This window comes from Candoia aspera, chromosome 13 (genome assembly GCF_035149785.1).
Source record: "Candoia aspera isolate rCanAsp1 chromosome 13, rCanAsp1.hap2, whole genome shotgun sequence".
Lineage (NCBI taxonomy): Eukaryota > Metazoa > Chordata > Lepidosauria > Squamata > Boidae > Candoia > Candoia aspera.
Window position 1 is genome coordinate 5,988,491 of NC_086165.1, and position 72,089 is coordinate 6,060,579.

Sequence of the window (72,089 nt, forward strand, 5' to 3'; positions counted from 1 at the left end):
TTTAATTAGCTGCCCAGAGTCAGGGAAATGAGACGGTGGTCGTATGAATTATTTAAATAAATTAATAAGTGCACATTTCATGAAATTTCAGTCAAAAGCCTTCCTTTTTTATAATAATTTTAATTAAAGTTTAAAAACAGAAAGATAAAAAACTAATACAAACTGAGAAAATTATAAAAAAGAAAAAAGAAAAGGGGCAGAGAAATATAGTAAAGAAAAAAGAAAAAACGGAATATAAATAAATGTCTTCTCCTTGCATCACAAGTACAAAAAATTTCAGTAGATTATCGCCTTCTCTGATACCACCACAAAAGATCTCTTCGTCCCATATCGCATCTCTTGTCTATAAACACATTTTTAAAGCCTTGTCATTCAGTCCTAATCAGCAAAAGTCTGTTTATAGTTACCAGAAATAATAACAACACCTTTTTTAAAAAATGGAGGAATAGATTGCATTTTTTTTATTTTGTCTTCTAACAGCCCTTCAGCTGTTGGAAGGCATCATAGATGCACAGTGTTAACCCAGAAATTGGACAGAATGAGAATTAAAATTGGCTGTGTTGACTTATTTTTACAATATATGCTTGATTGGTGTTAGAGTAAGAGCTGTATAGACTGGTTTTTCTATAGGCAGAGGGTTTACTATCAAACGTAAGTTTCCATCTACCCCAGTTTACCAACTTTGATATGCAGCAGTCCTCTAGGTCAATGCTTCTCAACATTAGCATGTCTGGACTTCAACTCTTGAAGTTCGACTCTGGAGTTGCAGACACCTTCAGGTTGCCAAGGCTGAGAAACACTGGTTTAGGTTATCACACATAAAAAGCCTTTTCCATTTCTCATTGTCTGACTGGCTTCTCTTGAAATCTGGAGGTGGAACCTGGAATGTCTCACATCATCTGATTTACTTCCTGAATTTGCAGGGCTTCAGTGTACCAAGAACTCAGAACCAAATATTATATTCGAACATGGAAGTCAAGACAATAACATGCAGCACAGGAGCTTTTTATTTTTAGCCAAGGAAAAGGGAATACCAACCTTTTAAATAAATAAATAAAATAAAATAAAATAAAATAAAATTTGGAGGGGGGAGAAGGGCATGATGGAAAAAGCGGGTTGATCTGCCCTGCTTTCAGATGAGACCTGCAAGAAGACATCAATCTTCCATCAGTTTGCACTTTCCATTTCTTCTCCCAGCTGTTCCCAAGTTCAGAAACTCTACTGCCTTCACCTTCAATTCTGATTTCAATCCAATGATTCTTTTAATATCAGGCTGTGATTTCAGCAGGGAAATTGAAGCATGCTTCTCTTCCCGATGCTCCTTTGTTGTATCATAATATTCTTTATCATTTTGTGGGAAAGGTAGGGGTAGGGAAGTGAGGACATTTGCTTAGCCAGGTTTTTATTTTCAAGTTTAGATTGGAAAAGCAAAAGGTGATGCTGTGGAGAACGAAAGTGTTTGAACTGGTAATTGCTGAGCTTGCCGATCGGAAGGTCGGTGGTTCAAATCCGCGTGACGGGGTGAGCGCCTGTTGCTAGTCCCAGCTCCTGCCAACCTAGCAGTTCGAAAACATGCAAATGTGAGTAGATTAATAGGTACTGCTTTGGCGGGCAGGTAACGGCGTTCTGTGTAGTCATGCCAGCCACATGACCACGGAGGAAGTGTCTACGGACAAACGCCGGCTCTTCGGCTTTGAAACGGAGATGAGCACCACCCCCTAGAGTCGGACACGACTGGACTTAATGTCAAGGGAAACCTTTACCTTACTAATTTAGCTAAAGACTGAAACCCTTATTATAAAACAAATACCTTGAGGTATGCTCTTTCTCTCTTACTCATTTTCAATGGTATATTTAATTTTGAAGGAAAGGTCAAATAATCCTAATGCTTGCAACATTAATATCTGAAACTGTAGTTAATATTTATGGAATATCCACTTATCTATATTCATTACTCTAAGGCATCTAAATAACAGAATATTAAGAATCTATTATATAAATATCATTGTACTGATATAAATATAACTATCATTATACTGCAATAAATCTGAGAAAATGGAGCAGAAAAGAAAGGAAAAGAAAAGACAAGTATTTGAACCAGCAATATCCTTTGTTTTTTTCCTCTCATCCTACTCCGAAATCACTTCTGATCCAAAAACACATTTTTGTTGGCATCCAAATCAACATGTATTTTCAGTCTGGGCACTGATTGCCCCAAATTAGCTGTTCTGTGCACACAACACTTTGCAGCCCAGAACATTTTGCCCATCCCTAGGCGGCGCCAATGTCCTCAGTATCTTAGATCTGAAGAAGCTGATTGTCAGATCCCTCCGATCAAAAGGTTCACAGAACCCCTTATCGGAGCATCTTCCACTAGTCTTATCAGGGGTAACAGACTCCGTGTCGCCAGATGGGAGGGGGTGCTGGGTTGGAGTGTGAACTGAATTATTATGGATAGGGATTTATGGCGTTAACACCTCAAGGCCAGGGAAAGGAGATACATCAGAGACGCCACCTGGATTGGGAAGGGGGGTGACATACTCTAGTGGGAACTGGGGTAAAGGGTAATTAAGTGAATGTAGTTTTAAATGTAGGTTTGAGCAGGAATTCTCCATTTGCAGCTTTTTCCTTGTGCCGGTCATTTTGCTTCATTAAAACAGTAGAAAGAGCTTGGCCTCTCGACTGTCACTGTGTGAATGCTTGAATGTGCCAGTGCTTACACTGATTCAAAATCCTCTAAACTCCATAACTGTGCAAAGATGCATTTTGTTGACTCGATTCAAATGTGGTTCAGTTGAGTCTCTGAACTGAGCAGGTGATTCCGACTGAGTTGTCAAACCAGGTACAAAAGCCTTCCTCCTCCTTTAAAAAAACCAATTTGGAAAATTGAATTGACTGGATTGTCCAGTCTGAATCAATGAATCAATCATCTGCATCCCCTTAATGCTTATTTCATGTTCTAGTGTTCAGTTTGTTCAAATAAGGCAGGGTGCCTGGAGTTCAGTATTGTCTTTGGAAGTGGCCATGATGGGGTGGGGGGGTCTTCTTAAAAATATAATAAACAGTGCGAATGGAACACAGTCAGTAGCTGCTCAGTGTTGAGATTCGTTCAGGGCATAGCGATAAAAGTGTTCCTCTGTTACTTCTTTTTTACGGTATTGAGCAAATTGATTATAGTTCAGCAGGCAGTTGAGAATATGATCTCAGTGCCCATAAATGTTAAATGTTAAAATAGCTGCCCAGGTTCTTTTCTTTTGCTTGGCAACAGTTAATCATGGGCCTGTAGGTGAGAAGGGGGGGACTTTGGAGGGTCAAAGGCTTTTGAGGTATCCAAAATTGGCAGTTTTGCATTTAGAAGTTTGAAGCTGTGTGCGGGCTAATGAACTACCTCTTTCCTTTGGAATTAAATTGTCTGGGTCTCTTTCATTCTCTCTGCCCCTCTGTTGAGAGGGGTGATTTGTGGTTGGTTGGCTGATCGTGTGTCATCAAGTCAGCATTGGCTTTTAGTGGTCACAGAGATGAATTTTCTTCAGGACAATCTCTGGAGCCCTGAGATGGACTCCTAAGATGGAAGGAAAGACAAGAGGATGATCAGCAGCAAGGTGGGTGGAATCAGTTATGGAAGCAATGAGGGCAACATTGGGAAACCTTAAGGACCAGGCTGGGTTCAGATTTCCTGGAAGTGGGCTATGTTTTCATTCCTCTCCCTACTTCAGAGCACCATTCTTTGATGCAGAGAAGAGGCTTGTTTTCTGTCCTGCTCCCTTGAACAGGTTTGAATCCATTTTCAGCTACAGGACAGGAGATTGTGTATATAGGAAAACTATCTTGATGGTTGGAGCGTAGGCTACCCTACTTGGAGCTACCAAGTCAAGACTGGGTACAGACATCTGCTAGGGATGTTGTTTCTCTGGAGCTTTTTCACCAAGCAGGCCCCAGGTCTCCGATGTAGTACCAATACACCTGCAAATAAGTCCACCAGCTTCCCTCCCCTTCCTGACCAGTTGAAACCAACTGCTTGCCTCCAACATTATCTCTGTCCCCAAGGAGGCCTCTGGGCCCTGGCAGGGCTTCTAAGCAATGTCAGGAAATAAAAAGGAAGAGTCAAATGCATCTTCTTGCCCAGACAAAAAGAAGAAAAAACTAAGCTAGGAGTTGGTACCACAGAGGGCATTCTGTAGGCTAGATGGGCAAAATGGAAACAATCTTAGCAGCTGTCTTTTTTAGTAAACCAGTTAACAGTGCCACCATGTTGTAGCCATTTTGTGAGAGTACCTACAATATGCCTTTCAGTAGTCCAATCATGTCTACTGCAACCTAAGAAGATTGGAACTTTGGAGTTGCCCCTAAGGTGAAATGCCCTTGGGGACCATTTCTTGGGCTCCTATTGTGTGGTTGTAACCAGGAGTGGGGTGCTGTGGTCCTCCAGCAATCCCTGCAAGAATGGCCATAGGGGATGGGATGCTGGGAAATGGGAATTGTGGTTCCGCATCTTCTGGATGGATCACAAGTTCTCCACCTTTGGTGTGTACCCATCTGGTCAAGATAGCAATGCAGAGAGGTTCTTCCAAAAATTAAAATAAGAGGGCAATGTGTGTACCTGTTGAAAGACTTAGGGGGCTGAGTGGTATGAGCCATCACACCTGGCAACTATGGGCTGGGTCACACCATAGCAAAATAAATTGTTACATTTATATTCCCAGCCTTTCCCAGCCTGGTGCTCTCTGGATTCATTGGACTTTACACCCACCACACCCTTTGTCCTACACATCTGGAAGATGTCAAATGGGGTTGGCTGACTTACAGTTTGGAAAAAACTGGAGCTGTGTTTGGCAGGCCTGTGCGGCTCATCACTTTTATGCATTCTTTAGAACTAAAACTACAATGTTCAGATTTCAGCGAAGGGGAACCGTTTTCCTCCTTCCCGTTCAGTCTCACACCTGTTCATTTATCAGCCATCCTGAAGTTGTTACACATTGCTCAGTTATGCTTAACAGCTTTAGTAGAGATGAAAAACCTCAGTTCTTCCTCCCAATTGAATTAAAAATAATACCCCCTCCATTATTCTTTTTTCTCTCTCCTCAAAAAAGAATGCAGTGCTACTCAGACAGAATGATCTCATTAAGAAATCTCAACAGGAATGATGTTTAATTAACAGAAACGGATTCATTTGAGAATCTCACGTTTACCTGCTAAAGGAATCGGCAGCTGTCCATTCACTTTGCAGCCATGGAGATAGAAATTCCACCATCTTCTTCTGTTGACACTTTTTTAGAACACACACACACACACACAACCAGGACCATATTTCTCTGGTCTCCTGGGTCAGATACAGAGTTCAACAACGTAAGAGTGGTTTGTTGTTGTTTATTCATTTAGTCGCTTCCGACCCTTCGTGACTTCATGGACCAGCCCATGCCAGAGCTTCCTGTCGGTCGTCAACACCCCCAGCTCCCCCAGGGACGAGTCTGTCACCTCTAGAATATCATCCATCCATCCTGCCCTTGGTCGGCCCCTCTTCCTTTTGCCCTCCACTCTCCCTAGCATCAGCATCTTCTCCAGGGTGTCCTGTCTTCTCATTATGTGGCCAAAGTATTTCAGTTTTGCCTTGAATATCATTCCCTCAAGTGAGCAGTCTGGCTTTATTTCCTGGAGTACGGACTGGTTTGATCTTCTTGCAGTCCAAGGCACTCTCAGAATTTTCCTCCAACACCACAGTTCAAAAGCATCGATCTTCCTTCTCTCAGCCTTCCTTATGGTCCAGCTCCCGCAGCCATATGTTACTACAGGGAACACCATTGCTTTAACTATGCGGACCTTTGTTGTCAGTATGATGTCTCTGCTCTTAACTATTTTATCGAGATTTGTCATTGCTCTTCTCCCAAGGATTAAGCGTCTTCTGATTTCCTGACTGCAGTCAGCATCGGCAGTAATCTTCGCACCTAGAAATACAAAGTCTTTCACTGCTTCTACATTTTCTCCCTCTATTTGCCAGTTATCAATCAAGCTGGTTGCCATAATCTTGGTTTTTTTGAGGTTTAGCTGCAAGCCAGCTTTTGCACTTTCTTCTTTCACCTTCATCATAAGGCTCCTCAGTTCCTCTTCACTTTCAGCCATCAAAGTGGTATCATCTGCATATCTGAGATTGTTAATGTTTCTTCCAGAGATTTTAACTCCAGCCTTGGATTCCTCAAGCCCAGCTTGTCGCATGATGTGTTCTGCGTACAAGTTGAATAGGTAGGGTGAGAGTATACAGCCCTGCCGTACTCCTTTCCCAATCTTAAACCAGTCCGTTGTTCCGTGGTCTGTTCTTACTGTTGCTACTTGGTCGTTATACAGCTTCTTCAGGAGGCATACAAGATGACTTGGTATCCCCATACCGCTAAGAACTTGCCACAATTTGTTATGGTCCACACAGTCAAAGGCTTTAGAATAGTCAATAAAACAGAAATAGATGTTTTTCTGAAACTCCCTGGCTTTTTCCATTATCCAGTGGATATTGGCAATTTGGTCTCTAGTTCCTCTGCCTTTTCTAAACCCAGCTTGTACATCTGGCAATTCTCGCTCCATGAACTGCTGAAGTCTACCTTGCAGGATCTTGAGCATTACCTTACTGGCATGTGAAATTAGTGCCACTGTTCGATAGTTTGAACATTCTTTAGTGTTTCCCTTTTTTGGTATGGGGATATAAGTTGATTTTTTCCAATCTGATGGCCATTCTTGTGTTTTCCAAATTTGCTGGCATATAGCATGCATTACCTTGACAGCATCATCTTGCAAGATTTTGAACAGTTCAGCTGGGATGCCGTCGTCTCCTGTTGCCTTGTTATTAGCAATGCTTCTTAAGGCCCACTCAACCTCACTCTTCAGGATGTCTGGCTCTAGCTCACCAACCACACTGTCAAAGCTATCCCCGATATTGTTATCCTTCCTATACAGGTCTTCCGTATATTCTTGCCACCTTTTCTTGATCTCTTCTTCTTCTGTTAGGTCCTTGCCATCTTTGTTTTTGATCATACCCATTTTTGCCTGGAATTTACCTCCAATGTTTCTAATTTTCTGGAAGAGGTCTCTTGTCCTTCCTATTCTATTGTCTTCTTCCACTTCTGCGCATTGCTTGTTTAAAAATAATTCCTTATCTCTTCTGGCTAACCTCTGGAATTTTGCATTTAATTGGGCATATCTCCCCCTATCACTGTTGCCTTTTGCTTTCCTTCTTTCTTGGGCTACTTCTAGTGTCTCAGCAGATAGCCATTTTGCCTTCTTGGTTTTCTCTTTCTTTGGGATGTATTTTGTTGCCACCTCCTGAACAATGCTGCGAACTTCTGTCCAGAGTTCTTCCGGGACCCTATCTACTAAGTCCAGTCCCTTAAATCGATTCTTCACCTCCACTGCATATTCCTTAGGAATATTAGTGAGCTCATATCTAGCTGATCTGTGGGTCTTCCCTAATCTCTTTAGTGTTGCATTATGAGCCTGGGGTAGGGCAGGGCTATGGCAGATGGCTTTATTAATATATGGATATAAGTAGAAACCTGCCTAACGGCACGCTGGCAACATCCTGTTTTTGTGGGTTGCAGCGTGACCGCAGGCATGAGACTGTACATGCAGGTGTCACGCAGTTATACATGCTTAGGCTTCGTGATATGTTTAGCTATGCAAGTGTTATATTCTGCCCCTTGGGGCACTATGCCGTTTCCTGTCACCCCCCCCCTGACCCTCGGTTCCAACTTCTAAAGACCACGCCCTTTGTGTGGCGCTCGCCTTTTTCTCCCTTACCCCTTTTAAATGCTGTCACGGTTTTTGCCGATGGCAGCAAGACCTATGGTGCGTGTGCCTGGCGGCGAGATGGCCATTGGCATACCCGAATTACACCCCCTCAATCTTCTGCCCAACGTGCGGAGCTGTATGCCTCCCTGCTTGTTTTTCAAACCTTTTTTGACCAGCCTTTTAACCTCATATTGGACAGCCTATATGTCTCCCAAATGCTTTCTCACCTGTATGAGGCTTATTTGTCCCCCTCCATTGAACCCACACTTTTGTCCTTATTTTTGTCACTGCAACATTTTATTTCCACACGTGTTCACCCTTTTCATGCTTCCCACATTAGAAGCCACCAGCCCTTTCCTGGGGTTATCCAGGAGGGCAATGATGTTGCTGATGCTGCGGCTGCGGCCGCGTCTTCCCTTTCTTGCCTTTTTCTGACTACGGTCACCCCCTGGGAAAGTCACTCGTATTTCCATCAAAACAAAAAGGCCCTTATTAAACAATTTCAGCTCTCTCCTGGAGAAGCGACAGCCATTGTCCAACAATGTCCAGCCTGTAGCAAACAAGCACATTCAATCCCTATGGGGGTCAACCCTCGGGGGACGGAATGTTGCCAAATCTGGCAGATGGATGTAACCCAATATGCTTCCTTTTCCCCTTGGAGGTATTTGCATGTGTCTATTGACACATTTTCGGGGTTCATCATGGCCACCCCCCAGAGGGGTGAAGCCGCTAAACATGTAATCAATCACTCTATTCGGACTTTTGCGACGCTGGGATGCCCAAAGCAAATAAAAACAGACAATGGGCCCGCCTACTCGGGCGGTGCTTTTGCTGCCTTTTGTCAAAAATGGGGAATCACCCATAAACTTGGCATTCCATATAATAGTCAAGGCCAAGCCATAGTGGAAAGAGCAAATCAGACCTTGAAACATGCTCTCGATAGATATATCGACAACAAGGGAAAAGGACCCCCCAGCCTCCCAGCGGTGCAAGACATTCTCAATATCTGTCTCTATACCATCAATTTTCTCAACTTGACTGGACAGCCAGCAGCCTCTGCTGCTTCTCGGCACTTTGCATCACAACCCGCTGTTGACCACCCTCGCCCACCTGTCTATTATCGACAGCTTCCTGACCTGACGTGGAGAGGTCCGGCGCAACTCATCACTTGGGGCAGGGGTTATGCTGCTGTTCAACTTCAAGACCGTGTTTTATGGGTCCCCGGGCGTCACGTGCGCCCCTATTTGGTCGCCCCTGCCCCGCCCCCACCAGCTGACACGGACCCTGATTTGTCCACCCTTTTTGTTTTTCCCTAGGTGATGGCTTCGTCCCCGCGTTGGTTGGGCCTTTTGTGGTCATGTTTTATCCCCTTTGCTGCCCAGGCATCACTTGAGACACATCGCCCGCAAATATTCACCTGGACTATCCGTGATTTTTTAGGGGTCCCCCTTTATACTGTTTCTAAGCGCACCCATTGGCCTTGGTTTCCCATGTTATATTTTGATTTTTCAGAAATGGTGACCGGGGCCACGGCCTTTGCAGGCCCGGCCGTTCATGGCATACCCTCGTGTTTTCCCTCGCCTCGAGAGGTGTCCCAGTCTTATCTCTATTTTTGCCCAGAACAGCCCGCCACGCCGGCCCACATTAGCCAGTGTGGCGGAGCAGGCCATTATTTTTGTCGGAAATGGTCCTGCGTCTCCACGGGAGATATTTATTGGGACCCCCCCACCAAAAAAGACTATATTAAAATTGTCCGGGCCCATGGCAAACCTCTTCAATCCCGTTTGAATTGTCCCCTATATGCATGTTGCGCACTTAAACGTAACCCCCTCAACGTCACTTTTTCCCCCTATGGACGGGCCTTGCCTCAGGCCCGTTGGTTGGTTGGCATGCGCTGGGGAGGTCGCCTATGGGACGGCTATCATGATGAGGGCCAAATTTTTTCTATTCAGCTTTCTGTTTTGCCCGACATCTCACCGCCCGTTGGTCCAAACCGAGTGTACCCCGACGACCCACTCATCGCCCCGGCCAAACCAACCGTTGGTCCAAACCGAGTGCGCCCCGACAACCCGCTCATTGCCCCTGCCAACCCAAAAACAAACGCCTTTTATAACATGTTGGATGCATCCTTTTCACTTTTAAATTCTACCAACCCCAACCTTACCAGCTCTTGTTGGCTGTGCTTGATTGCTACCCCGCCTTTTTATGACGCCGTTGGCTCTTCAGAAAAGATCACCAACAACGCCACTGACGCCTCCTGCCGCTGGGGAAATCGGTCCCAGACTATAGCCGGCCTATCGGGCCAGGGTTGTTGTTTGGGCCTTGTTCCCGATAATTTTACTCACTATTGTTCCAATGCCACGAGTTGTGACATGTATCGTTGTACCCCGGTCAGCGGCAGACTTGCTTGTGGATATGCCTTGCCTTGGAATTCTCTCAGCTCCCGGGCCGACTTTTCTCGCCCTTTCGTCGGTCAGTTTTTTATTCCTGGCCCTGGCTCCATGTGGGCCTGTTCATTTGGGCTCTCTGCATGTGTATTTGGCCCAAAGCTGTTGGCAGAATCTCATTATTGCGTTCAGGTTCATTTGTTTCCAAAAATTATATATCACTCTGATTCCAGCCTCTTGTCCCATTTTGCCCCTACCCCCCCTTTGGTCAAACGAGAGATCGTGACCGCTCTTACTTTGTCTGTATTATTGGGGTTGGGGGTGGCGGGGGCGGCCACAGGGGTTGCCGGCCTGGTAACCGGCCAACAAAACTATCAGGCCCTCCGCCTCAGCATCGATGAAGATTTAGAAAGGATAGAGACATCAATTCTTCATCTCCAGACCTCCCTGACATCGCTTTCTGAAGTCGTCCTACAAAACCGCAGAGGACTTGACCTGTTATTTCTTAAAAGCGGTGGACTGTGTGTGGCGCTACAAGAGGAATGCTGCTTCTATGCCGACCACTCTGGTATAGTTTTAGACTCCATGAACGAACTAAAAAAGCGACTCGATGAACGCAAAAAGGAGCGCGCTACACAGCAGGGCTGGTTCGAGGGTTGGTTTAATGCTTCTCCGTGGTTTACCACCCTCATTTCAGCCATCATAGGACCGTTGGTTTGTTTGGTTCTTATTTGTACCATTGGCCCATGTATATTTGGAAAATTTATAGCCTTTTTACAACACCGTTTACATGCTTTAGATTTTAATGTTGCCAATATTAACTTGTTGCTTGCACGCTCTCCCGACCCAGGCCTTCCCTCTGAGAAGCAGTCTCTCTTAGCCTTGAGCTCAGAAGAAGACTCCTCAGACGAAGAATTCCCCCAAACTTCCGCCGACCCCATGATCCTTTTGTGTCGTAGGGACTTGGACCCATGAGGCTAAAGTACCGAGACGCTGAGGGTCAGTCGGCCCTTAACAAACAAAAACAGGGGAGATGTTGCATTATGAGCCTGGGGTAGGGCAGGGCTATGGCAGATGGCTTTATTAATATATGGATATAAGTAGAAACCTGCCTAACGGCACGCTGGCAACATCCTGTTTTTGTGGGTTGCAGCGTGACCGCAGGCATGAGACTGTACATGCAGGTGTCACGCAGTTATACATGCTTAGGCTTCGTGATATGTTTAGCTATGCAAGTGTTATATTCTGCCCCTTGGGGCACTATGCCGTTTCCTGGTGTGTATCCAATAAAAGGAGGCTAGCGCTGACTATCGGGGCTTCCTCACGTCTGACAAGCCGTTGTGTCGTGTTTCATTTTTCACCTGCGAGGAGCCCGTCCGGCCGCCCGGGTCGGCCGTCTCATCACCAGCTGGCACCACATCCCGACGAGGACCAGAAACGCCACACTTTAGTCTGATCTTAAATTGTGCAAGAAGAAGTTCGTGATCTGAACTACAGTCAGCTCCAGGTCTTGTTTTTACTGACTGTACAGATGTCCGCCACCTTTGGCTGCAAAGGATGTAGTCAATCTGATTTCGGTGTTGTCCATCTGGTGAAGTCCATGTATAAAGCCGTTTCTTAGGTTGTTGGAAGAGAGTGTTTGTTATGCAGAGTGAATTGTCTTGGCAAAATTCTATCAGCCTATGTCCTGCTTCGTTTTGTTCTCCCAGGCCATACTTACCTGTAATTCCAGGTGTCATTTGACTGCCCACCTTAGCATTCCAGTCTCCCATGATGAAAATAACATCTCTTTTAGGCGTGTTGTCCAGTAGGTGCTGCAGATCCTCATAGAACTGCTCTACTTCAGCTTGTTCAGCATTTGTGGTTGGGGCGTATATTTGGATCACTGTGATGTTAGATGGCTTGCCCTGAATTCGAATTGAGATCATTCTATCGTTTTTTGGATTGTATCCAAGCACTGCTTTAGCCACTTTACTATTAATTACGAAGGCTACTCCATTTCTTCTGTGGTCCTCTTGTCCACAGTAGTAGATCTGGTGGTCATTTGATGTGAAGTGGCCCATTCCAGTCCATTTCAGTTCACTGATGCCCAAAATGTCTATCTTTAATCTGGACATCTCACCAATAACCACATCCAATTTGCCCTGGCTCATAGATCTTACATTCCAGGCTCCAATGGTGTGTTGATCCTTAGAACATCGGATTCGCCGTTCACCACCAGCACCGTCGGCTGCTAGCCGTCCTTTTGGCTTTGGGCTAGCTGCGTCATCACATCTGGGGCTAGTTGAACTCATCCTCTGTTCCTCCCCAGTAGCATTTTGACCATCTTCTGACCTGGGGGTCTCATCTTCCGATGGTATACCGACATATCTCTGGTTGTACTGATCCATTTGGTTTTCACGGCAAGAATACTGGGGTGGGTTGCCATTACCTTCCCCAGGGATCGCATTTAGTCTGACCTCTCTGTCATGACCTTCCCGTCTTGGGTGGCCCTTCACGGTTTAGCTCATGGCATCATTGAGGTGCTCAAGCTCCAGCACCACGACAAGGTAACGATCCTTTGCTGAAGAAGAGTGGTTTACTCTTTTTTAATTCTAATGGGTCCTTACAATGCCACACTGCAAAAAACAAGATAAATATGATGGAAAGTTGTGAAAGGACCACTTTTCTTGTGAATCAAACCTATTTCACTCTTGCTGAAAAACTGCTCCTGTGGCCATCAGTTCAAAGTTCAACCTGGCCTTTGTGACCATTGTTTTTCCCACCAGTCACTTTGCCAGTATATAACCTTCATTAGAGAATTCAGTTTATGTGGCCCTCAAGATGTTGACTAAATCTCAGTGTCTTTCAACCTGAACCATGTGGGCTGGGGCTACTGGGAGCTGTAATTCGGCATCTTTTGGAGAACCTGTGTTCCCAATCTTTGGTGTAGACCATCTATAGTCTACACCAGGGTAAACACTAACAGTGCTTGTTTTTCACCTCCTAATTTTAACATATCCTTCCTCAACTTGGGTGCCATCCAGATGTGTGGACTTCAAGTCCCAGAATTCTCAGCCATGATCATGCTAGCTGGGAAATTCTGGGAGCACATCAGAACCATATCTGCTCAATAGGGGCTTCTCTAGGGATTTGTCTGCTGATATTTGCTCAGAGTCTATTTTGGTCCTTGGCCTGAAATCAATTGCCCATCTTTATAGTATGAAGAAATCCCAAAAAAATACTTATGGCTTTTGACAGCCAGAACTGCTGTTATACTGCTACTTAATTTTGACCAAATGCTTGCTAGAAAAATATATTTTCATTTAAATATCAAAAGAGCCAGGGCATTGCATGCAATAAATAAGTTACATTAAGAAGCTTAAGAGACAACAAATTATTTTAGAGGACTCAGATCTAGGGCTGAATGCACACTTTCTGCTTACCCCAGCATGCGGATGGACCATCTACAATTTGGGGAGGTGTAGAGAGTAAAGCAGATGACCTTGATGGAGATATGTAAGATCTGTTACCGAAGCAACAAGGGAAAAAATGTGTCTTGTCCAAAACAAGCAGAAGGAATGTGAAGGTGGCTCAGATAGACACCTCCCTAATTCACATGAATATAAGAGGGACAGGAGGTAACACACAATCAGACTTTCAAGATTCTGTTACTATAGCCAGTCTTAATAAAATTAGTTTTAACTTTCCTGTGGAGTTGATTTCTTGGTCTGGTCTACATAGTAGAGTTGACAGGAGGGCAGGAACAGATGATATCATTCATTGCTCATCTAGCTTGCTGGGAAGGCAACCTCCATCTGAATTTTCTGGCTTTACATCAGAAGAAGTGCTTTTCTCTCTCTGCTGGTGCAGGCAGGACAATTTAGTCCACCTGCTGAGTTTCATTTTGTCCTGCACAAATCTCCTCATTCCAGATGGCTGGTGGGTGTCCTGGAAGGCATTCCCCAGTCCCTGCTCTTTGCCTTTGATGACCGTTTCACGCTAGACTGCTGGGCTGCCTGCCATGAAAGGCTGAATCTTTCATTCATTTGGGTTTAGTAACTGATATTTTTTTTCCTTAGGTGGTATTGATGAAAATTCTGCCAAGTTCCTCCTTCTACCCCAAGAGGCAGGAAGGACTTTGTTGTTTATTCATTTAGTCGCTTCCAACTCTTCGTGACTTCATGGACCAGCCCATGCCAGAGCTTCCTGTCAGTCGTCGCCACCCCCAGCTCCCCCAAGATTGAGTCCGTCACCTCTAGAATATCATCCATCCATCTTGCCCTTGGTTGGCCCTTCTTCCTTTTGCCTTCCACTCTCCCTAGCATCAGCATCTTCTCCAGGGTGTCCTGTCTTCTCATTATGTGGCCAAAGTACTTCAGTTTTGCCTTTAATATCATTCCCTCAAGTGAGCAGTTTGGCTTTATTTCCTGGAGTATGGACTGGTTTGATCTTCTTTCAGTCCAAGGCACTCAGAATTTTCCTCCAACAAGGAAGGACTATACAACTCTATTTTTGTCCCCACCAGTTCTCCAAAGACATCTGGTTGGACACTGGTAGAATGGGAAGGGAGAAGAAATAAGGAAATCCACTGATTATGAGCCATACTAATTGTGGCCCAGACAGAACTCCTGGCCTTCAATTGGGCCAAAATGGAGGAAGAGGATGAAATCCAAAAAGGAATCTCTTAAGCTAGCTTCAGTTCCAGCCAGTTTATATGTGGAAGTTGAGCAGCTGAAGGCTGTGGTGTGGAAAAGCCCCACATCTTAGAATCTTGCCCCAGCTGCTAGAAGCTACAGAAAACCACAAGGGAAACTGAGGATCAGATACTGTCCTAATTTTGTGGTCCATCGTGGAAATCACACTATGTTGAAATCCACCTTGCAAGCTTCTCTTCTCTTCTGTTATGGCAGCTTCCATTTTTCATTCTTAGGTTGCCTGAGAATTCCTTCTCACTTTCTCTTGATATTTGTATTTTCTAATTGCTTTTTCGGTGGCCCACCTTTCCATCCTTCTGAAGGCCCCCTGGCATCACCTTTCCAATTTGGAAACAATGGAAACCCTATAAGAAGATTTCCTTCATAATGCTCCCCCTTGAAATTTACTAAAGCATGGGAATCCAAGAAAGCTGAAAAGGTGACTCCCTGGGGAAACCCGGGGCATCTGCAGAAGCCCCTTGGCCACTGGATCACTAAGGAATTGCTGTTTGTTTGGTGCCTTCAAGTCATTGTTGACTCCTGGTGACTGCCTGGAGAAGTCCCTGCAGTTTTCTTGGCAAGGTTTTTCAGAAGTGGTTTGCCATTGCCTCCTTCCTAGGGCTGAGAGGGAGTGACTGGCCCAAGGTCACCAGCTGGCTTTGCACCTAAGGTGGGACTAGAACCCATGGTCTCCTGGTTTCTAGACTGGTGCCTTCACCACTACACCAAGAACCTGACACTCAACTTATGAGCATTGTAATGCAAGAACATTGCACTCTACTTATGAGCATTCCACAGAATTCCATTCTCCTCTAAAAGAAACTTCCAAAGCCAATATTTTTTCCATTAAAATGAATGTTGGTATCCGACTCAAGCAGAAGACTACGGAGTCAAGCTAGCTGGAGAAGTCAGAGTTCAACTACAATGGTGTCCGGTTGGGAAGCTGCATTTCATTGCCTGTCATTCCAGTCTCAGCTCCCCATCTGGCTTATGAGGATTCCTCCAATTACTGTGCTCTGCTTCAATAGTATTTTCACTCTGGGCTTCATGATTTTTCTTTGCTACCCAATACACTTTTAAAAAAAAAATACTCATCACTTTTTTGACATTCCTGCCTTGGAGAGAGAATAGCTTTGGGTCTGAGGAATCCCCAAATACCAAGGGGGGGGGGGGCTGAGTGGGGAATTACATTTTTTTTAAAAAGCCCACACAGCAGATTAATTATAGGCATGCTGCAACAAATCTTGTCTTTATATATCATTTGCTATTGCTCTGCAATATATTATGAGATGTACTAATGTCAAGTAATGTTGTACGTATAATAGATGTGTCACTTTGTGATTGATTACTTCTCTCACCCCCTCCTCAAAATCTGAGTGATAACTTCCTATTGGGATCAGCCTTCAGGGACCCCCCCCCCCAACCCTGTCACACACACTTGTGGTCACTTTGCATCAGGAATCATTTTCCCCTTCTTGATTATCTATCAAATTCGAAATGTGCAGCCCAGCCTAAGAGATCCTGTAATTAACTCGGCTTATTGTAAGGGTCCTAGACTGAACACAGTCACTTGGGTGTCCTTGTCTTTGAGCCAGCCAGGGTTAACTTAAGCTGACCCATTTGCTTTGGGCTGGTGGGTCTACCAAAACGTCAAGTGGTGGGTTGGAATTAGAGATAAGAAGGAAACCAATGTTTTGCTACAAATGGCTTTCTGTGATCTTCCAAAAAGCCCCCACCCTTACTCCCAAACTCTTTGGTGTTTATTTATTTAAAGGACTGGTATAGCTGCCCACCTTAGAGCACAACTTTGGGTAGCTCACGACAACAATAAAACCACAAAAGCAATGTAAAAAAACCAGAAAAACAAAGACAAAAAACCAGCCCCTCAGCCATCACCCTGGGATGCCCTCCACGAACCATCCACAGGCTCCCATCTCGCTCTGCAGGAACAGCCAGGTCTTTGCAATCTCCCAGAAGGCTGAAAGGGTGGGAGCCTGCCAGATTGCTGGGGAAGAGTGATCCACAGGGTAGGGGCTGCTACAGAAAAGGCACGCTTCCTCGATTCCTCTAGATGGCAATATTTAAGGGATGTCAGGCCCAGCCCAAGAACAACAGAGGATCAGTCCAGCCAAACTTCAGTTCTTCATTTGCTCGCACCCCATAGACAGAATCTTGCCAGACTAAAGCTACTGTAATCTAATCTAAGGGGAAATAACCTGGGACAGCTCTAGGGCGGGGCCATTCTGAACCTCTTGGTTTTCCTACAATTGCCTCCTGGACTATGTTTCCTTTTATCTTGTCCCTCTTCTTGGAAGGTGCTCCCTCCATCCTGAGAACCAGCAGCATTACTGAAATCCACCGCAAGGGAAGGGACCCGGAGCTTGCCTACTGTATCCTACCTGGTAGGGTGGGCAGATCCCCCCAGGGAAAGGAGGCATGGGGCACCTAGCAAAAACTTTACCTGGTTAGTCTGAGAAGCAGGGGTTAGATTCTGGAGGGTTGATTGGATGCCAATCCTTCCTACCCCAGGGAAGGCCATGTGAGAAAAGGATTAACATTATAAGACTTACTGTAGCTTCATGCTCTGTGTCTGAAATCACTGCATGAAATGATGCAGCAGCTATTCCAAACCAAAATGATTGAAGGAAATCAGAGCAGCTCAGTACAAAGACAGATCGGAGCATTCGGGGAGATTAATTTAAAGCAAAGCTGGGGAGATATGATAGAGTTGGAAAATCATGCGTGGCGTGGAAAGACCTTTTTCCTGTTCTCAGAATATTAAAATTCAGGTCCTCCGCTGAAGCCTAATGTAGGGAGATTGAGGAGAAATAGTAGGAGAGAGTGTGTTAGACAATGCATAATTACATTTGGGATTTATGCTGTGAGATGTCCACCTGTTGGGTACCCCCAATTTAGATGTATTCAAAAGGGGAAGAAATACATTCATGATGGGTTTCCCTAACAATGGCTACTAGTTTTGTTAGCTGAATACTACCTCCTAGATCACAGGCAGGATAACCAAAATACCAGCTGTGGAAGAGGATTATCATTCTCCTGTCCACATGGGTGAGTAGCCTGGATCCACTGGATTTAGCATTGCAGAATGGAATGCTGGATGAGATGGGCCCTTGATCTGATCCAACAGGACATTTCTTGTGTTCTTATTCCAGTTGGAAACAAGCAGTCATAGCAATCTGGGTTCTCTTCTTGAAGCAGCTTCTTCCACCTCGCGTTTGGACCACAACTCCCAGAATTTCCAGACAGTAAGGATAATGACCCGGGTCCAAGGCGATCTTTGCAAAAATAATAAAATAAAATAAAATAAAATCATAAAATAAAATAAAATCATAAAATAAAAAGATGGTAGCTAGTTTTCTTTCTTTCTTTCTTTCTTTCTTTTGGTGCTTTTGAGTCAGCATGGATGGTGACTGCCTGGACAAGTCCCTGCAGTTTTCTTGGCAAGGTTTCTCAGAAGTGGCTTACCATTGCCTGCTTCCTAGGGCTGAGGGAGTGTGACTGGCCCAAGGTCACCAGCTGGCTTCATGCCTAAGGGGGGGATTAGAACTCACGGTCTCCTAGTTTCTAGCCTGGTGCCTTAACCACTACTGGCTCCATATGCCAATGCAAGGGTTGTGTGATGGAATGTGAGGAGGACCTTGGAGGACAGAGGGAAGAGATGCTGCCTGGGGAACGGTGGGATAAAAGGAAAGGAAGTCCACGACAGGGTGACGGTCTAAAGAAGAAACTTAGGAAAGACCTGGCCTGACCAGTCAAGTGATAAATAGGGAGGGCAGGAGATTTATACCTTCAGACTTGCAAGATTCTGTTGGCGTAGCCTTACAATGGAGTAGAATTAGTTCATCTAGTCGTGTTTCCTGTCTGGTTACCCTGGAAGGGCTGACAGATTGCTCATTCTCTTGAAGCTCCAAGCAAAGGGAAGGAATGAGAGCGATTGCATCATGAGCCATGCGGTGATCAAACCTACAAATCACATAAGTAATGAGATTAGAGAAGTAGTTTCTTTTGGGCAAATGCATCGCCAGAGCATCCTGGATGTGTCCCAACAGTTAAAGCACATTTGAGCAATGTTAGAAGGAGGCAGCTGGAGGGGAGTGAAAAAATGGCAAGAAGCCAACCCACTCCATTAATCTTGGGACTAACCTGGTGAAGGCCACAAGTCACTCGCCTTTTTCATTTATGGACTTATTTTTAGGTGTCAGTACCAGAGTCTTCTATAAGTTTCTATTTGGTCTGTCTTCCCTTTATCTTTTCTACCCTGTGCATTTCAAGCTGGACGTCCAGAGGCGTAAATGGACAGGCACCCCCTCCTATCAGGTTCTTTAAAAGTGCCACTCATTAAATCTTTTGCTTAGGGATGCCAAACAGACAGAGAAGTAGCTTTTGATTACAAAGGTCAAGAAGAGGAACAGGCACCGGCTTTGCCAATAAATTCATTTTGAATTTTGTGAATGAAACTGGCACGGTAAACATTGATTATTCCTCATCCCATCTCAAATATTTATGTAACGGGAAAAGGATACCTGAGTACAGTATATGGGCGGGCAGCTTACAAATATCACAAACAGGTCAGTTTCTGATAGTCAAAATAGATGGGAAAAGACAAATGGTTTGGAGATCAGAATGTGTCCATGGCTTAGGCATCACTACCTAGAAGACATTTCTCTCACGTCCTGACTAGGCATCCTCCATCTGTTTCCACTGTCACTAGTCACCACAGCCATTGTCATGCAAGGTAACATGGGTCTTTGTCCTGTCCTTGCTTCTGTAACTCAGAAAGCTGGAATAAGGGTCCCCAAATGGAACCAACTCCAAGTTAGTTGCAAAGTTAGTTGTTAAGCCCTGCACATATCTATTTATCAAGCTATGCAGAGATAGCAAAGAGATTTGATTGTCTGAATTGGATCTTTGCACAACCCTCGTAACAGTATGTATGGAAGGCTGGAAAGTACAAACGTAGCATTGTGTGACGCACTTTGGAATGGCCACATTTCCACTTTTCTGGATCAGAAACCTCCTCCCTCCCTCGCCAATCAGTTTAGAAAATCAGACGAACTCAGGCTGATTGGAGCTAGTTCATACCCCCATGCAATTTCACAATGTATCATGACATCTGAAGTTGATATTCAACCTGTTTGCAAAGGGACTCTTGACATTTTGCTTTGGGGATGGAGAAATTGAACAATGCGTACCAGTCAGCCAGATTTCTCTAGGGAAAAATATAAATTCTCCAAGAGCTTTTCAAGGACGGTGCTTACAGTGAATAGTGCCTGGATATCTTGGTCAGATTAGCAGAAAGTCTTGTGACGTCCATCAAGGGAAATCCAGTTGAAAAAAATCAACACCAGCTCAACTTTTTATATTGTTCCTTTTCTAAATTTCACTTCCTTGGGATAGACTCCCTTCCTTGGCTTCATTCCTAATTCCAAGCTGTAACAAGAAGCTTCTTACCACTTCATTTAATGTCTATCTCTATTTACCTTAGCATCTCCAAGGATTATATTTCCTCTCCTTCTGATTTCTTCCAAGTTGGGCAACAGGACTCTAGAGCCAAAGTGAACTTCCTGCCAGTTTGCACTAATCCTTAATGTCTTTATTTCTCAACTCTACTGGGTTACTCAAAGGAAGGACAGGCTGGAGAAGGCCAGGAGAACTGACTGTCAGCATTCCACTCACAAATAGGCAGGAAATTTGGCAGCACTATTTGGAATTCAAGGTTTCTCTTCTGCAGCCTTTTTAATTTTTTTTTTAAAGATCGATCTGCTTCCCCCACTTGTTTGAGTACTCAAACTGACATGCAAATACATTTAAAAACCCACATCCATTAAAACAGAAAACTCTTAAAGCCACTGCACAGCAAATTAAAATAATTTGTCAGCAAAAAAAACCCCCCAACCCTTTTAAAAACACAGCATAAATCAACAGACAATAGCGAAAGTTCTTTAAAAAAAACCCTGAAGGACTTCAGAGATGGCTCTTCAGTCCAATCCTTTCTATGGATATAGCTTATTAATTTCCTGCATTTTAATATTTATTGCATTTGCATCCCACCTGTTCTCTGGGATCTATATGAGGTTTATCTCTAGCAAAGGCAGGTTTTGTTGGAGAACAAAATTCTGTGAGCTAGGTTGTCTGACAGAGTAATTGCTTCAAAGTCACCCTTGCAAAGCATAAAGAAGATGACCTTGAGAGGGACAGGCCAGATCTGTTACCAAACTGAAAAGGGTAAAAAATGGCTTAAGTAAAAAAAAAAAAGAAGGCACGTGCAAAAGACTAAAGCAGACACCTCCCTAATCCACATGTGTATGAGGGGGGGGGGTAGTGAAACACAGTCTGACGTGTAAGATTGATGTCAGCCCCACTATGTAGACCAAGTCAAGAAATCAACTTCAGAAGAAGGCTAAAACTGCCTTTATTGATGTTGGCTATAGTAACAGAATCCTGCAAGTCTGATCATGCTTTATCTTGCTGGTACACATCTCATTTCTTATTCCATCAGCAGGCTGAGTCCAGTGATCATGTTTAGGGTGAATAATTTCCTTTAAGGGCGGTGTCAGCAGAGAATGCTCCTGCCTGGCTGCTGTGATCCATCTGCACAGCTTTTTGTTGATAAAGTCACTTGGATTTGTCAAAGTCTTGACTCATCATGGGCAGAGTCTTTGGTGGCAAGTAGGGCACTGCCTAGCCATATTATCCATTATTGTGGTTGATCACACAGTCAGCCAGATATTTAGACTGGATTTGGCATTTTTGTCTACCTATCGAGTCCTTCCCAAGGGCCTGGGATAGGTTGTTGTTGTTATTATTGTTGTTGTTATTCCATATTTGGCCTGTACTGTGCCATCTTTTATTTGATTGATTGGCTGATTGATTGATGGATTGATGATTATGTGCCATCAAGTCCAGGTCAACACTTAGAGACCACATAGACAGATTTTCTCTATAATGATCTGTCCTCAGCCTGATCCTTCAGGCCTCCCAACAGGGCCCACATCACCACTGTAACTGAGTCTATCCCTCTTGCTGCTGGTGGTCCTCTTCTTCTCTTTCTTCCACCTTTCCCAGCATCAGAGCCTTCTCCAGAGAGCTGGGTCTTCACATAATGTGTCCAAAATAGGATCATTTGAGCCTGGTCATTTGTGGCTTGAGTGAGAACTCTGGGTTGATTTATTTGATGATCCATTTGTTTGATGATCCATTTTCTTGGCTGTCCATGGTATTTTCAGGAGTCTTCTCCAACACCAGAGTTTGAAGGTGTTAATAGTCTCCCTATCCTGCTTCTTCAACTTTTATTTTAAAAATTGCTGTTCTTATTCTCTGATTATACATATATATTTTAAAAATCATAATCTAGTTATTTAATTGTAAAGTTTAAACACACTGTAGACATTTTTACATATTTTCTGTACAGGTGAGCTGCTGAAAGTTACCAGATGCAGTGGGTAGAAATGCAATAAACAAATAGACAAATAAATAGATTTAGTTCCCAACATTGGTCTGCCTTCTGTCTAAGACCTTTACGCAGAGACAGCAGGAGATTCTACCCATACTCCTCCAGTGCTCCTTACAGTAGCTCTTCTGGAAACATGGTCCCCTCAGATGAAGATCCTATTCCCAAGTAAACATTTACTCCCGAACATACACACCTGGAAGAATATGGAGGTGTTACTGAAAAGATATCTTAGTTTTGGGAAATAAAAAACATAAGAAAGAGACTCTCAGTTTCTTTTACAGCGTCCTCCATGAATTAAAGCACATTCCAAGACTCCCAGTGATTCCTGTTTCCTGACCTTACTTACGCTGGAAGGTTGACAGGTTTCTGGAGCAGGTATCTAAGTTGTATATTTGAGACATGGTCAGAAGTGACTCTGGACATGAGTCTCTGGTTGGGTTTGAGACCTTGGGGGAGAGGGGTCCTCCTAGCACCATCTGGTCCTCGTCCAACTCTTCTTCCTTCAGTGTGGACTTTGAATAAGGGATCATGGCTGGGTTCTTCACTGGGCCTGAATACAGCAAGATGGCTTAGGAACCACAGGACAAAAGGTCATTGATGGCGTCCTCTGACACCCCATTCCTCCTCCTTCCTGAGCATTTCTGCTTAAAGGGGAGAGTTGATCCTTGCAGTACTGATTAATTCTTGAAGTGGCAGTTTTATGAAATGTTATTTATTTGTCACAAACTGTGATGATGTACTTTTTATTAACTTCCATAAATCCCCTCAATGTGATTAATGCATATTGTGCTGTTGGTTTTAGTTTATTGTTTGGAAAAAACGATAACGAAGGAAAGAAAGAGAGGGAAAGAAAGAAAAGCCACATGTACCTAAGTTTGGTTGTTCAAGGAACTGTAGTTAGTTGGAATTTTTTTTAAAAAGAGAACTTCTTGGGAGTGCAATAGCAGAGTTGATAGAAAGAGGAACCCATTAATCTATCTTAGCATGATTCATTTTAACATTATGCAAAGATGTAATTGTTTGGTTTGGGCTTACAAGTCCAGCAATTGTGATTTCTAAACCATGGATAATGGCTTAAGTGTGGATTATTCAATATATAATGGTTAAGCAAATCACAGCTTATGTGCAAATCAAACCATTTTCTTTGATTTCCCAGTACACCTTAGCCTAGACCAGTGTTTCTCAACCTTGGTCATTTTAAGATGGGTGGACTTCAACTCCCAGAATTCTCAGCCAGCATGGCTGAGGAATTCTGGGAGTTGAAGTCCACCCATCTTACAGTTGCCACGGTTGAGAAACACTGGCCTAGAGTCTGTGTGGATGCCTGGATCCTATTTTTGCACATTGGTCTATAAGTCCAGAGAAGGTTATTCTGAAGTTCTCAGAGGACATACAGAATTGGGGTAATGGTCAGAATATGGATGGGGGCTACAGAGAGGAAAATTAGGTGCTAAGTGGAATAGATTCCTTTGAAAAGCAGCTCCCTCCCTGTATTCAAATACCATTTCAGAATTATAAGGAAACATTAAAAAAAAGTACTGTCAAGTGAAGAAGTCCACCAATTAAAATTCTATGCCAGTTATTAGATTCCGTGGGGAGTCCCATGCATGTAGAATCAAGATTAGATGAACAGTTTTTCTAATAGGCAATGGCAAAGCGGCTGCTGTTTGTTCACAGAGGCAGTCTTTCATGTAAGGGATTGGATTAGGATGTAGAATCCACAGCATTGGATTGTTGAAAATCATTTTAATTATAAAGGACTTTTTTTCCCTCCTCCCCTCTCCTCCCTCATCTATACCAACCACACTGGAACGGAGGCTGAAGAACTCCCCCGTGGCTTTCTTGCCAAGTAAAAATGGTGCAGGTGGCATTCACAGCAAAAGCTGGGGTGCTTTGAATGGACATGTTGTGTGCCAACTATCCCTCACTTCCTAGCCTGTGTAAAAAAGGGGATGCATTTGGGAATGTGTAAGAAAGAAAACATCCTCAAACAAGTGTGAAGAAGGAGACATGTCCAAACGGGGATCTTAGGAAGGGATGTGTACACACACGCATATATTAGGGAAACTAATAAGATGTAAGAGGTCTGCAGAATTTAAGTGTATTCTTATTCAAACCTGGTTAACTAGAGGATCCTATTCCCAGGACTGGTTTAATAGAAAGGTTAGTCTATTGTGGAAATGCCCAAAAGTTGACCAGGTCAACAAAACCATGGGAGGTTAGATTTATCCTCAAACTGACCCAAGCAGAGTTGAACTCACTCTACCAAGTCAGCTGTGGGAACATCTAAACCCAGTCAGATAACCTATTCTCTCTACCAAGTCTTCCAAGAAAAAGACTTGGGGAGAAAGCCATGGGGAAAAACAGCCAGCCCTACCCCTGTTGAAGCTTGACAATATTCAGGAATATATCTCCTCAATAATGATTGGTTGCTGGGGTTAGGCCGCCCCTACTGCTTCCTGCCTGGCCAGTGGAGGGCTAGTTTTGTAATGAAGCCTTGACAGTCCTCTTCTGGCTCAATAACTCATGGAAGACCACATGCATCCTGGAGAATGTGGGGAGGGACTTTGTCTTCCCCAAACAGCAACAACTGACTCAGATAGTATGATTAAATGCTCCCAGAACAACTGGTGCAGAGGCTACCAGATCAGAGTATTGATCCATATAGCTTTGTTTTGTCTCATCAAGCTAACTGGGGTTCTCTAAGGCCCTAGGATGACATTTTTCACACCATTTACCATGGTGCATAGACTTCTGCCCCAAAGCCATAGAAATCTGCATGGGAAGTATAGATGGTTGCCTTATATCAAGCACCATTCCCGAACCATGGCTTATAGTTCATTTCTGCAAGTTAAGGTCCCACCAGGATCTTAAGATGTGTTACAGTTGTCTTGGAACTCGAGGTCCCATATTCACAAGCCAGTGCCCTAATATATTCCAAGGGTGCTAGACTGGAGAAAGTCGCTCTATGTCTACAGATGAGGCACTCCTCAGCTGTCACGTCTAATACATGTCACATCAAGGGTCTCCCCAGATTGCCAAGGTCATTCTCAACATGTCACAGTTGGCCAAGCAGCTCTGTTCATGCCATTTTCCATTCTTCTCATCTTATGCTTTCTTATTTTCATCTTAAGGAGCCAAGAGTGCCTGTGAAGATTGCCTCCTGAGAGTCCGACTGGAGGAGGAAGGGAAATGTAGTCTCAGGACAAAACAGACAGTGGACGCATTTATTCTACCAGGTCCTCTCTTTCAAGGAACATATGCATTATGAAGTCAGTTGGCATGATGTATTACTGGGAGTGGGAACCAGCTGAGCTCAAAAAAAGGGACGAGTCTTTTCTGTTTCATGCAGCTTTATCCCAACAAGTCACAGTATTTGCCCAATTAACCCACTGTTAAATGAGGGAATTCATGCCCTGCACTAAGCCACAGGGTGATTGGCATTGTTAAGGTTTCTTGGGAAATATAAACCCAGCCACTGTGGTCTATTCCACCAATCAGGGTTACAGCAAATTGTAACTTCATAATGGGTGAATCCAGGACTCGATGGAAACCAGCTACTGGAAGTCTCAAAGAGAAAAAGACGTTCTCCTAATCTGCTTTTTGTTGGCTTTAATAAAGGAATGCACACATGGGCTTGGTATTTGTTGGAGTTATGTTCCATGATCTGCAGGAGCTGAAGGGACCTTATATGAGGATCTTCCTTCCTTTTATCCCCGCCTACTTGTGAGTAGGCTGGACCAAGGAGGAATGACCAAGGAGGACCAAAGACACTCAGTGAGCTTCTAAAGTTGTGGGTGGACATCAACCTGGTTCTATCTGTTCCTAATCCAACGTGTTAACCAAGATACCACATTGGCTTCCACTACTGTCTTCATCCATCAGACGTTCGAGGCAGAACCGAACCATTAAAAATAGAAGCATGTTTCTTTTACAGACTTCCCCATGTATTAAGAACTGGACAGATCAGCCTTCAAGAGTAGACAGAGCCAAAGCCTAGGAGGAAGGCTTCTTTGTGGTGCTGCTCACCATCTCTGTGGAATGAATTCTTTTGTTCAGACCATTGGTGAAGAGAAAGGCAATATTATGGTGCAATATTGTTGTTAACTTGCACAGTATTAGATCTATTTCTTTGGCTGTTATTCTAGCTTTTTAAAATTCTAGCTTTATAAATCACTTTGGGATCTGGCCACAGGGATAAATAATATGTGTAGGTGATGGTTCCTGATTGGAAGGAGGTAGAGTTTGAGAGATTAAGCAATCTGTTTTGAAGCAGGTATTTGGAAAAACTTGGGAAGGCTACCTAACCCACATTCAAGGGAAGGTATATCACTCTTTGAAGATCTAATATAAGATAGCAGATCTCTCATTTTGCCAAAAGGTCTGAGGCACTCTCTCTCATACATGTACACACACACACACACACACACACACACATGTACTCCATAAGTATTTTCTCACCCAAATGATCCAACTGAAGCAAAGCTGCTTTAGAACTTTTCACATCCTTGAGAAAAGGGGGTGAATGTAGTAACTGATTCCAACTCACAGCCCAACACAGCCATTTTTGGGGTCTCCAAAGGCTCTTATGATCAAACTCCCAATTTTCAGGGGCCCAGTGGCTCAAAATAATCAGCTCAGTTTCTTATTGCATTGAGCCCCAAAGGGGACATGGATGCCTTAAAATAGGTTTAATAACCAAGGAAAAAAGGCCTCACTCTCCAGAAAGAAATTAAGAAAAGTAACAATAATCCTTAGCCTCCATATGGATAACACAGCATCACCCACTTTGCATCATGGCTTCACTCAATGAAATCTTTCCCCCAAAATGTTATGGCCCCATGCCATCAAAAGGTTGCCCACCCCTGCCTTAAATGAAATAGGAATTGTAGAGTTGCTACATCAGATTTTCAGCAAAGTTTATGGATAGTATGCAGACAGATAAGGCATTGATCTAGCCTCAGATGATCCAATCTGGTGAATCCAGCCTTAGGTGAACAGTATTTATGATGTTTCTACCTCCCAATTCTATCTATTCTGAGTCACTCATGCTACTCTGGCTGTAGAAAACTCTTGATTTATAGTATGGCCTCTTTATTGCTAAGGCTGGCTGAAAAATTCCTTGAAATCCTCTGGAACCTGAAAAGAAAGAGGAGAAAAATCACCTTGGATGGACAGAAGAGAAGGAAAAGATTAATAGGGAATGTTCTAATTAGGGGACCTTTTAGTAGAACATCCTTACACACAGCTGAAAAGACTTCATTTGTGCCTCCTAGTGGTGATGAATGTTCCCTATTCACATATTTTGACAGAGGACATGGAAGAAGCCCATTCTTTGAGCTGATCTACACTTCCTGCTTGCCCCAACATGAGGACAGACCACCTACCATTTGGGGAGGGCAGAAACTGATTATTTCATTCTAAGTTCACCCCTTGTCTTCTGGGAAGATGACCTCCATCCAGGGTTTCTGGCTTCACATCAAAAGGAGTGTTTTTCTCTCTTTGCTGGTGTAGGCAGGACAGTCTGGTCCACCTGCTGAGCTTCATTCCATCCTGCACAGATGTCCCATCCCAGCTGGCTGGTGGGTGCCCTGGCAGATGGGCCTCTCTGGTCCCTGCTCTCTGCCTTTGATGGCCATTTCATGCTAGGCTGCTGGGCTGTCTGCGATGAAAGGATGAACCTTTCAATTGTTTGGGTTCTTTAAAAAATAGGTTTAGTAGTGGATTTTGCTCCTTTTAACTGGGTGGTATTGATGAAAATTCTGCCAGGTTTCTCCTCCTAGCCCTAAAGACAGAAAGGACTATAACACTCTAAAGTCCCCACCACCGCCCACCAGTTCTCCAAAGACATGTCGAAGAATAGAAAGCAAGTGATGCTTGCTTTTCTAGCATGGGTGGAGGGAAAAAGAAGCAAAGAAATCCATCCATTGAAGTAGCCAGGTTAACCTTGGTCTGGACAGGACATTTGGCCATCAATGAAGCCAAAGTGGAGGAAAGAGTGGAAATCTGAAAAGCAACTTCTTTAGCAGGCTTCATGTCCAGCTGGTTTATGCACGGGAGACAAGCAAATGAAGTCTGCAGTGTGGAAAAACCCTTGGCCCATGTTGGGGAAATTTCATATCCTTCTGCTGATTGGGTCTGAAATCTAATGACCTGTGTGCATTTGGTCAAGTGTAACTGTGAGAACATCCTTCTTGGATGCCTAGTCATAAGATCCATCCCCTCTAAATCCCTGCTTGTGGAACAGTAATGAGGTTCTTCACCTTGTCTTCATGTTTCAGGTAGTGTTCATATATGTTACAGGCTTTGGCGATCAGCTCATCAGCATCAAGATCTACAATGCTGTTGCACAGCTGCTTGGAGAAAAGAAGTGACAACATCAGCTATCCCACATGGGAGGATGAAATGGTTCAAATACAATAGAGATTGATATATAAATAATAGAACAAGGATGATGGCAATGACGATGATGATCCTAATTGTATACCACCCAATAATAAGACTTGGAAGTACTAGTGAGCCAAACTAAAGGTTCAGATATCCCAGTGGCAAACCAGATGTCAGTCACAGCTTGTGTAACTTCTACTCTTACTAAGAAAAGCATGATCAGAGCTGTGGTTCAGTAACATCTAAAGGCCATAGGTTCTGTACTCCTGAACTATAATAAAACTTTGTTCTTCTAGATCCACTGAAGTGTCACCCTAATATTTATCTGTGCCAGTTCCTAATTGCAGCTTTTGAGATTGGAGGTTTTCTTGGCCTGGTCTCCAAAACCTGCAGATTCCTTCTCAACAACTCTTGAAAAGATCAGTTTGTGTGAAGCTACAACATGACTTTTTGAATGAAGTTATGCATCATGTTCTTGAAAAGCAGGCAGCTAAAGTCTAGAAATTTACCATATGTAGCTTCTTGTTTTTATTCATCCTGGTGTTCCTAATTCCATAGTACTCACAGTTTTCACAGGTAGCTTTCGATGGGGGAAATTCAGGGATACTCAGGATACTCTCCCTGTGCTTGAATGTTTCTCTCTCTTGTTAATCTTACTTACTGTTAAAATGTCATCTCCTTCCATGTCGTCTCTGAGAATCTGGTCTCTCACCATCTGCAGCATCGTGTAAGCAATAATCACCTGGAAGTTCCTACAGGGATGTCCTGTCAGAAATACCTTGAAATACAACACAAATTAGAATCAGAAGATAATGTTGAAGGATTCCATTGGTGATCCATGCTTACTACTTATGCCTCTTCCTATTCCCATAATCCATTTTAGGCTGTGATAAACTATTGGTGCCCAGAAAAGTATCAGGGAAGTTGACCTATCATAAGAAGGAGAAGGAAAAAGAGAAGGAGTGGGAAAGGAAGGAGGAGGAGGAGGTGGTTATTCATCTGGCTGGCCTTTCTCTCAGTGCAGCAACTGCCAAAAACTTTTTATAAACCCAAATGGAGCTGCTACATCTCCTGCCATTGTAATTACCAGCAAATTGCTGGTGTGTGACAACCTTCTCAGCAAGAAGAGCAAATATGGAGATGCTCAGCCTTTGCAAATATTAACTGAAATAAGAAAAGCTGACTAGAACTAGAGTGGAAGTAGAGTGGGAGCCCACCAAAAGAACAGCCATGGCTTGGCTTGGTTCGAGCTCTCGCTGCAGCAACTGTCCCAGCCCTGGTTAAAGACCCCCTTGACAGCCCCCCCCCCAAAAGTGCCAAATTAGCTGCTCTCAGGTGCTCAAATGGTGTTAGGCAGGCACTGATGGCAACATGGGGGAACTCCTATGTCCAGAGAATCAACGAAACGCATGGAAGAGATTCTGTCAATAAAATTTGATTCAGAATCTGCAGCGAGTGGGTGTTTTTCTCCTCCCCCAAATCCAGACAGGCCTTTCAAGGCATGTATGAAAGACTGCTGCTGTTGTTTTAAGTGAAGGACGTTTCTGAAGTGAGATGGATTATTGGTCTTCGGAGTGACACTGGAAAGTTCTCTAAATCCAGCTAGGTGGCAAGACACAAACATTATCAGTCTTCTGAGAATGTGTGCCAGTTCTAAGAGGTGAAACTTTAACAGGAATAGAGGGCCTTCCCAGAATTCAGTTTCCTTGGGAAGGAAAGCATAGAACATTTAGGACCTTCTGAAATGTTTGCTTTTATTTATAACAATATCAGCTGAGCATGAAGAGGAGCCTCACAGCAAGAATTCTCCAGCAAACGCCCCTCATTAGGTTTCTAGGGAGATCTTCTAGGGATAATACCAGAGAACAATTCAATCCTTTTATGTCTTTTCTGGTCCCACTCCAAAAAGTTGCTGTTATTTCACCCTAGCAGCTGGAATGAGCTCATCCCTGGCATTGAAGTGCCAAGATCTCTGAACTGCCTTCCCCTTGTACGTTTCATTTCTTTTGAGTATAATTGGGCAGAAATGGCCTTTTGAAGTTCTCCCCAATGTTTCTGGGCAGAAGAGTTGGGCCAACAATTTCTGCAACTCCGTTTAGGGAAAGGAAAAAATTATCCCACCAATCCTCAAGGGGGGGGATTCCTTGCTTGGTGGTGACAATAGCACCCCCCCGAAACTCTTTGGGGACAAGGTTCATAACTTGTGGCTCTGTCCAGGTGTGGCCTTAAAGATCTTGACTAGGGCCCCAAATCTTCCTCCATTGTAATTTTTAAAGAGAAGAATAAAATGATAAATACATGGGAGTAATAATTAATTGCCCAGCTAAGTGGCAGCATCTAGCTCACTTTGACTGATCTCAGAGACCTAAAAAGGGCTGGACTTGGTTGGTATATGGATGGGAGACTAACAGGAATTCCTATGAGATGTTTCCGTGTGGCCACCAAGAGTTGAGTTTGACTCAAAGAAGATTTACCTCAATGGTATGTATTTTATTTACTTAGTTTACTGTGAGTTCAATTAAAAAAATAGTTTACCCCTAGTTTTGTTGTTCCGACTCCTACCAAAAAGATACTGATGGGTGTTCAACATCCAACCTCTCCACTGGGGCCTGGACCCCAAAGCAAGTAGCAGGAGTTGCTTACCTCCCACAGTCTCCAGACATCATCAAAAGACTTGAAGACACGCTGGAAAAAAAGACAGAACCAGGGAAACAACGATGACACGACTTGGCCTTTTGCTTCTGGAAAAAACACACACACAGACACACACAAAGGATCAGGTTTATATCCTGTGAGTCCAGCCTTACAATACAGAAGGAGTCAAGGAGAAGAAATTCTATTCATGCCCTTTTGACTCCTCGAGGAAAGTTGGGAGATAAATGTAATGAGCCCTTAAAATTTTGCCTTTTGCCAATGTTCTTGTGCTGATCTTGGCTTTTTTTTTTAAAGTGCTTTTACAAATTTCTGTGATGAAAGAAAATACGGTGTGTGCATTAAAGTTCTTTTCTTTTCTTTTCTTTTCTCTTTTCTCTTTTCTCTTTTCTTTCTTTCCATGGCTTGTGGTTAGCCACCCAGGGTTATGTATGTAAGATGGGCAGCCATCTAAATTCGCTAAAGAAGCACATAAATAAATAAATAAATAAATAAATAAATAAATAAATAAATATCTCTAACAATGGCCAGGAAGTTGCCAGAGGTGTCTGGTCGTCTTCTGGCTCTTACACTCTTGGGCAGACAAGGAGACAGCATCTGATCCCGCCAGGTCAAGCAGCAAAACTTACCCAGGTGTTTTGCAAAGATTGGATCCATAAATGCAATCAAAGCTTTCAGCATGACCAGGTTCTTCTGCACCCCGACATTTATGATGCAGCTGTTCTCCTGACAAACAAAGCATTTGAGGGAGGGAAACTTTACAAAGCAGTGCAGAGGTTGGATAACCCAACCTGGCTCTCTTTCACTGGAATGCTTCAGTCTCCCAGGGTTGGTTATCCATTGCATACAAAGTGAATAATGTCTAGGACCTACACATTTTTTTAGACCCTCCCAAATCTATATTATACAGCTGTGTAACTATGGTAAGAGCCAGTTTGGTTAAAGGCCCTGGGCTAGGAACCAGGAGACTGAACATTCTAGTCCTGCCTTGGGTGACTTGGTGCCAAGGAAATAAAAAAAAATGGTATTATTATACAGAATGATATATCAAATAGTGTTTTGGAAGGTCTTAAAAACCTGGCCTTTTTCTTAGGCTTTTAGTACAGCCAAGTTTGGTTTTTGTGTTGAGGGATTGATTATTTTTAGGTGACACTTTATGGTTCTTCTTATGTGGCTTTTATTAGTATGTTTCTGTTTTTATTCCTTGTTCATTGTCCAGAGTTATTTGATTAAGATAGATGGCCATAGACATTTGCTAAATATTTTTTGTGTGCATGCCTTTGAGTTAATGTTGACTCCTGGCGACTGCCTGGACAAGTCCCTGCAGTTTTCATGGCAGGATTTTGGAAGTGGTTTGCCATTGCCTGCTTCCTAGGGCTGAGAGAGAGTGACTGGCCCAAGGTCACCCAGCTGGTTTCATGCCTCAAGTGGGACTAGAACTCCTGGTCTCCCGGTTTCTAGCCTGTTGCCTTAACCACTACACCAGGTTGTCTGTCTGCTAATATTTATCTGTGGATGGAACTTGGGGATCTGAGATTAGGGCACTGCCCAAGACTTGAAAGGATCTGGCCATACAGTCCATGAGATTAATCTGTAATTAATCTGTTCTCAAATAGCTTGGGCCTCATCAGAGCTCGAAGTAATTCCAAGGACAGGTTTTTATTCTGCTGAGATTCCTGATTGTCTCATGAGGATATTGAGAGAAACATCAAGATGCTCCCTTTGGTTCCCCCAAAGTGTGGAACAAATAATGCTCTGCCCCTCTTTTCCAACAAAAGGGCTGAGACTTGCTGCTCCAAAAGACCCATATCAAGACTCAGGACTTGTGTGCTCAAAACTGGAAAGGTTTGACACTACCCACAATGGAAGAATGGTTGGTGAAGATGCTGGGGCTTGCAGAGATGGCTGAATTAACTTCCTTGATCAGAGAAAAAGACAATATCTACGTTTATGGTTGACTGGAAACCCCTTATAGACTTTTTGCATGAAACAGAAAAAAATGCACTTAGGATTTGTGGTTTTGATGATTAGGAAAAAAAAAGGATAATAGAAAAAAATGAGCTTGTTTTGTAATCATAGAATAAGAGATCATTTTGTAATCATGCTTATATTTGCTGCAGAGAAAATCAGAAGCTTCTTTCTTTTTTGTTTTTTCTTTTTCTTCCTCTCTTTCTTTCTTTGTTCTCTTCACTTTGTATTAATTTGGGTTAGTTTTTATGTTCTTTTAAAAACTTTTAATAAAATGTATTGAAAAAATAAAGACTCAGGACTTTGAGCTTGCTCTTCAGCTATTAAAAACAAACCAACACATTTCTAATTCCATGGAAAAGAACCATAAACTCAATAGACCTTCCAACATTCCTCTAAATTCGTATCAAAAGTCACGATTTCCCTCTGACGTCCTAAGAAACAGGCCACCTATCTTGGTTTTCATATTAGGTAAAGGTAAAGGTTTCCCTTGACGTAAAGTCCAGTCGTGTCCGACTCTAGGGGGCGGTGCTCATCTCCGTTTCTAAGCCTTGGAGCCGGCGTTGTCCGTAAGGACCCGTCCGTGGTCATGTGGCCGGCATGACTCACGGAACGCCGTTACCTTCCCGCCGAAGCGGTACCTATTGATCTACTCACATTTGCATGTTTTCGAACTGCTAGGTGAGCAGGAGCTGGGACGAGCAACGGGAGCTCACCCCGCCGCGCGGTTTCGAACCGCCGACCTTCCGATCGGCAGCTCAGCGGTTTAACCCGCAGCGCCACCGCGTCCCTAGTGGTTTTCATATTATGTCACTCTATTTCCTCTGCTATTGAGTCATTCTGCTGGATTATTTTTGATCTGAGTGTCTGTTTAGAGGATGGGTTTTAAAGACATCATGTCCATGGGTGGAATGGAAAGACAGGGTTTCAATAGCAACAGTCGCAGCAACAGCGAAGAGAGACTGTCTCACCGTTTTTTGCAGGAAAAACTGAAACAGCCAGTAAATCTCATGTTCCTTTTCCACAAGCAATCTGAAGAGAAGAAGCATTTCATGGAAACCTTGTTGGTATTCTGCCAGAAAAGGAGAAAGAGAGAGAGAAAGAAATGGGAAACTGATTGCGAAACCGGTCTTCTGAAGAATCTAGATCTTCCCACTTCCAACCTGACATCTCATTATTCCTACCATCAAGCTTTGGAGCTTCTCTTTTTAGAGATATCTCCGGTATTGGTTTGACCCCTTTTCTCAGTGGAAACACCTAGTATTTAATTCCCTAGAACTGATAGAAGTTTCTGTACAAGAGCCTGGGTAGGTGCAAAACCTACTGTTCTGGGAATGTTCCAATGTTCTCAGAATAGTAGGACTTGCCTGTATCTCCTAGGGCCTTTTGACACTGTTGAGGCATTGATTTTCTGCAACCATCTGGAAAGGGAATCAAAACAGAGTTTTTATAGAAATGATACTTAGATAGCTGGATTTTTTTTTAATCCATTCAAACATGTCTGATTCTCGGAGACTGCCTGGACAAGTCCTGCAGTTTTCTTGGCAAGATTTTTCAGAAGTAGTTTGCCAGTGCTTCCTTCCTGGGCTGAGAGAAAATGACTGGCCCAAGGTCACCCAGCTGGCTTTGTGCCTCAGGCCGGACTAGAACTCAAGGTCTCCCAGTTTCTAGTCCAGTGCCTTAACCACTACACCAAACTGGCTCTCAGATAGCTGGATTGATGATAGAAAATTCAGTTTTTGTTGCAGAAATAGACAAGTTCAGTTTTGACATTTCCAAATGGGGGACCCTGCAGAAAACTTAGCCAAACTAAGCTGGATTGGCCCATAGTCTGACCTTCCATGAGACAAATTCTCATGAACCGAAAGCAATCAAAGGGACAGGAACTGAAAACAGAAAGCTTTAATTAAAGATGTAACTGCCGCAGAAACCTTCAACAGCACTTAGAAACGCCCACATTAAGGAGGGCAAAAATGCATTTGGGTTGTAAAAAACGGTACAGGTTAAGTCAAGGGTGGGGGGGAAGGAAGAAAGGACACTACTGAAGTGCATCAGGTACATATAGAAGGGTGACCAGAACTTCAAAAATCTGAATGACTGCTTGAATGGTCACTCCTGACTCTTTGTGACCCAACCGATAGAGTTTTCACAAGGATTCTTTGCCAGTTTCTGCTGTTTTGAGTTCTTGCTCTAAGCTTACACTGGTTGGTGTCTGGGTGTGTGCAGGGCCGCAACTGGGGGCAGCAAGCGGGGCATGTACCATGGGCGTCGCGCTGGGGGGGCACCAAAATGAGCGCTGGGGGAGCGCCAGAATGGACGTGGAATCCATGTTTACCCCAGGTGACACAGACCCTAGTTGCAGGCCTGGGTGTGTGTAAGAGAGGAATCTAATCTGAGCTTTGATGAGTATTGCAGATTTTAGTACAATAACAGAAGGGTGACTTATTTACAGGGAATACATTCGAGGGATATGCAAAGACTAGAATATAGCTAGCTATATCCTACCAGGAGGTGAGCAAAAACAGCATACGGATATGTGCCAGCAAAGAAAGACAGAAAGAAACGACCTCAGATTCGCAATTCCTCAAAGAGACACAGAGAGGAAATCCTTAACTCTCTAGATTGTTGTTTCTCAGCAAATTTAAGATGTGTGGACTTCAACTCCCAGAATCCCCCAGCCAGCATGCTGGCTGGGGAATTCTGGGAGTTGAAGTCCACACGTCTTCCAGTTGCCACGGTTGAGAAGCACTGGTCTAGCTACAGTATATTCCACTGCCTGGGTGCTGAAGAGTCAATGGATTTGGATCTCCAACACTCAAGTCATTGGTGGTTGCGTCTAACCACCTCTTCTTCAGTCAGCCTCTTTTTTGATTGCTTCCAGCTTTATTTTTTTCCCCAAGCATGAAGGTTTTTTCCCCAATGACTTTTGCCTTGCTTTAGTCCCCCGATGGGAGGAGATGGGCGGGGACAAATTAGATGAATAAATAAATTATGTGTCCAAAGCGTCTAATCTTGTATTTCTATTATTAGAGCTTCCAGTGAGCAGCTGTTTTACTTCATAGCATTGAAAGATTTATTTCTCTTGTAGTCCAACAAACAATCACAAGATGGCAGTACGGAGCTATGGAAAACTCCAACTTTTTGTCTCTAGTGTCTGTCTGGATTTTTGCAGCCCAGATCTGGAAGTGGCTCCATCCAGATTTTGTGGTTTAGAAACTGACAGAGAGTGACTAGTCCAAACAAAGATTGAAGATGTCACTTCTATCCTGCTGAAGACATTTAGTGCCTCAGGCTTTCTTCCTGTCCTCTTACCAGCATCCACGTTGCATACGTAATTCAGCAAAAGAATCTTCTCCAGCTGTTTTTTATCAACTAGAGGGTTGCCCTGTGCATCTTTGATGTAAAGTCTTTGAACATCAGACTCTGTTGAGAAAAGAAAGGACAATCAGGAGGTGTTGCCAGAAGCAAACTCTAGTGTCGAAGGACAAAGCCTACATTCACTCTAAGTTTGCCAATTTTCCCCAAGCCAGGACTTGGCGTCCATCCTAGCTATAATGATTTATGCTCCAGTAGATGCTGGAAGGTCAGAAAATATGTTCAGTTGCTCACTGTGATCTTGCCATGTGTATCTAAACATCTGATGTCCATTTACTTCCCTTCCTCATGTAAATTCAGTGCAATTTTTTTTTAATCTATGGACCTTTTTGCTATCCCCACTATTATACAACAGTGATTCCAGGGTTCTCTTCTGCAATGGGTTAGGGAACCTTATCAAGAAGCCTCAACAGGCCCTTCTTCTTCCCTTCCTGGTGGACTTTTTCTTGTTATGTTGGAGATGTTAACAAATCAGCATGCCTCATTTTAGCATATATATGAGTTGCTCTGGGATGCAGACCCTATGTGTGAGGAAGCCATTTGTTGCCACTCCCACTTCCTCTCTGTCTCTTCCTCCTTCTTCTACCGACTGAGGAGGCAGCATGCATGCTGCTCGCTCTCTCTCCCTCCATTATAGCCACATGCTTGGGCCTTGAAGAAGGATTTTTCCCATTTTTAGCACACAGCTCTTAGCAGCTATGAGGACTAAGAGTTCATTAAGTTTAGGGAACAGAAGAAACAAAGAATCTTCATTTTTCCACTGAAGATGTAAGACTCTTTTGACTTCTAAACCTACTTTGTCTAAGCGTGTGATTCTTTATGCTTGGGAGGGCTGAGTGTGTAAGATCAATAACCTGTATTTCTCTAACATGCTCATTAAAGCTATTTAAGATAATATTCTTTCTCTGTGCACAGCTTCTCCACTGTGTTAAGCTCTGCTCCATTCAGTGGTCCTAGCTGTCCACTAATGGCTTCAGTTTACTTATTTATGTGGATGGTGCAGTCAGAAGCAGACACTGATCTATTTATAGGCAGATTTCTAGCCCACCTTCAAATCCCTATGCATTGCTCAGGCCAGGTTACAGCTTTACAATCGGTATGTTTTAAAAGGCTTGGAGGACAAAAACAGATGGAGTGCAAAAGAAAAAAAAACATAAGGAAGAAAGAAGGAAGGACAGAAAATATATAATAAAAATGAGTAGGGTTGAAGGTGAATTTACAGAGGGGAAAATGAGAAACAGGACCAACCAGACTGGATAGAGTCATCTAACTGTAGACGTAATAATGCATGTATTATTTGTACATAAGGCTATCATTCTGACAAACAGGACTATGCTGTCCCAAACTTTCCTCCTCCCTGGATTTAATGTATTCAAATCTGTTGGTACTCCATATTATCACATAGGAATCCTGATCCCTTAGCTGGCCAGGGTATATTATTGCTGTACCAAAATCCACCTTGTAAATTCTTATTTTTTTTGTCTACTATGCGTTTTCCATTTTTTTGACCCTGTTCTCAGGATGCTTGAGGATTTCTTCCCAATGTCTCTTGATCACCCCATCATTCCTGGCTGTGTTTCACAGCCTCCTTGCTTTGCCACATTTCCCCAAAATCCCAAGGGAAAAAAGATCAGGAGGGAATTCCTCCCAGGGCCTTGTTCAGTCTGGGAAACAGAGGCAGGCCAAAAGACTTCAGAATGCTAGAAAGCTGGATTCCAGAAATCAGCCAGGATAGCAGTGGCACCTTCAACAACAGCAGCAAAATCAGCTCAAAACCCAGTCAGGAGAAACTGGAAAGAAACCTCCTCCTCAGCGGAGAAGCTGTGCACAGAAAAAGAATATTATCTTAAATAGCTTTAATGAGCATGTTAGAGAAAGCTTCTCCTGCTCTACAGTGCTCCTTGAATTAAGCATCCCAATTGTTCCTGGAAGAGCCACCAAAGAGGTGCCAATAAGAGCTGCTCATTGGCACCTCTTAATTTAGTAACACATCTCAAAGTTAAACAGTCCCTCATTGAAGGCTGAAATTGATTGTTACGGGGAAGCAAAATAACAATAAAAGAACCAACAGCAAGGCAATTTAAAACAAAGGAGAATATTTCAACCTCCGAGCGGGGAAGATGAGAGATGTGAAATCCCCAAGTGGCTTTGAGACGTGTTATGCTGAAGAGCGGCAATCTAACATGCTATTTTTTTTCTATAAAAATGGGAAATGGTTTCATTTGATTCCAGTTCTGGGGAGAGGAATGGGCAATAAAGGGGAACATTTCCCCAGTATGTGACCTGTTTAAAGAATCCTCCATCAAGAGGGAATATCTATTATATCTGAAGGGCTTGGCCTGTGTCCTTCCTAAGTTGTAAATCTTTTTTGAGTCTTGCTAGGGTTGATTTATGTCCGTTCCACTGATCTGTAGCCTTAATTTTGCTGTATCGTTTAATATTCTGTTTGTTAGACAGCTGGGAGAAGCAGAAGGGGGGGATCTGAGTACAATTATAATAATCCATCATGGGCTTCCTGTCCAAAGTGAGAACATAGATTCTTAGGTGTTTCTCCATTTGGCTCTTTCAAAAATTCTATCTTATCTTTTCTTTCTCTCCCCATCCACACCACACCCCCCGGCTTCTCTTCCTTTCATTCCTTCTGGCTTGTTCTTTAAAATCCTTTCTCTCCTTCTCTCTCTGGGGACTATTGACCTCATTCTAGAATAATGCAACTTTCAAGCTACAAGAAGGCACTTACCAAGTATTGGCACCAAAAACAGTGTGCGGGGACTAGTTTTAAAGAACGGCTGAAGAACAGCATATGCGAACAACGTTGCAAAATGGGTAGCTTGTGTGCCACCAAAAACATTTCCCCTTCCCCCTTTTGTTTTTAGTCACTTAACTGGAACTTTATAACAAGGAGAAAGGCCATTTTCCCACTAGCAGCGAAGAGCATCTTTGTTGCATTACCAAGCCACCACGGAAGAAATGTGAAGTCTATCCTCATTACTGTTTCTTTGGCAAAATGATGGTTGGGTGAGTGTAGAAGATCTTACAAGCTGCTAGTAGAGACATGACCATAGAATATGACCTATGTTAATCATGGTTAAACAGATCCCTGTTACTTGATTTTATTGTTGCATCTTTGAAGGTCCCATTAATTCACTCCTTTGCTCTCCAAGGAAGGAGCAGAAATGGAGGCAGCCAGGTGTAAGAACTTCTCCCACCATCCTCCAGCTCCTTCTTTCCCAGCAAGAAACAGACCTGGGCAAGTCATGCAAATATCAGTTTCAGGAATGGCTTAGAGAACGCTGTAGACCAGCTAGCCCATGGGGATTGTGGGTTCTCCATCTCTGGAGGTTTTGAAGAGGCTGGACAGCCACCTCCCATGGATGGGTCTTTTGATTTTCCCGCAGGTTGCAAAGGGTTGGGTTAGATCAGTGTTCCTCAACCTTGGCAATTATAAGATGTGTGGACTTCAACTCCCAGGATTCCCCAGCCAACATGGTTGGCTGGGGAATCCTGGGACTTGAAGACCACACATCTTAAAATCAGCAAGGTTGAGAAACGCTGGCCTAGATGATTCCACTCTACAGTTCTATGATTCTAAGTGCACAACTTGGTTTAGGTTAAGAGCTGCACTTGGTTTTTGAGCAGCCTGCTGGACCCTCTCCTCCAAAAACTAGACCTGAAAAAGACCAACAGTAGGTTTGTTGAAATTAAATTTTGTTCAAAAAAAGAAACGAATTAAATATTGTCAGTGGAATTGGTCCCCATGTATTTAATCATTTCCTTCTGTTGCATTAAGAGAAGCAATTCAGCAACAACTTTTAGAAGCCCTTTGAGATTATACCTAAGGCCGTCTGTGGCCTTGGTCCTGCGGTAGACAGATTTGCCTTTTGATATTACAGACATGTTCAGTTTTTTTAATAAAATACACGGAACATCTACATTAATCACCAAATCCCTACAGATACTTAATGAACAGCAACATTCCTTTCCCCTCTTTGCTCCACTCAACAAATTGTTCTAGAGTGCCCATCTCAAACCAGGTGTCCTCCGGTTGCATTAGACTACAATTCCCATAAATCCCTGTCCAGTGTAGATTTTGGGTTCTAAAGTCCAATGCAAGTGGAGAATTCCAGATTGGGGGAGATGATTCTAGAGCCTTTGCATAAAAATAATTAGGAAAGGAAGAAATACAGTTGAATTAGAGACATATGGCTGGGTAGTTAAAGCTATTTTGATCCTATGTCTCCTTCACCAATCTTTCATCCTACATCCGTAACATCTCTGCATTAATTTATGATTATATTACAGAATGTGCACCAAAAGTTAAGTACATTTTTAAAGTTTTCTTTCTTATTTTTTCCTGAAATGTATCTTATTATAACGATTTTTAAAAAAATCAGTTCAATTGTGTCCAATTCTCAGAGGCCGCCTGGACAAGTCCCTTGGCAAGGTTTTTCAGAAGTGGCTTGCCATTGCCTCCTTCCTAGGGCTGAGAGAGAGCGACTGGCCCAAGGTCACCCAGCTGGCTTTGTGCCTAAGGCGGGACTAGAACTCACGGTCTCCCAGTTTCTAGCCTGATGCCTCAGCCACTACGCCAAACTGGCTCTCATTATAATGATACGCGCTACCAATTTGAAATGCATCCTTCTCCCAGCCTTCCTGGATACCTACGAATGACATTCTGGACTTCTGTGAAATCTCGATGCTCCGTCTCCAGCAGAGGTTGGATCTTGGTATACATGTTGCACAGAGACTCATAACTTTTCCTGCAAAGGGGAAGAGATGCATGGATGGCAAGACTGATTAACTGATGATGTAGACTTGAAACTCAGCAGAGCATCTCACTTTCTGCAGCCCCGTCCCTGTCCAGGTGTGCCAATGAGATGACTCTCAGAATTCCTAGCCTGCACGGTTGTTCACTGTGCCAGCTGCAAATTCTGGGGAAGTCCGCTTAGTGGATCTGGAAGAGGCTGGGCTGCAGACAGTGGGCACTAACCACTTCATGTCTCAATCTACAGACCGCCTCATGCTGTCGGTTGTGAGCCTCTCATCATAGGAACTTCTCCAGGGATAGTAGCCAGTGAGGAATTTCCATGCTTCTGACCTCACAGAAGGATCCAGCCCCTGCAACAAAAACAATTTAAAAAATAATGGAGGTAGGTAGAGTCAAAAAAGGGTCATCTTCAGGTTGCTTATTCTAGTCTCACTGCAGCCTCTTCCCCCAGCCACCTAGGGTGTGATTTCTAAAAAAGGATTTTGAGTAACCAACTTGGATTCATTGTGTTCCCGAGTAAACCATTTTGTTACCACCTGCCTTCTTCTCTATGCATTCTAGTTCTGCACAGACCAGTGTTTCTCAACCTTGGCAACGTTAAGATGTGTGAACTTCAACTCCCAGAATTCTCCAGCCAGCCATGGATATCCCATGAATTCTGGGAGTTGAAGGCCACACATCTTAAAGCTGCCAAGGTTGAGAAACACTGGGATAGACCATCACTTATTTATGTGTGGGTTGGGGAAGTGTTCTTCATTAGCTCTGGAGCTTCCCATGTGGATTTATTTATCTCTTTGATTTGGGCCCCCAGCAATCAACCAGATTCTTGCCAGTTAACGACAAATGGAAATATATACCATAGGAATAAAGCATCTGGACTAAAAATAAAATTACAAATTCCTAGAATGACATACACACACAAATCTCAACAGCAACAACAATCATCATCATCATCAATCATTCCAGGGCACCATATTCACCTCCATAAGCCCATGGAAACCACTCCCTTGTGGATGTGGTTTGCCGTTGTCTTCTTCCACACCCAATCCATGTTTAACATGAGCATAGAACATGGCTTGTACTTGCAATGGCAGCTTTTCCTTCCAATCCCTACATGTGATGTATTGGCTGGCCATATAGGAGCTTTGATACATCCATTGGTTTCTCCTTGTACCACGGCAATTCAGCTTGCTAAGCAAAAAGCGACTAGCATATATCCATTTTTAAGGCTTCTCCTTGCTTTGGAAGTATTCATTAAATACAAGGGTAGGAGATTGCCAGCAAAATTATCTGATCTCCCCTTAATTTTGGGATCTAGGCACCCAAAAGGGCATCCTCAAAGTATTCTCTATGTTCAATTTCTCCAAGCTAGCCCCTGCCAGATGTGTGGGGCCTGCATTTCCCAGAATTCCAACTTTTGTCCATGCAGGCTCGGAAAGTTGGGAATTATCCCGGGGATCCTGCGAGTTCTGAAAGGCCTGGAGGACACCAAGTTTAGAAGGCTACCATTTGCTCATAACCAGGCCGATGAAAATATCTGGCTGGATGAAAACCTTCAAAGGATGCTTTGAGGAAGAGAGGAGAGGTAGCCAATGTCAGGCTTTCTCCAAAGCATAATTAAACCCAAGGAAGCAATCACACAGGCAATCACACCATTTTGCCAGGAAAAACAGCAGCCAGCTTGGAGACTGGGAAAGAGAACATCTCCTCAGTGCCAAGGGCTGTTGCTGTAGGGGTTCTGTAATTGAGACAACAGAGGTGGATGTGGAAGGACTTGGCAATTTTCTTTTTTTAAAAAAGAAGACACTAGGACTAAAAGTATAGTCATGGTATTAGCTACATTTCTCCAGACTGTGGTGGTATAGAGCATCCCAACTATATGAGGCATACAGAAGAGGGTTTTGTGGTATGGCTTTTTGTGGAAATAGCATAAATACACAACCTAACACCTCGCGCTGTGACCCTGGATTGGAGACAGCTGGCAGAGCCAGGACACTTTCCCTTCCGCATTGAGGTGGATCTGGGTAATAGGAGAATTTGTTTAATGACCACAATTGGGACCAGAATTTCAGCTGCTAAGCAAAGTGGTCATTAAGCAAATCCGCCCTGATTTTATGACCTTTTTTGCGGTGGTTGTTAAGCAAATCACTGTGGGCATTAAGCGAACCACGTGGTCATTAAGTGAATCACATGGCTTCCCATCGATTCTGCTTGCCAAAAGCTGGCTGGGAAGGTCAACAATGGTGATCATGTGACCACGGGATGCTGCAATGGTCATAAATGCAAACCGGTTGCTAGGCACCCAAATTGTGGTCACGTGACTGCAAAGACACAGCAATGGTCTTAAGTGTGAGAATTGGTCGTGAGTCTTTTTTTCAACACCATTGTAAGTCTGAACCATCTCTACACAACTGGTTGTTAAGTGAGGACTACCTGTAGAAACACCAATTGACAACATCAGGAAGGAGCCTACAAGTGTGAAAAGTAACCGAAAGGGTCAATACAGTAGTTTATCAAAGCATTCCAGAGGAAAGGACACTGGATGATTGCATTACCCTTTTTATCTTTCTGCTATCTATCTGTTCTGGGGTTATTGCCGACACTATATAAGGTAACAGGTAGGCTTCTCCTGGGCTCTCTCCTGCATTCTGCCAGCAGGTAGCCCAGCAACTCACTGTACGTATTTCTAACAAAGTATACTTCGTTGTTCCTATCTCCAAAAGCTTTGGTTTTGCCTTTGGTGAGTGTTTTCCTCAAACAAGATGAAAAGTAAACATTCATAATTGTTCGGGGAGTTGTTGGTTGCACGTAGGTTAGAGCAGGTAAATGAGGACATACAGGTAGTCCTCATTTAGTGACCACAATTGGGACTGACAACTCAGTCGTTAAGCGAAGCAGTCGCTAAGTGAAATGCTGGCGGGGGAATTCTGGGAGTTGAAGTCACACATCTGAAAGCTGCCAAGGTTGAGAAACACTGGGCTAGATGAAGACCGAAGTATGCAAGGCCGCAGCTTAGCTTTGCTGCTTTCAGATTTTAATAGTTTTCTACCGTAGGCCTCTTCCTTTCCCATTACAGTTTTAAGTAATTTAAATTGTCTTTTTGGGGGGGGTGTTCATGTTTTGGAAAATAATAGAGCTTCAGTGACCTGTCTAGGCTTACTGATTTTTCAGAATTGTAATTTGTCTGTGAAGTGCATTTTTACTTATTCCTTTATTTACTGATTTCTATTTAGGGTACTTCGGTAGGGCCCTTCAATCATTTTCCCAGGTTATTGTCTTGTACAGTATTATTCTCCCATCTGTCTAGGCAGTAGGTGGCTTTGATGCAAAGAGAAGGTAAGTGGGGTGAAAATGAATTATCCTTGGTAATGCATAAAAGCGGCTTTTAAAATCGAAAACTACCCTGCTTGTTCAATTAAAATGTGGACAATTAAGCTGCTACAACTGTTGTCTCCCCCTGAAATTCTGCATTCACAATAGATCTTGTTTCTCAGCCCCTTGGATTACCTGTGGAAAAGCAAATTTTCCTGACTTCAGACGGATTGGCTGGACAAAACTACTTGTGCCACCGTGAAAAGACCTCCAGAGAGGCATTTTTCTCTGAAGTTGCCCAGGCATCTGATCTCCATGGCAACCTCACTTTTGCACAGGAGATGCATGAGAAAGATGCTTGGGGAAGAAAAGCCATTGTGTTTTGCATGGATTAGGTGCTTGGAGACAGCTGGATCCCTACTTGATTCTTGGCCCAGTGTGTCAGTCAAAAGTTATGTTCCCTGTGCAGAAAAATGTGACAAATCCACAAAAAGGGGACTGTCATAGCACAGTTCTGACTCTCGTACAGTTAGGTTACTATTTTCATTGATGGATGGGCCCATTGTCCTGACAAGCAGGAATACGCCGAGACAAGGAATAGGTCTCTAGTGTTTTATTACTGCTACAGTAGACAGAAAATCCTAACAAAGTGAAGAAGTGTGGGAAAACCCAGACAGATAAACCTCAAAAGTCAAGGTGGGTCTGTTCTGTGTCTCTTTGAATGGCTGCTCAACTCCTCACTACTACGCATGCATTTTCCCCCCTGGATAAGGGCCCCCTCCTGCTCACCATCAGTGCTCATGACACCCATATTTCTAAGCTGTCAATGCCAAAGGATGATGGTAGCGAACAGAAAAGTTTAAAATTAAAACAATAAACATTGGAAAAGCATAAAACTCTTATGTCGCCCCCAACTCCCCATCTGGTGTGAGCTTGAGGTGTGTTGGAAAATGACATTTTCAGTTGTTTTGAAAAGCAGTAAGGGTAGTCACCATGTGGAACTCCGGAGGGGGGAAATTGCACAAAGCTGGGCTACCACTGAGAAGGTCCTCCATCTTGTCCATGCCTCATATACCCTGCAGGAAGTGGGGATTCATAGCAGGTCCTCTCTAGATAGGCTGACCATATTTCCTTGAGATGAAAACGGGACATTGGAATGGCAAAACGGGGCAGGGCTGGGTGATGGGCTGGATCGGCAGGCAGGAACTTCTCTGGTTTTCTTGGGCTGGGAATCTTTGGATTCCTTCATTTGTGAGAGGCAAGGCTGGGCTGGAGAGTCTAGTAAACAATTGTTCCCAACAAGCCGTTTCTCCTCTGGCCGTGCTTTGACGTTCTTTTCTTCCTGCCGTTTCCAGGCAGGAGCCAATCGGCTGGCCTTTGATCACCGCCTATCAGCTGATCCTGTTTTTTTCTTTTTAGGTTGCCTGCCTAAAAAGCTCTGCGGCTCCCCCCCCCCCGCCCCACTGTTTCTGCTGAGCTCCCCCTCCTTCCACTCAAAGTCAGACTGCATTCTGACAGGTTCGTGGGAACTTCCACATTTTTAAGTAAGGTTTTTAAGAAAACGGGACAAAATGGACATTTATATTAAAACGACGGGACGGTCTGGAAATGTTAAAAAACCAGGGCTGTCCTGTTCAAAATGGGACGTATGGTCAGCCTATCTCTAGATGACCAGGTTGGGTGGGCAGATTCTACTGTGGCAAAGCAAATATTCCCAAATTTGATTTCGTATTTTAAAAAACCATCTTTAGGAGAATGGGTGATGGCTGAAAGTGAAGAGGAACTGAGGAGCCTTATGATGAAGGTGAAAGAAGAAAGTGCAAAAGCTGGTTTGCAGCTAAACCTCAAAAAAACCAAGATTATGGCAACCAGCTTGATTGATAACCGGCAAATAGAGGGAGAAAATGTAGAAGCAGTGAAAGACTTTGTATTCCTAGGTGCAAAGATTACTGCAGATGCTGACTGCAGTCAGGAAATCAGAAGACGCTTAATCCTTGGAAGAAGAGCAATGACAAATCTCGATAAAATAGTTAAGAGCAGAGACATCACACTGACAACAAAGGCCCGCATAGTTAAAGCAATGGTGTTCCCTGTAGTAACATATGGCTGCGAGAGCTGGACCATAAGGAAGGCTGAGCGAAGGAAGATCGATGCTTTTGAACTGTGGTGTTGGAGGAAAATTCTGAGAGTGCCTTGGACTGCAAGAAGATCCAACCAGTCCATCCTCCAGGAAATAAAGCCAGACTGCTCACTTGAGGGAATGATATTAAAGGCAAAACTGAAATACGTTGGCCACATAATGAGAAGACAGGACACCCTGGAGAAGATGCTGATGCTAGGGAGAGTAGAAGGCAAAAGGAAGAGGGGCCGACCAAGGGCAAGATGGATGGATGATATTCTAGAGGTGACGGACTCGTCCCTGGGGGAGCTGGGGGTGTTGACGACCGACAGGAAGCTCTGGCGTGGGCTGGTCCATGAAGTCACGAAGAGTCGGAAGCGACTAAACGAATAAACAACAAAAGGAGAATGGTAACAGGAATAAGCCCCTAGCCAATCTTAGCTGGTCTAGCACATTCAGATATGGTTTGAGCATGGACGGGAGGCCACGACAAAATGCCAGGGCTATCAACCAGAGTGGGAAGTTAAAAAGAAAACAGTGTGGAGGTGAGCACGAAAGGGTCGAGAATCAAGCTTGATTAAAAGGAAAATAATTGTGGTGAGGAGCGGAGACCCCTCTCAGGGATCTCCCTGAAAACATACTTATGACTTCGGGTTTCATTCTCCATGAGTTCTAGAGAGAAAGCTATGTCGACCTGTGAGTTATCGCACTTCTGACTTCAGTGGGCAGGGCAGGTATTGCACGACTGAATGTTCCTTCATATTAAATTAGCCCCTTCAGATGGAAAACTTGGAATCAGACCACTAAAGAATAAAACAGATTTTTCCTATCTCGTGTCCTTGTTTTGGAACTACAATTCCCATCAGGCCTGAACAACAGCCAAGCTGGTCGTGGGAAGTGCAATTTTAAAAGCAACCCTGTTGGGATAAGGCGGGGGTCAGATAGAAATACAGCAAATTGTAAAGCGGAGAATCAAGAGGGGCGTTTTATCTTCTTAACCTCCCACCACCACCATGCTCCTTATTGTCCTCAATGGCCACTCACCCTCTCCAAAACGTGGGCCGCCACAAAGTCTCGCGATTTGAGCATCTGTCCACTCTCGTCAAAATAGCTTTCCCATTCAGAAGCGTCAATGGGCAGTTTCTTGATTCCCTGAACACAAATTCAAGTGAGTTGATTCCAAATTCAAAAATGTTGCACCAGTTTAGATCCAATCTTTAGTGCTTGGCCCTTGAACAGAGACGGTGTGGCTATTTCAAAGAGGAACCTTTGATATTTGTGCTGTATTCTTGCTCGTATTAAGTCAGGGGACTTGCTGCTGAATAAATGTATAACTGAAGCCTTCATTACGGTCACAGAAGCGCCAAATGATACACAGAGCAGCACCAAATGATAGGAGAAGGAAGGTCCAGACATTCTCCAAAACATGTCCCCTCCTCGCTTTTTCAGTTGGAGGACGAAGAAGGATGAGGAAATACTAAAGCACTAGCATCTGTTGGGTCAACAGAATCAAAGGAATCTTCAAAAAAGACCTTCCTCATCCCTGGAACATCCTTTCGCATGTTGAAAGATACATCTTTCACAAGTTACAACCTGCTACAGTGAAGTCTCTGGCTTTAAGATGGACATTCTCCACTACTTGCAAATACTTAATGAACCTTTTTGTGCTTTAGGCTCTAAGTGGCTTATCGCTCCTTTAATTCAGAAGCTGTAAATGATGGGTAACAGAACAGGCTGCTTGAATACAACCAGACAGGCTGTTTTAGAATAAACAGACCAGCTTCTAGCTTTGAGGGAATACCAAAATGCCTTCTGGAGAGTTTATTCCCCCATCATGCCTCACATATCACAGTAGCAGCGGCTGCACTTATCTGGTCAGCTTCAGTTGACAACCCAGCACCATCTCACAATGCCTTGGCATGTTGGGGGTGTTGTGGGTAATTCAAAATGGCCGCTTGCTACACAATGTTTTTGGGAGAGATCTTTGCACAGCAGACAAAGACCATAGGAAGGAGTCTTTGGGAAGGGAGGAAGAGAAGGGTGCTGTAAAAGTGAGAAATGTTTGAAGGACTGATCTTAGCTGGGAGATACATGTGGATGTTGTCTGAAACCCATGTGAGATCTTCATAATGTGCAGTATACTACTGATATGCAGAAGTACTCTGAACAAGTCAAGCTAGTAAACCATCAAAGAAAGGTCTACGGCAGTGTTCCAACCATTAAAAAAAAAAATCCCTTCCCACCCCTATGGGTGGTATGGGTCTTCCTCAACCACCCCAGGTCCTCTACCAGAGGCCTGGGAGTTTGAGGGTTCTGCGCAGGATCTGAGCTGTTCCTAGCACTGCACTCTTCTGGACAGAGAGCTCTGATGTTGCTCCTGGGACCTGTTGGAGCCCCTCTCCCAGCTGAGGAGTCACAGCCCTGAGTGCTCCTACCACCACTGGGACCACTTTGGCCTTCATTTTCCACATCCTCTCCAGTTCTTCCTTCAGGCCCTGGAACTTCTCCAGCTTCTCATCCTCCTTCTTTTTTCTATCTATCTATCTATCTATCTATCTATCTATCTATCTATCTATCTATCTATCTATCTATCTATCTATCTGCATTGTGCATGAGCATCAATTTTGTCTATGTTTATATTGACATCTTTATCTTGTTCCTCATTCCCTGCCTTTCTATAGCAATGAATTTTCCAATTGGAAAACCTGAGTTGTGAGATATTTGTACTTTAGATTTAGTTACCAGGGCTCAACAAGATTGAATGTATAATTAGTTACGAACAACCTGATGAGAGGAACTTGGGGGAATAAAATCAATGGAATCAGGTAGAGCAGCCATTTAAGCAAATCTCATTAGAATCACAGAAGGTCTGCCGCTCCTGAAATCGAAAAAGAAATAATGGGATTCAATTTTAAGGCGCAGGAGTCTCTTTGGGTTGGAAAAAGAAGTGTCAATGTGAAAATGGAGAACATGGCGAAGCCTGGTGAGAAGTAACTGCCGTAGCAACCACCTTGCTTTCTAGAATAACAATGGGACAGGGAACTCTGATCTGATGGGACCACAAAAGAACAAGGGGAGAAGGTTCCATATGATCACCTTCTTCTGAGTTGTAGGCCATGATTGGCCTTTGGGCGGAACTCAAGGACTAAAGAAAGTAACTTACAAATATCGTTGAGACTGATGTACTGAATCCTTTAAGGTCCTCTTCAGATGAGGCGGGGGTTTTAAACCTGTCACTGTCCATCCTCTGCTTCATCGCTCAATCTTTGTATTGATCCGGGCTTAGCAAGATCTGCATTCCCTTTATACCTTCAAAGAAATCAGACTCTCTTTTGAACTTCTCTCCCTCTTCTGTTTTCCATCCAGTAAATAACCCATGGATAGATGAGGCTGAGAATTTCCTGCTTCCAGAACAAAAAATAGGTTTCCATAGCGCTGTGAGGTCACAGAGGCATGAGGTCATAAGGGAAAAACTGGGAGGGTGAAGAAAGGATTGGGTGGACCTGGGAGATCCAGAACCAAGTTGACCTTCAATCTTGGAAACTCATTGGCTGGGTTTGCTCAACCTAGTTAGCAGGCCCTAGGGTTGCATTTGCACAAAGTGTGAAATGTGTTAGTCTGTATGTAGCATAGCATGCAAACCCAGTGTAAGGCTTCTTAGCCTAAAGCGATTCTTTCCAAGCCAGATTGTCACAGAGTGTCTTTGTATTGAGACAAATGGGATGGGTTTACAAAAATTCCAGCAACTGAATTCCTTCCCATTTAAAAGCAATATATCCCTGTTTCTTTAGAGTAGAAATGTTCTGATTTTCTTTATAATAGCTTTCCTGTGATGTGGAAGGAAATGGATCTTTTTACTAATAACTAGCAAGGAGGGGCCTTGCAGGTTCTAGATCTCTTCTGTGAAGCAGTGTCATCTAGCAGGACCTAGGAGACACATCTGAGATTCGGTTGGCCCCATCCTGGTTAGCCTTTCAGAAAGATGTAAAGACCTGGCTGTTCTCTCAGGTATTTGGTCAAGATATTAGGTAAGCCCAGATGAATGACCAAATGATTGCAGGTATGAATGGTTTATGTGGCTTTGGTTACAGTGTGTTCTGTTGTGGTTAAGAGTTTTAATTTGGGTGTGTGTGTTATTGTACAGTTTTAATGTATTGTAAGCAATGCAGAATCACCTAAGTGAGATGAGTCACCATACAGATTGTTTTAATAAATAAACCAGCTCTCACACCCAGCTCTAAGAGTAGAACTGGTCCAGCTTCCCTTTAATATTCCCAACAATAAGTTCTTAGTTATTGAGGATATTGGGTAGTAAGTGGGAGAGGGTAGCAAATGTACTCTAAATTGGATCTGATATATACGTCTAGGTTTGAGTGGATGCCTTTGGTGTAGTTACGAAGGTCAGCCATGATGTCCAGGTGCTGATTTTAAGTAGCTATGGATAATACAGAGCTTTCTTTTGCTAAAGAACCAAAAACAAACTGCAAATGGATTGGAAGGTATGAAAGATGGAGGTGTGGAAGGGTAGGTGGGACAACTATAGGACAAAAGAGGCGTTCAAACTCTAGGGATAGTAAATGGATAAGGAAAGAACATGAAACCGATCCATTCAAAATGAAACTTTAATGGAAAAAGAATGCACTTTCCTTGCTATGTATGTTTCAAGAAAGTAAAACAGGGTAGACTTCTAGATCCTCTATTTATTTATTTATCCCGCCTTTATTATTTTTTATAAACAACTCAAGGTGGCGAACATACCTAATACTCCTTCCTCCTCCTATTTTCCCCACAACAGCAACCCTGTGAGGTGAGTTGGGCTGAGAGAGAGGGACTGGCCCAAAGTCACCCAGCTGGATTTCATGCCTCAGGCAGGACTAGAATTCACAGCCTCCTGGTTTCTAGCCCAGCCACTTAACCACTAGACCAAACTGTATTAGTTTTTGATTTGCTGGTAGTGAGTAGGTGTAGGAAGGAAGGAAGGAAGGAAGGAAGGAAGGAAGGAAGGAAGGAAGGAAGGAAGGAGGTTTTGATCCATCTCTTCTATCAAAAAAATCATGTATTGGGGTACTGGGTCATAAGAAATGTCATTATCCAAAATCAAATCATTGCTCTATCCAGGTCAATTGCCCTGGGTTTGTATACTTGAGTGTGGTTTGTTTAGCATGTTGGAGGAAGCCAGTCCTGGGTAGGGATTAGCAACAGGAAAAGGAAAATCCTAGTTATGCAGTATAAGGTCTAATTCCTAATGGGAATTAGTCCAGAAGTCAAAGCTAAACCAGTCTGAGTTAAGACTGGAAACAGCAAAGAGAAGAAAAAGGAGAAGGTCCATGTGTGAAGGGACGTCAATTAGAGGTGCAAGTTGCAAGGTTGATCAGTTGTGTAAGCTGGCTAGAGGTGCTTCCAGGACTGTGCTGCTCTAAAACGGTGTGCTTTGTCCTGGAGGAACTCAGTACCTGATCCTTACTCCTCAAGCGTGATCTGACTGCAGGGCCACCGAACTACTCTTAAGTAGACCAGTACTTCTAAGTCTTTATTTATTGATTTGATTTGATTTCTATGGCCGCCCATCTCAGCAAGTGACTCTGGGCGGCTATAGAAATCGAATACATAAATACACAAATCTTACTGACCTCTTGTAAGTGAACCCTTTATATTTCATACCTTCCGATTTTCAGTCTGGTGCCGTTGCCATTCACGCGGGCTGAGTGACTGTTCGAATATGTCAGAATCCCTGCACAGGATTTTATGCTATTGGGATGGATTCTGGTCTGGGTCCTGTGCTCACTTCATGCAGAAGGCCCACCGGGGTTGCCTAATCTTCTTACTTTTAGCACTTGTCCTTTGGTGAAGCCAAGACAAGCTATGCCTTAGTTTGTTGGGTGAATTCAGCCAAATAAGGACACCAGACTCTAGGGAAAGGCACAGGAAGTCCTGTGTAACCCCAAAGATGGAAATAAGTCATAGGATAGCTGATCAAGGTCCTTTGATTAGAAATATAACCAGTTAAAGTGCAATATATCAAAGTTATTTCATAGTATTTCTGTACGTTTGCTGGCAACAGTTATTAATACTATAATTAATTTGATGTATATTGACTGATGGGATTTTCATAAGTCAGCCAGTGCTAAGTGCTTGGCTGAACGATGTTTACTATGTTTAGTAATTGTGATTAATCTCCCTTGTAAGCATTTGACAACCTCTAACAAAGCTTTATCTCTATAAGCTAGCTGAGGGTGTCTCTTCTGGGTTAGACTAGAATGACCTTTCCTGGATACAAGGAGCAGATTAACTGGCTTAATCTGTAACAGCTTGGATTTGGGCAAGTCTTTTATAAAGCATAAAAACCAGGCACGGAGGATGAGAATAACAAATAGTATTCCATGGACCCACCTATTAGAACCATCTGCTACTCCAGCCACCAGAGAGAAGATATACCTGTTGGTGAATGAATTCTGGAACTCCCGGTTGCTGTTTATAGCAGGGTTTCTCAACCTTGGGAACTTTAAGATGTGTGGACTTCGATTCCCAGAATTCAGAATTCATGCTGGCCAGGGAATTCTGGGAGTTGAAGTCCACACATCTTAAAGTTCCCAAGGTTGAAAAACACTGGTTTATGGGGATGTTAGTAGGAGCAGCATGACCTTAGTGTCACTGATTAGCAGGGACCCTCTGGAGCGATCCCCTAGAGTTTCTCCTTTATTTATGTGGAAATGACACGGATTGAGCTGGAGCAAGTTCCGTGAAAAGCAGATGTCCCATTACTTTTTTTCTGGAGCTGAAACTAAATTTATCCCCCAAAGGTTTTTTTTTTTTTAATATTCTGTTGTCTCATTATTTGACATTTTTTAAATAATGGAGCCACTAACCACAGGATATTCGATAGCAGTATTGGTTGTCCCAAACTGTCCTTGGCCGTCTTCAATACCTAACAGGCAATGGCATCTAAACTTTGGGTTGAAGGTGCTGAGATATGGATGATCTGTAATTGGCAAATCCAGTCTCAGCCTAACCAATCTCAAACCCTTGATTTTAAAGTTGGGGGAGTGAATTTCATATTCAGTGTGTTCTTTCTTTTTCACAACAGACGTAAGATGGAATTGGGAATATGGCCAAATCTCTCTTTCTCTCATAACTTGTGAATCTTATTAATAATTAGCACCGCATCACAGTTTAATGTTTTGCTTAGGCAATGGATTTTCTTTAAACAAAAAGCTGAGCCTGTAAGTATCTCCTGTGTTCTCTAGCCCTTCATTCCTTCTTTTCTGGAATATAAATTTCCTTCTATTGTTGCATTTTACAAAGGGAAAAAAAAAACCCTAGGTGATTATAATGAAAAGATAGATATTTTCTGGAAAGTAGATGACTTTTATAAATGTACTGGGGTGAAAAAGGGGTTGTTCTCAAAAGTTTTATGTTGATACAATTTCTTGCTTTTATAAATCCAGTACAATAATTAATAAGTGGGGAAGTGCATTCTTATTCAGTTCATGTAAAGAAATGTTAACCGCAGTGTAAGGCAGAATGAATAAATTAATGGCGGAGGAGGGTTAAGAAAATTCTGTGTTTTGCTCTATTTCCCTATGTACCCCTTTCAGGACTTCCAGATACAGTGATGGGCTTCTTCTCTCCAGAGTATTAAAGTTCATGGACACATCCATCCAGCTCCTTGGCTGCATTTGCTTCCCTTTCTCGAATCCCAGTTCTTCAAGAACTGCACTTGGGCTGTATCAATCCTGATGACCACTAGGTGACAGCCAAGAAGAACTGAAAACTCTCTCTGCTGCAATCTAGTGGTCGATAATAGTTGATAGCTTGGTGAAAATTCTTTTGAATTTTCTTTTGAACTGCTCAAAGAGATCTACAATTCTTTTGAATTGCTTTTGAACTGCTCAAAGAGATCTACAGTTCTCAGATGCGGAGCCATCTATTTAAAGTTTGCATACCCTGCAACATGCTGGAAAATTCATGAATGAAAAGCTGCTGCAGGAGGCTTGGTCCACCGCTTGTCACAGAAGGCTGTGTCCAAAGACCAAGCCATCAGGGACTAACCCTCTCCAGTTAACAAACTCTAATGGACCCTCATGATTCTTCTCCTTCCTGATTGAAAATGCTCAAGAGAATCAGCTAATTATTCAAGAGCCTAGGAAAGGGTGATGTAACGAGGGAGTGGCGATCTCCAGGCGTGAAGAAGCAGGGCTGCAGAGCCTCATCAGAAAACAGTTCCTTTGCTGATTCAGCGCATCTGAGAAAACTTGGTGGAATGGTTTCAGCACAAGAATCAACACATGACAGCTGGGGTTGGTGCCTGCCCCAACTTTAGAGGACACCCTTGTTCTTTAAAATGAAAATGTTAATCTAGGGATGTATTTTAAAAAGCCCAAATTTTAAGGAAACCATCAAGTCTTGCATGACTTCAGCATTCTCCCAAGAAAATGGAACATTCTTCCTCTGGAGATCAGGATGGCCCCAACTCTGCTGGATTTTCTTAAGGCCCTAAAATGTGTCCAGGGACTCCCTGCTTAGTTGTGTTAGTGATATGGGTTGGCTGCCTGTATTTTTAATTTTTATAATGTTTGTTACCGTTTTTATTCTGTTTTAATTCTGCTCACTGCCCAGAGCTGCTTGTTGAGGTAGGCGGCCCTATTAATTGGATAAATACATAAATAAAAACCTCACAGGCTCTTTAATGAGATTGGAGACAAGAAATTTCAACGTCGCCTTATGGCAATTGTTCCATCTTTATTAATGCACAATACAATAAGGTGCCATCTTGAAAAGAGAGTTGTTTATAGAAGCTTCACTTATACATTGGTGAGGTGGATGCTTATCTGGTTATCATGCAGGCCATGAATCATGAGCATAACTAGCTTCTGACATGTCTTGATGGGTTCAATAGTCTATCTGTGCAAAGGGCCTTTGGAATCATCCAGGAATCTGTCTCCTCGTGGGGAAGTTCTCTTTGCAGTGAGTCTGGAAAACAGCAGGAACAACAGACTTGTTTGTGATGGTTGGTAGAGTGCAAAAGCAGAATGTAGTTGGTTACATAATGTTCGTGCCCACCCCTCTCTGCCTTTGATGGTGGGGTGCTTTGTAAGATACATCTATCAGCGAACATCTGAGAAAGTTGTGTATAATAAACACATTTGGAAAGTTGCATTTAAATTCTGAATCCATAAGGGATGGTGTAGAGCAGGGTTTCTCAACCAGGGTTCCTCAAGAGGTCACTAGCAGTTTCCTGGTTGATCACGATTTACTTTAAAAAATATTTCAAATTCGGGCAACTTCACCTTAAAGAGGTAAGTTTCATTCTTTATTTTAAGAACACTCTTCATGCATACATACAGGCCTACACATGAAATGAATATAATAATTTTGTAACTTCTGGCCTATATTTGAGCCTGAACATGCAGGGGTTCCCTGAGGCCTGGAAAATATTTCAAGGGTTCCTCCAGGGTATAAAGTTGAGAAAGGCTGGTGTAGAGACAAAATAATATTTTTAGGAGTAGTTTCACTGAAAGAGGTCATGGCATATTGGAATGCTCATGGTCAGTTGCGAGAAAATCATGCCCAGAAGAAAAACTATGTACAAAAACTATAGGACAATATATTCTTTCATATATCAATAACCAGTTCTCTAAGAAATTTGATGAAATAGAGTACAAGTACTGATCCACCGATCCTTTTCCCAAGTCCTTCCTTCTTTCGAAGACAATGCCACCCTCTTTTGCAAGAAACGAAACACTTAATCTTCTGACTCCATTCCATGTTTAATCACCAATAATCCCTACTTGTTTGCAATTGCCAGTAACTTAACTATCCTTCACACCTCCTGATCTTTAGGATGGCCTGAATCTTCCATTCCTGCAGTTTGAAAAAAATTCACACATCACACAGACTCTGCACAGTACATTAGCTCCTCCCTGGTCCTGTTTTTGTTGGTTTGGTTTTGTACTTTGCACTGGTTACAATTTATCTGGAACTCATTTCCATCAGAATAGTTTGGAACAAGCAAAATCACAGAGGCTCTCAGATAACCACTGACAGGTGTTTTTGGAAAAGATTCAAATACGTTAAGAAAAGAAGGGAGAAGAAGCATGAGAAAGGAAGAATAATTTTCTTGCTTAGAAAATCTTTTTTTTATTCAAGCACAGGGAGCTTCTCAAATTGCTGCTTCGGCATTAGTTATGTCAAAAACCCGAAGGAGCCTGATGGTCAGGTTGGACCAAAGATCTGAGTGGAAGAGCTAAATAAGATTTTCTTCATGACATCAGCAACCTACTTTTTCAAAGTTTCCAACCTCACAAGAGCTGCCTTCACACAGAATGGACATTAGGACAGCTTCACATTTGTCCCCCAGGGCAGAACCAAGAATAACATCTGCAGTACTGCAACATGGACAGAATGGGAGCCTTATCATGGATCTGAGCCAGCAGTGGGGGTTTAACCCTTCAGTGAATTATCTGTTGGTGGTGGCCTTTCTTAGAAAGCCTAGATGGGTGGTTTGGGTCACCATCTGGAGCTGTGCATATATGATCCATATCAGGACATAATTCTGGCTTCTCCTGGAGGCCTGTGAACAGTCCAGATACATAAAATGGGTGCAAATGTTTTAGCATCCAGAAATCTGGAATTGAAGGCTGATAAATCAGTACTCTTGAAATTTAAGAGTACCAAAGACTCAGTTCCTGGCAATTAGAGAGACTCTTGTATTGCTAATAAGTAGTTCATTGCTCACAAGAATGTTTATTTCTCAATGGGGCATTCATTTGCTCAGCCATTTCTGGAGCTCTATGGATTTCCCACCCATGATGTAAGAGCATGGTGGAATTTAAGTTCCTAAAACGGGGAAGGGTGCATATGTTCCATGCCTGTGTTATAAGTGGATTCCTTGGTACAAAGTCACATTTGTACCAGAGATTTTACCAAATGGGTCAACTCTCCGCCTTTGAATTAGGTCTTTCTCAATGCCAAGGAAAGACTTAACACTACAATTCTGGGTGGGTGGGCAAGATTTAATTTGTTTAAAATGTCAGTTGTAGTAATTTCCACCTATTTGCTGGTATTGTTGTACTCTATGTAGTTTTCTGCTGGCTTGATTTGTTTCTCATATCCTCCGTTTTTCCTTTAAAAATGTCTATTCACATGTTTTGTTTTGCAGTTAAAAACAAAGTGAAATATTTCCGGAGGAGACCACAGCTCATCAGACATAGTTTACTTTGCATCTCCTTTGCTCTAGGTGTGTGATGAAAGATGAGTCTCGTTCGTCTTTTTTCTCTTTCTGTTCCACATGTTTGCCAGGACAAGTGGATCAATCTTGTTTTCTCCTTTTTCCTGCTGTACTGAGTCTCACGTTTTCCATTCTGTCTCCTCTGTGGCCACCTCAGGATATGATACTCATACCAGCTGGGGGTGAGAGCCCAGGTTGCAGAGACTGATGAAGGACAGGCCATTTTGTCCCACTAATTATGTGATTCAGTTTCAACTTTGTCTTTACAAAATCTGCATCTGCTGCTTGAGACATGCTGTATCCCTGATTTCATCGTGTTTGTGTTGGTTTTGTTTCTAGGGCAGCATGGTGGAAAAGGCTCAACTTCAGAGCCGCAGATCTCTCCACCGGTTGGAAGGCGTAGGGCAGAATGGCATCAGTTTTCATGCATACCTTTACTGAAAGCCTGAGCTAATTTTGGAGAGCCAGTGGGTGGTGGAAGGGCAATCAATATATCGTTAAATGAATTAACTCTGCAGAAAGAGGCATTAGAGATGTGCCAAGTCTACTGGCCAAGGTGGAACCCTTGAGAGCTTCTGGGCCAAGGCTTGGGGGCACTGCAAATATTTCACACATGGCATCGTCTCTGCCCCTGATGGAAGCTTTCCAGCAGACCTCAAAGGCAGCAAGGTTATTAAGCAGGCTGGCAGAGCACTTCTGCTGCCGATCATGAGCATTGCATGCTAATTAGTGCTCACTGAATCCTCTTTGCCATCCCAGGAACTATTGTTCTTGATGCAGAAGCACATCGCCTGTGAGATGAGCCCAGGAGATCATTTCGGGCAGCTGCGTTAGGATAATGTACTTAATCTACTGTGGAAGGCAGGCAGGCAGGCAGGCAGGCAGGCAGGCAGGCAGGCAGGCAGGCAGGCATATTACTATTAAATAACAATTTCTACTTAGTCTTCCAAATGGGGCTTAGGAGGTAAATTTTGTACAAAAAGAGGAAGAGACACGAGTTCTTTAGGACACTGCCTAATCAGTGGTTCTTCCTATTAATTCATTGCATACACAGAAATACGCAATACCTATTTCTGTTCTCTGGTTACTTAGCTTCTGAACTATTGACTCGTGATCCTTTTTGTTGCTGCATCCAATGCATCCATTAATTAATTAATTAGGAAAGATTAAGAACACCTAATACTTTGGCTCAGAAACATGAAACTTGGGAACTTCTCATACGTATCTTGGGAAACAAGTTGAACAAGGCAAGTTCAGTTTTGTTCCCTGCTGTGAATTTTAATCTGAGCTAAAAAAAAGTTCTCGTCATCCCTTCTCTGAATTTATCAAACTGCTGGAGTCACTTCTAATTCATCCTGGTTTCTCTTTTTCTTCTACCTCTCTTGGCATCCCTTCTGTGGCACCAGACCTTCCAGAAAATGCAATGCCAGGACCAGTCTCCATGTGTTCGTTATGAAAACCCATTACTAAAACACTGTTTAAAAATATAATAATTTGCTTGCGTGAGCACATGCATTGGGGATTTTTCTTGTTTGGCATTCTCTAGATCAGTGTTTCCAATCATGGCAACTTCCAGGGGTGTGGACTTCACCTTCCAGAATTCTACAAGCAGCCTGAACATAGATGAGAATTCTGGGAATTGAAGCCCACACCCCTGGAAGTTGCCATAGTTGGGGAACACTGATCAAATGAATACCTCCATTCTAAATCATTGTTTAAAGCCATAGTAGCTGAGTTCGAAGAGCCAGTTTGGTGTACTAGTTAAGACCTCAGGCTAGAAATTGGGGGACTGTGAGTTCTAGTCCCACCTTAGGCACAAAGCCAGCTGGGTGACCTTGGGCCAGTCGCTCTCTCTCAGCCCTAGGAAGCAGGCAATGGCAAACCACTTCTGAAAAACCCTGCCAAGAAAACTGCAGGTACTTGTCCAAGCAGTCCCTGAGAATTGGACATGATTGAGTGGATTAAAAAAAACAAAAGCTGAGTTCACACATTGCATGAAGACCACTTCCAAATAATGGCTTAGTGAAATACTTTAGGAATCAAAGTCATTATGAAATGACTACTGAATCTCAGCATTGGTCCATCAAGCTGGCAACTTTTAAACTTCTTTCCATATGTGGAAATTTGTGCTTGGACTCATGGCTTCTGCTTTGATCTTCTTGAATTGAGGAGAAAGGATTGCACTCATTGAGGTCCTAACAGCTTCTGCTGAATCAGGAACCATGACTGTGTTAGATCCCATAAAAGGTGTCATTATGTTCAGCTGACAGAGTTATACCCATCTTCTCTGTCCCTACAGGGAGGCTGAATCCGAAAGATGTGGAACAAAAAGCTGCACCTCCATTGTTTAGCATCAATTATTATTATTTTTAATGACCTGTGTAAGGGTAAAGTCTTTGCCAGATGGGACCCATCTGATGTGAGGACCTAACACAAGGATATTTTGGGGGAGATAAGCTGTGTCAGCTAGTGCATGCACAGTTATACTCCTGAGGTTCTCCAACACTACTAAAATAATGGCTAAAAGACTCACTGATTTGATCTCACTGATATAGGGAGGGATGGCTGGCTCTGGGTGCAGACAGGCACTAACATTCAGCCCTAAATGTCATCAGTCCTTCAAAACCCTGCTTAATAATGCAAAGCACAGGTTGTGCTGTTACACCATTTAATTCACTCCATCTGCACAAGGCATCTGTATTTCAGAATTTAATTTTCATTGACACCAAACAGGAGTGACTTTGGCAGAGTGTGTAACACTCTTTCTTTGCACAGCAGATTGTCTGTCCTGGATGTGAGGCCACCGAGGCACAAACCATATGCTTTAAGAACCTGGATTCATGTTTACTAGTGGGATTCTATGCCTTGAGAGCATTTATGTCAAATCACACATTTTTGCTCATCTTCCCCGCTGCCGTGGGATACAAATGAGTATCCGTGATTTTCATTCTCAGGGAGCAAAAATCACATTATTTGCAGCTGCAGCTCAGTGCTTCAAATATGCCAAGACCGAAAAAGAAGAAAAGTGAGCATCTGTAGCAAAGGGTAGATCTTTGAGAAGAAAAAGACAAGGGAGAGGAAAGAGACAAGAGTTAAGAAAATGTCACTTTTTTGCATAGGGTGATTAAGCCAGGCCTGGTGCACAATGACCAAGACACACCTCAGTGGGAAACTAATCATCATTTTGAAAGGAGGCCTAGACTACTGCAGTGCAGTCATGATGGGGCTGCCTTTGATGGTTCTGAAGCTTGAGGTGTGAAGGAAAGCAGAGTGACCTTGCTGATCGCCAAAGAATGAGTGAGACATTAAGGAAAGGACCTGCAGAAAGATCACACAGTCCTAAGAAAGAGGGAAAAGTGAGAAACTCAAAATCACCCCACCTTGATTTTGTTTAGTATAAGATGGAATTTTGAATGGGCTTTCAAGACTGATATCAGCCCTTTGAGGAAGGCCAGGTCAAGAAACAGGCATGGTAGGAATTCCAGAATGTTCTTTGTTGCAATATGGCAGAATAACAAAAACATTGAAATAACTTCCTCAGGGGAAAATATGTTGGAGAGTGTATACCTTGGCCCAGGAGGAGGTGGTGGGCTTCATGTAGGAAGGGTACAAGCCCAGCCCGGATGGCCATCCTTCACGGATGCTGTTGCTGTAGCATCAAGCTATGCATTGGAGACTGGGCAAACTGCCTTCCCAGATTCTTTCAGCTCTAGCATCCCGCTATTCCTGGTTTTTCTTCCTCCACACAGTGTTCCTTTTGTAAAGCTGGTTTCCCCTCTTCCAGGGAGCATGATGTCCCTTGCAAGGGCATGTGGCCATGGTATAAATTGAGATGATTCATAAAGGAACAGCAAAATGGATGGTTAATCAATGCTCAGTTGGCTGCAGTTCAGAAATGGTGGGGACAGGAAAAGGGATAGCACTGTATACCAAATACGACGGTGCAAAAATCGTTAGCTGGGTGGTATCAGATCAAATTAGATTCCGACTCGGCAGATGAGGTTCCACCAAGCTCATCTATGGTCAGCAGGGAGCAGACAGAGGCTTCATTTCATTTTGCTTCACCATCCCATTCATTTTCATTATTAAAGAGCTCTGCTATTTTCTTATTCCTTTGTGACCTTCATATTCATTTTGTTATTCCATTTCAAGAGTCACCTTTATTGAGGTTCACCCTCATTTGGTGTATATGTTGATTTGGATGTTGTGTGTGTTTATGTTTGGCACCAATGGTGGTGGCAACAAAAAGGTCATCTTGAAGATCATGCCATCTTATGATTACTATTGTAGGATCTCAGGATTTCTTGGTAATTGCTTTTGGTAATCTCGATGGCAATATGGTAGCCATCACAGCCCAAACATGAAGTCTCCCATTGTGTCTTGAAGATGGTAAACATTTCACCTGGGAATGAATAGATGATTACAGACTATCTCAGATCATTAGACCAAAGCCTTAGATCCAGACACTTAAGTGCACATCTTGTATTAAACCTCAGTTTGCTTTACTGTGAGTTATTACATCTGTGGAATTGCACAACATGCAAAAAACCAGACCTTCTAGATTCCAGGCTGATGGCTATCTCTGCAAAGTCAAGGGAAGAAGGAAAAGGACAGAGTAGCATCCAACCTCAGTGAACATAATTAGGCGAGGTGGCAAGATTTAATAATAAAGTATTTGCTGGAGAATCATCCTCCTAAAGAGTAAGTACTTGAAGAACTTTTGTGACTGACGTTCTTGGCTGTTCTAAGCTTCAACCTTAAATTTGATGTTTGACCTTGGATTGTGAAAACTCCGTTTTTGATTCTGCCTTTGCCTTCGGCTTTGCAATCGTTTTTGACTCCAGCGTTCTCCTGGGGTTGCATTCCATAATTTGTCCAGTTATATTGCTTAGCCCTTCTGGCCAGGAGTTCGTTGCCAGAAGACGCATTCATCGGCCCGCCAAGATCAGCAAGAACGAAGTGGTTGGGATTGCGCAATCTGAGAGATTGAGCGACTCTGTGGACAGGTGGAGCGAGCCATCAGCTGGGAATACCTTCAAAGAGGGACTGAGCTTGGCTGCCATTCAGGAACATATTGAGGCAACAGATGTAGCCACTATCACTAACAATGTGACATTTTTACAGGGGTACACAGATAACTTTAATAAGGTACTTTTGGTGCACAGCAGGGAAAGTTCTAGCTTGGCAGTGTGCCTTCTTCTCTTTCTTGACTAGCTTGGTTAGCCATGTTTTTCTATCTCCATTTGGTCTGACTCCCTGCAGCATAGCCAAGATGCTGCAGTCATTTTTTATAATCCAGGGCCCCAGTAGAAATCAAGGTTACTTCTTTTCTTCCAGGTATTAGAGTTCTAAAGAACGAAAGAGTTCCCAGGGATCCTCAGCTGATCTCATTTTTAGTAAGAGGGTTGGATGTTTTATTGCCTGTCATTTTAGCATGGATAATACGTTAAGTATTAGGAACCAACATGTTTGGAATAGATGTCTGAGATCAGAAGGAAACTCCACAAATCTTCATTGGTTTCATGACAGAGGCATTGATCAGATTTAATGGCTTAAAGGGACAATCAATGCTGGGAGACGTGGACTGTGCCATTTGGATTTTATTCTCATTTTTGAGGCAGGGAAGGTTTCAGTATTGGAACTATGGAAGTGTAGAATACTATTAGCCAACTCTGAAAACCTTTGAATGCGTTTTTAGGCTATTATCCTGAGAAATGGAGACTTGGTGCGACAAGAAGAGGACCATTAATGCAATTTAGGACAAGCAACTCTTTAATCATGAATGAGGGGGCGAGGAAAACTAGTTTAAGCTTGTACAGGTGGAGGAGGTCAATGCTGCTACCCAGAAATGGGATCTTGGGGCACAAGAGAAATGTTAGCTTATGACAGGGTCTGTGTGACACACAATGCCATAATGTAGTTTGTTGGTTTTGGTATGGTGTGCTAGCTGAACCCAGCCAGTTGTAGTTTATTCATTAAGCCATGGGTATGCAAACCATTGCTTTATGCAGGGCTACAAACTTCAGCTCAAGGAAGGCCACATCAGTCTTTGCATGACATGGTGAATGATGCTTTCTAAAAGGGGCCAGGAGCAGGACCCATTTCAGGGGAGAAGTGAGTGTTTCATTTTTTTGTCCCACTTAGTTGCAGGATCCACTTGTTTGGTACCATGCTCAGTTCTTAAAGCACAGCATATCAGTGCACAAGAAGCTTTGTCCATTAACCAGTTTGTCACACAGTGTGATGTTGATTTGGGCTGAGTGGAAGCCACTGGCTCAGGATCACCCAGCTGGCTTCCATGCCTAAAGTAGGATTAGAACCTGGCTCTCCCCAGTCCTAGTCCAGCATCTTCACCACTATGCTCTTGGGCTGATGGAGTGGGGGACTTGCCCAAAGTCATCCAGGGAGACTTCATGCTTGAGAGGGGGAAGAGAGTCCAGGCCTTCTGCTTCTAGCCCAACACTTTCAAAGACTTCCCATCAGCTCTGTGGATTAGCACCTGGATCTCCCAGCTGCTAATCCAACGCTTTCAGCATATACCACAATGGCTTATGGACTGAGAGAGGAGGATTGGTCTAAAGTCATCCGGTAAGCTTTCATGGCTGAGTATGGACTGCAACCTGCTCTCCCTGTTTAAAGAAGCCAGACTGATGGGTTGCTTCCCATTTGTGTCCTGCAGATCAATTGAACTGGTCCAACCTTTTGCAAGCTTCTTCTTGCAGTTATAGGACTCTTATTGCACTAGATCTCCAGACACACTGAGAGATCCTCTGGGACCTGTCCAGTCAAGAAAAAGGACTCTGCACCTTTCCCAAGAACCTCTCAGGAAAAGAGGCACCTCTTCGTCTTTAAAAGTAAATAGCTATTGATTTGCAGGACTGTTGATATTAAGACAGGAATAAGTCATTGATCCGGGGGAAACACAGAATGATGTGTATAAATAAAGGGAATTCACTTTTGATGCTTCATGGAGACATCACTCCTGAGCCAAGGGAAGGAAAGTGATAGATTAGCACTGCTGGAAGAACCCAGCAGATATTTTGCAATTTCCATCTCCACTCATAAAATAATTGTCTGTGGTTGCTACTGTAGTTGTCGTCATTGGAGTTTTTGACACTGAAGCTCAAAAAGTAGAGATGAGTAATGGCAGCATTTCAGGTTGCCTTCTGCCATTCAGAAGAGTTAATGGTTTCTTAATTTCACAAACTATAGACTGAATTGGGGATCCTGCCCAAACACTAAGAACAAGCTAAGTCCGAATAAACCGTTTCAGCTGTAGAAGCATGTCGGATGCTCCAGACCAATGGTGGCTTTCAAGAAAGCCAGTAGAATCAGTGGGGACTACATTTGTCAGACCAAGGGACACATGTGGACTGCACCTGAAGAGGCAGACAGGAGAAAAACCAACCCTGGTTTCACATAAATGTAAATCGAATTCAAATGGCATTAATTGGATGGCATACCCTCCATTTAACCTTTCCCCCTTCCTGTTATATTAAAAACGACAGCTGAAGAGCAATGTTTGAAAGGGTGATCATTTGTGGGGGAGACATAGCACCCTGGGCCCCAGTTCCTACAGCTCTGTATTAAAAGGAGGTTAGGTTAAGTCCCTTTTCCCCAACGGGTGCATCAAGCAATGGACATTTATTTCACTCCAGAAGCTGCAGTACAGAGCAGGTTGGCTTTGCGACCACCAAATTCCCCACAGCTCAGTTTAGAACTGCATTGGCAGTTACGAGCACCAGCAGAGAAGTGCAGAAACATGGTAATTTTTAAAAAGTGTTTATTGTATTTCTTATGCATTCAGCCAGGAGCAGAGCTATTCTTGGTGACTTCTTTGCAGCAGCTTGGTAGAAGAGGTGGCCAAAAGCCACCTCTGGGGACCACGATTGCCTCTTCTCCCAATTGTGGATGATGTCTGAGGGAAAGATGGGTTGGAATGCCAGTTGCTGACAGGCCAAGAAGCAAGAAAATATTATTCGATTCTTCTGGGCTTCTTGGATACATCCTCTTGTGGTGGATCCTGTGGGAAGCTTGATTCTGATCTGAAACTTCCTCCAGTTGGATCGCAATGGAGTGTGCAAAGCCTTTGGAGAGTGCAAAGCCTTTTGCAAGGGATCAGTTTTGATTTCTGCAAAGGACAGGCTTCCTCTTCCTAGGGGGCCTGCTGCATGGTGGGGAAGAGAGAGAGAAGAAGACATCACAAAGGGGAAAATTGGGGAATCAAGCAGAGGAAGCTTGGACAGCCTACTTGAGGCCAGGGCTCCAAGCACTTTTGGCTCTGGCCCCACTCATCGCATGCACCTCCCAAATGAATTATCCACAAGAGAATGCAGAGAGACTACTTCGAATATTGGAAACAACAACAACAACAAGGGTTGCTCATCCTGTCTTATTTTAGTTCCTGGTAGTGTGATTGTGGAGTGTTTTATTTTCAGAGTTGAAAATCTTGTAGCTTTTCCCCACCAAAAGAAAAAGAAGAAAAGAAAAGAATTCAGGCAGGAAATTGGATGGCATGGATAGTTTGATCCTGCTTCTACATGATTAGAATGGGTGGTTAGTTTTTGTCCTGGCTGGGCAGACCTATAGATAGTCCCCAATATGATTCTGGAGGCATATGAATTAGCTCACCGGCTTTACCTAGCTTCTTACTCAAGGTTCCCAAAAGCTCTGACATCCCATAATAAAAATCTGTTTGGCCAAACACACTACATTCACCATGGCAACAATTCAAAGCCATCCCTCTTCTCCTAAATGGGATAAGAAATGGAAGGAAGGAAGGAAGGAAGGAAGGAAGGAAGGAACAGACAGCCTTCCTCTCTCCCTCTCTCTCTTGCTTGCTTCTTCCCTCCCTTTCCTCTTCCCCTCCCCTTCCCTCCCCTTCCCTCCCCTCCCCTCCTTCCTTCCTTCCTTCCTTCCTTCCTTCCTTCCTTCCTTCCTTCCTTCCTTCCTTCCTTCCTTCCTTCCTTCCTTCCTTCCTCTTCTTATCCCACTTAGGATAAGATAAGATCTTTCCAAATTGAATCCAAGTGAATCATGCTTTGGATGAGTATCTCCATGTGGAGGGGCCCAGGGCCACTGTCCCCCCACCCTTTAAAAGGCCCTTGCCTGTTGGCGATTATTTTAGCCATCAGAACAGTTGCTGAACAAAAATAATGCTCATGTCTACATTCTCAGCAGTCACAGGAAGAGATGCAGTAAGATTTGGGAGTGAGGTTAGCCATGAGACCTACAGGTTAGGTAAGCACAATAAGTTACAGGTTACCATGATGCTGTCCTGCACCAAGAACAGATTAACATTTGCCTTTGTTTTACAATATTTACATCTGATCAGTTATGCCATATAGTTCCAGATTAAGCAAGTTAAAATAACGACCAATGTTTGATGGTTTCTTTGCAACACTATGGAAGCAGTATGCCATTGCATTTTTCCAGAACACTTTTTTTCAAGTTCCCAGTTTAGTCTAGAGCCCTGAAATTTCCTACAGCCCTAGATAACTTTTTAAGGTCAGCTAAGATTGGCTAGATACTGCCACCTTGCTGGCAGTGATTCCCTTGGGCTTGACCCTGGTGACTTCATGTCTGTATCCATGATACAGGAATGAAATCGTTTGCTATTGCTTCCCAAGGACATTGTTTTGACTTTCCACTCTAAACTACAACCCCATATTCAACTACTAACCAGACCTGGTTTAGCATTTTGAGGTCAGCCAAGGCTGACAAAATGCTGCCAAGCTACAAACATCTTCAGAAATCTTGGACTCCTAGCAACTGGATGTTTCTTCTGGCAAAATATTCTTCCAGCCCAGAATTCATAGCAGCTCCAGAGGCCCAGAACAATCAATCCAATGAAGTTGGTGCCTCTCCAGCCTCAGAAGACACCATCAATGGGAGCTATGGTGAAAGAAGATGGAGTCATTCTACACAACTCATTTTTCATTTGCCTGGCCGATTCAGCAGAACACATTATTGCTAATTCCCCACTTCTGATGCTCTCAGGGAAGACCTCCAAGGAAGAAACAAGGCAGAGAGAGAGAGAATTGCTATCCTGAACTAGCAGTTAGTGATACACTAAGAGCAGCTTTCAACAGAGGACCCATGACAGCAATTTCCCAGCTTCTGCATCTCGATTGAAGCAGAACCAAACCAAAACACAAATTTCACTGTCCAGATCAGCTATAACTAGCCAGATGTACAATCACATCTGAAAGCATACTATCCTTTCCTAACAGGGTAGTTTCTCATTATGCTTCCTGCCTTCCAGTCATACAACAGTCAATGTTCTAGGGTTATGAGCCAGCTCAGTCCTCATGGAGGAGGGTTGTGAGACAACTGGCATATGCTCCTCTAGACATTTCTCTTGAGGTTCTCCAAACATTTCAGCACTACCCTGTTTTGTTTTTTTTGGGTGGGAAATTCTCTATGCTGAGGACCCTTCTATTGTTTTTCCATGTCTGTGTTTTGGATGCCTACAGAGGCATTTATATTAATTCATCTGGGCTTCTTTTGAAGTACTGTATCTCTTTTGTTGTCGTTGTTGAGAGTTTCTTCTCAAAATAGTGCAGCCCAGTTAATTGGAGTCCCTTCTAAATTGGTGACCCCTTAATGAATCAGATCAATACATTAAAGATTGCTGCCCATGAAACTGTAAATCCCATCCTATCGTATTACAGTGTTTTCTGAATCTGATGCTAGCCCCCTCAGATCTCTGCTACGATTGAAAGGCAGAATACATAAACGCCCTAATTAATATAAATATGGGTGCATCCATGCATGTCATTAATGTTTGCTAGGGCACAGGAAATGAAATAGAATAGAAAGCTTCCTAATGTTGGCTGAAGCACCTCAGCAGCTGCAATCTCAAATTACAACTGAGCAAGCCCTACTGAGAAAGAGACTTCCTTAAGATCATGTATACTTAGTGGTACATCTCTCACACAAAATCAGCTTCCCTACCCATTAGAAGGGACCCCATGATTTCCCCAAACTTCACTATGAATTGATTTGATCCATAAGGGGGGGGATGTAGCAATTCTATAGAGGTCAGAGCAGATAAACAGAAAAGATGGAAGTTCAGCTGGGAAGCATCCTTCTGAGAACTTGTAATAGGCTGTAGGAATGACCTTGAGGAACAGAAGGAAAAGCTATAAGCAAGGCAACGGTCAGATAAAAGAAATCCGAGTCCGGGGCAGAGATGTAATTTGAGTAAGCATCTCAGACATGACCCTCCCTAATTCTCATGAAGATGGAGGGAGGGAGGGAGGAAGCACATTCAGACTTGCAAGATTCTGTTGAGTATTAGCATTCATAAGTCTGGTGTCCTAGTCTGGTCTACCTTGAAGAGCTGACAGAACCATTCCAATGCCAGTAACAGTATGGAGAAAACCAAACTGCAACTTATTAATTTTGGACTTGAAACATAATAATAATAATAATAATAATTATTATTATTATTATTATTATTTATTAAAATTATATGCCACCTGACTCCCAGCGACTCTGGGTATCTTACAGTTGTTAAAACATTTAAAAGCAAAGAACAAGAGAAAAAAACGCAAAAAAGCACAAGAGAAAAGAACAAGGATGGCAAAGAAAATAAACCCTGAAGGCAACAGAAAGGAAGAAAAGGGCATTAGTTGTCCTATCCAAAGGCCTAGGCAAAGAGCCAGGTCTTTAAGGCCCTTCAAAATACCAGCAGGGTGGGAGCCGTTCAAATTTCAAAAATATTATGATATGATATGATATGGTCTAATGCTTTACGTGTGGGTCAAGTTTCCAAACAGCTAGGGGTCAAGTTTCAACATACGCATGAGTGAGTTGCAGAAAAGAGCATGTTGAAAATAAATATATTTTTTTAAAAAAAATCAGCATCTGTAACTTTGTACCTGTGCAGCTTAATCTCCAGTATTTATGAATGCCTTCTCTCTTGAGTGCTAGAATCCTGGATGGTGATCCAGAGATCCAACCCCAGTGAGGCTCCCAAGGAAAACAAAAACTTCACTTTACTAAATGGGTTCACAGTGAGTCTTGTACAATAACCCTGAGACGGAGATATCGTTCTGTAATTGTTCTCAGAACTGGACAATCAGAAACATACTTCTTCTGAAAATGGAGGCCCCTCTGTTAGAATATCTTCTTGTCACTCTAGGTTTTCTGCAGCCACAATCCAGAGACTCATTCCTAGCAGGCAGAAACCTCTGTTATACCAATTATTTTCTACTGCATGATCATGAATTTTAGCAGCTGAGAATGTACAAGCCGAGTTCAGCTTTTTTTTAAAAAAAAATTCACTCCTGCCTGAATGGATTTTCACTTTAGCCTCAAGAGATGAGCAATGGAGGACTCCAGATTCAACACTAAGGAGCCGTTTCTGAGTAAAATTTGCGCAGTTCTGCGGGTAATAATACGATGAAGTGGATTGACAACCTCAAAGCCACGGAGATCTTTGTAAAGCTCACCCAAGGAATGACAAACAGGGTTGCAAGTTCTCCATAATGTTTGTTCCCTGAGAAAAAGGCCTTTGTTTTATTACCTTAGTTTCAGAGTGCTTAAGAATGTCTTCCAAATTCACTCGGGGGCTGCTTTTGAGTGGACCTTATTGTTGGAGGTGACTAATTCTGTAGTGCTTTGCGTTGTCCATCTTTGCATCCCACTGGAACTTCTTCACCTGCTCATACTTGCTGGATGTTCATCACAATTGGAGGTAAACGAGGAGTTTTGATCTTCTGTTATCCCAACTTCCATCCCTCTAAGGCCTTTTTGGCTGCCTTTGTTTCTGAAGCTGAAAAAGGCCCTCAGAAAAGCCCTTGATGGCCATCTCTGGAGATTCAGTTGAAGTGGAAGAAGAAATGGAGGCTGTAAATTTTTGGAGAGAGGTTCTACAACAACCAACAGGTCTTTTGAACAGATGCTCACTCCTTCTCTGCCTTGTAACTAAACACTGCAAGGGTACCACAGGCTACTTCTGAGAATTTCCTGGGGGCCTCTTCTCTGGGATAAAATTACAAAAGTAAATTCTCTTTCGTCCAGTGGTACAAGGATTGGTGGGGGGGTGGGCAAGACAGGGGGATTTCATTTTGCAGGATTCCTGAAGATGTCCACCACGCAAACACAACAGCATTTCTAGCGGGAGCTAACATGGACATTTAATTTGCATCAAACTGGCTTGAGGCAGTGGGAGACTTAAATTAACATTAACTGATTTATGGAGCAAGGACAAAATGGTCCATCAGGTTCCTCCCCTGCCATTTTCCTTCACTGGTGTGGATTACACAGCCTGGAAGATTGGGAAAAGAAGACATCAATTGAGTGCAGCCACTTCACAGAGAGACGGGGAATGATTCCTTCCATTTCAAAAGACCATACCAGGTCCTTTCCAGAGAGCTAGAAATCATAGAAATTGACAAGACCTCAGAGCTAATTAACTCTAAGCTGGTGAGACCCTACAGCGGGTGGAACTACTTCTTACAATTAGAAAGCCAACACTGTAGAACTCAACTGAAAGATGCTCATGAAGATGATGTCACCTTCCATTTTCTAGTAGAAAATGTGTGTTTCAGAAGGGGCACATGGTTTCTTCGAAGCCTGAACTTGTCCCCACTTCATCAGAGTGATAGAGCCATGTTGTTTTGATCAGGTGGATCACCCCCACTTCAATACTGATGGATCTTGACCAACTCACCAAATCTCTGATTAAGTATTCACTGGGCCTTGTGCAATGTTAAAGGCTGTGTCAAGCTGCACACAGCTGGGCTAGACCAAGGAAGCTAGAACTACGCAAAATTCAGTAGCATATCTTTATTGTTCATTTAAAATAGATACAGAACCTTGGGACTGGAAGAGGAGTTTCCCAGCCTCCTTTACAGTGAGGAAAGTAGAGTCTCTTTGAAGAATCTGAAAGGTTTCTTCACAGGTTACTTGCCACCTGGGCTGAGTGGCCATTCATGAGACAAGCTGGCAACTGACTTGCCTTCTGTC

General features: G+C 43.2%; 1 protein-coding gene across 1 annotated transcript; it reads right to left on the bottom strand.

The window, feature by feature from the left end:
* Nucleotides 1-27,404: 27,404 nt before the first annotated feature.
* TBC1D21 (TBC1 domain family member 21) lies at nt 27,405-50,141 on the bottom strand. Its single transcript, XM_063314354.1, has 11 exons — nt 50,049-50,141; nt 47,930-48,037; nt 41,701-41,804; nt 41,352-41,446; nt 36,624-36,734; nt 34,283-34,383; nt 31,973-32,069; nt 31,335-31,432; nt 29,353-29,469; nt 28,568-28,657; nt 27,405-27,443 (listed from the first exon to the last, which is right to left on the bottom strand). The coding sequence occupies exons 1-11, from the start codon at nt 50,139-50,141 to the stop codon at nt 27,405-27,407; spliced, it is 1,053 nt and encodes a 350-aa protein (XP_063170424.1).
* Nucleotides 50,142-72,089: the final 21,948 nt, after the last annotated feature.

Bases quoted from the DNA above. Each gene is read 5' to 3' on its own strand.
- TBC1D21 (XM_063314354.1), bottom strand. From the start codon at position 50,141: ATGAAGCAGAGGATGGACAGTGACAGGTTTAAAACCCCCGCCTCATCT. The intron at 29,470-31,334 runs GTAAGCAACTCC...TTGTATTTCAAG, and splicing joins ATGTCTGGAGACTGTGGGAG to GTATTTCTGACAGGACATCC. The intron at 27,444-28,567 runs GTGAAGAACCTC...CTTTCTTTTCAG, and splicing joins ACCTGAAACATGAAGACAAG to GTTCCAGAGGATTTCAAGGA.